The sequence below is a fragment of the Dromaius novaehollandiae genome, chromosome 9 (assembly GCF_036370855.1).
Source record: "Dromaius novaehollandiae isolate bDroNov1 chromosome 9, bDroNov1.hap1, whole genome shotgun sequence".
Taxonomy (NCBI): Eukaryota; Metazoa; Chordata; class Aves; order Casuariiformes; family Dromaiidae; genus Dromaius; species Dromaius novaehollandiae.
The window spans coordinates 30,146,211-30,217,394 of NC_088106.1; the positions used below are offsets into that span (position 1 = coordinate 30,146,211).

A 71,184-nucleotide genomic window follows, 5' to 3' on the forward strand; every position below is an offset into this window, starting at 1 on the left:
TCATCAGGACTGGGGTAATGACCAGCTTGACCGTGAGGTGCTGGCATGGTTCTGCCTATCCCCATCTCAGCCCCTAGGAGCTGTGCCCCTCACCAGCATCAGCGAGAGCACCCTGGGGGCCCCCGACCTCGGGCACCTCTCGAATATGCACAGTAGGGTTGAGCGGCAGGGCGGTTGCCCTTCTCGGCTGTGATGAGCAGACCTGGGGCTGCCCAGCAGGGACCCCCTTGCATGACTTGCTTCACCTTATACTCTTGTCCCCCTTGTCTCCCCTTCCCAAATAAATAGTCTGTCCAATTTATTCTTTCCCTATTGAACCCATTTTTGCTGACTTTACACCTGTATTTGGTAATTTTGGGCTTTGTCAGTGACTCCAGTTAAGCTGGGACTCCTTTCAGTCTCTTGATGTTCCTCACCCAAGGAGAGCTCCTGATACTCCCCTTCTGGCAGTTTCTCCCATTCTCTTAGCTTGTCCCATAACTGCTTTTCCCTTTCCACGGTGTGCATTGCTCAGCAGGTCCTCACACTAACCTAGGCCAGGGCTGTCTGTCTGCCTGCCCTGCTAAACATGGGCTAACTGCTTCTAGGAGGGAGCAGGTGTGCTATGACTACTCTCTGGAGTGAACAGGAGATTTCATGAGGACCCAAGTCTGGTTTTGTCAGTCCTGACTTTTTCTCACACTTTGTGCTCTTCCACATTCACTTTGAACTGGTCATGCCTATGTCACTAGCTCCACTCCTGAGATTGTCTCAGGCTGCTTTATCAGCAGATATGAAACAGGTATTACAGCACCAGCTCTTGCATCTACTGGGATACCCTCTCCTTCATCCTGCCTCCTGAGGATCCCGGTAATGGGACTGATTCAGCCTCCAGGGAAACATTCAATAGAAAAAGTTGATTTCCCCCGCCCCATTTTCATTTCTTGTGCTACCTGCAGAAATGTGTGATAGAGGTTCACTGGGGACTGGGCAGCTCCTGTAGCTCCGGATTCCAATAGCCACCCTCAGTGGTGCACGGGGGGCTGCAACACTTTTTGGAGATTTCCTTGTTCTCCCTAAAGGGAGGCTGGAGGGACAAGGCAACAACACGGAGGAAAGTATAAATGAACCCCCCCATTAGACCCTCCTAAGGAGATCTGAGAAGAGATTGCCTGCTAAGGAGAGGATGGATAGAAGTTTTCAGGGTCTAAAAGCTGATTAAAAGCTCAGATAAGGTCAGATTTTCAAAGGCGTTGAAAACCTGCTTTTGAAAAGCTGCTTTTGAAAAGCCTTCTGGTTGCCTCTGCTTCACTGGGCTCTTCCACACCTTTCAAAATCCATCTCTGGGCTCCCGAAGGTGAAAGGAGCTGAGCGATGGATACCAAGGAGGGGAGGCCAGCGAGGGGGCTTGCTGTGCTGGCCCCACTGAGTGGATTTGTTCCTGCTGCTTTGTGTCAGGCAGCGACAGATCTCCTCGGTGCTGCAGCCCAGACAACGGGCATTCAGTGCCCAGGGCCCTGGGGATGCTGCTAACCTTGCGTTGCCATCAGGTGCATACAAAGCCAGGAGCCCTTCCGGAGGACGAGAACAGTGGAAAGCTAAAAGGCGATTATAATATTCCAGGGGGAACTTTTTTGCTTAAAATGAAAATAAACTGAACTGAAGGATTACAAAACCAAACATGGAACATTACAAGAAGCAATAATTGCCTCCCATTATTTCTCTGCACTCACCAAAACAGCTATTTAGACAAACAAAAGAGCAAAGAAAGGGAGAGACCAGTACTGAAAGTTGTTTTATCTCTACTAATCCCCACTGCTTTAATAAGTCTGTAATAGGATCATTTGGCATCTCCAAAGTGCAACGTCTAAGGAAATTCCTCTTTGCAGACAGATTTTGCTCAGGTGTCTGTTTCCACCTCTCAGCGATGGGGTGATACAGTGACCGCTTGGCTGTAGGCACGCTGGACTCAAAGTAAAACTCTCCTGCACTTTGCGTGCACAAAGCCAAGGAATCTTGTGTTCCTTCTCTGGCTCAGATTGCTCCTGCATATGATTTTATCATTGTTTTATTAGTATATTTGCTTTTATTTTGTTAGCAGTTTAGTCAATTTTAATGCTTTTAGGTCACCTTGGATTGCCTTTATTTATATTTAGAGTAGCTTATTCAACAAATATTGACTTGGATTGTCTGAGAAGTTCCTGCTGAGGGTAAAGGCGTATGCTAGGCACTAGACCTGTGCTACCCCATCCAAGGCAACTGATATCAATGGGAATTTGTGCTGTGTGTGTCAGCAAGAAAAGGAGCAGGAATTTTAATATGGGTTAAATATTATCCTAGGAGATGGAGCACCTTCTCTTGAAAGGAGATCAAGCTGAAATTCCTCTTCTAGAAAGGTGAATAACTGACATGCTCCCATCTTCAGTCTGAAACAATTCTTGAACTTCTCCATGTTTTTAATTTGCAAAAGTGGAAATGTAAACATGAGAGTTTAAGCAAAGGCTATGGGAAGTTCTGCTCAGTGCAGTGATCCAGTGTTTTAAGTATTTAGAATGTGCATTTCCCCCATTTTCCTCTCCAGATTATCTTGCCTCATATTGCAGATGCTCACAGCGTCCCCTTTTAATTGACTCTAAAAAGTATGCAGACTGTTTCCCATTCCCTTCTGCTGGCAAAACTGGGTGCTCCAGCGTGTGGTAAATCCAGCTATATGGGCCTCAAAGGGATGGTGGGAATCTCTAAAATGGGACACAGATCATCTTCTCTACACATAAAGATGCCATGAATGTCAAATATCACAGACAAGCAATTTTTCTTGGAAGGGGGTGAGGAAGTTTTTCCAGAATATGGAAAAAAATTTGGTAGGAAAGAAAAGTCATGAAGTTATGTGTTTAACAGAGGAAGGATAGAGAGGGCTAGTATATGAGTCTGAACCTGTGAGGTGTGGACCACACATCACATCACTTGCATCATCTAGGAGACTGTCCTGCTGATCCCCGACTTGTGCCCAGTACCCGTCTCTTCCATGTTGTTCTCACTTGCGGCAATGTCTGTCTCCCACTTGCACCACTGTCCCACGTCCCCCAAGCAAGAACCCTTAATCTGCCTCCATAGGAAAGATGCAAATGCAGGAGAAAAACAAAGGTGTCTGGCAGCAACTTCCCAGTTAAAGTTGTGATCTAAAATGGTGATAAATTCAAGCATGTAGTCTTAGTTTTCCCTTTAAATTATGTGGCTTTTCCAAGAGAAATTCCTCAGGACTACGCTATCTCATCTTTGTTCCATTATTCCCCAGAATTAGTTTTGTTAATGTGTAAAATTAGAAATGTATTAAAAATGTATTAGAAATTTGCTTTTGCCTGGAATTTATCCACAATGGCTTATTTTTTCGGTTGACTAGTATTTCTTTTTGAAAGAAAAACATGACATGCCTATACAAAGTTAGCTTAGACGGGATACCTGGAGTCGATTTGGTGGAACGTGGGGGGTTTGGATATTTTTTTTAATGCTGGATTTAAGATCAATTTTAGCCATTATTTGCCATATCAAAGTTTATGAGCTGTGCACAGAAACTTAATTGCATCAGATTTTTCTGTCAGGAGCTATGCTTTTCTGTCAGATTTTATCTTACAACAAAGAATGGTTCATGCACTGCTGCTGGCACATAAGAATTCATGAGCAGCTGCTGGGGGATAACGTTTTCTCCATAAGCTGCTGAACTTTTTACCTGCACAGAGTAGTGCTACTGTTGTACTACCACTGGAGCAGGGCAGAAAACTCCTGGAAATGAATCCCCCAAAACTCTGTTGTGCAGAAGTAAGATTGTTCCGTACCCACACTTCACTTTAGCCAAACACCACGAAAAAGGAGGTGAAAACAGGTTCCTCACTGTCTTCTGTACCACTGGTACTCCACTACCAAGGCGGTACCATTTCTGCAGATGCACATCTCAGTACGATACCTCTTACAAGGAGATAACAGCTCTCTGCCCACCCCATTTTTCCTCAGCACCTTCCTTCCCCCTTGCACACAAGCAACTGATAACACTCAACCTTCAGCATTAGTGCAACAAAGTGAAAATAAACTGAGTGTTGTGTAAGGAAGGAAAGTTGTAAGTGTGCAGGAGCTGTGATAAGTTGGGGTGGGCTTCTCAGCAAAATATGTATTGTATGGACCTGCATCATGCAGACGTGCAGGGAGGCAATATTTATTGGGCAAAGTATGCTATTTAAACATCACGGGGTTTCTTTCCTTGGTAGTGGGAATGGATCAGTGGGTGATATGGGAGGAGCCTCATCCTGTACTGAAAGGGGAGCTGCAGTTGGCAGGAACAGTGTTATTCCATCCCAAGAGCAGGAGGTACAGGGCGATCATGCCAGGCATTGCACGGTGCATGTTGCAAATGGGAATTTCTGCCCCAGATATCTTGTGGTCTCATCCTCAGATGTCTGAGCCTTCCAGAGATCAGAGAGGACAGCTTCCTAGGCTCTATTTTGTATTTACAGGAAACAACAGGGCTGTTCCCAAGAGAATATTCCCTGTGGATGTCTCAGAAGATATAGTGACTGTTCCTATTCATAGCAATAATATGAACTGAAATGAAATATCAGCGACCCATCTTATTCAGCATATCTCTATTTCAAATCTGTATTTTGTAAAGAATATTGAAAGCGTAATACAGAGCCTTCAGTAACCTGCTCTGCTTTATTACACAATCCACACAAGTTTTCCATTTTTTATTGAATTGGTCACTCAGTCATACTAAACATGGCAGAAAAAGAACAGGAAATAAAATGAAACCATAAATAAAATCAGAGTTTCCAAAGCTTTTCTTATTAGAAAGCAAGCTAGAGCATTCTTCAAACTTTATCCAGAAGTAAACCACCTTAGTTAGGATAAAATTGTGCAGTGGAACAGAAAATAAGATGTTACTGCAAATGAAAAGTATTCTTTAGTGGTAAAAATTAGAGATGTCCTAGATGATATAATTGGCCTATACCAATCTCACCCAGCTCTTCCCTGTGAATGATGATAGACAGAAATGCATGACTGGTTAAACCCACCCATCGAGGGGCCAGAAAGAGCTGCATGGTTCCTTTGCTGCTAGCCCATCTCTACTCACCAAAGAGCTTTTTAGTATGTTGTGAAAGTGAAGGTGTTTAGTTTGCCGTGACATCTTATTTTCTGTTCTACTGCACAGTGTTATTTTAACTAGAGCACTCTACTCTCAGATAAACCCAGAGGAACTTAATACCTGCAGAAAATCCTGCATTCAAGTATGTGTGGGTGTGTGCATGCTGGGAGACAGGAGAGGACTGAGACTTGCTGTGATTCTCTGTGATGTTCCCCCAGTTAGATCTCCCTTGTGCATGCAAGGAGGATTCATGCGTGCTTAATATGCAGGTTAGGATGGCATGAAAACCAGCATCCTTCCTAGCTGCATGTGCTTAGGTAGATACACGTGTCTCTTAATTAAACCACCGAGTTTTGTCAGACTCTAAAGCAGTCTGGAAGGAAGGCTGTACTGTGCAAATCTCTGCCAGGGCTTTGTCTTGTAGGGAAATATAGCAAATATTCCTTTCCCCCCACCTGAGCACAGGCCCCAAGCAAACTCTGATATGTCCAGAAGGTGCTGGTGAAATACAGGTTGCCATGTTGCCTGTCTGAATGGAGGACCCAGTCCAAAGGCTAGCTTTAGGAGGTAAAGCAAGAGACCCAGCAGGACTGCATTTGTCTCATCTCCAGACCCTGATATCACAGCTTTGATGTGATATTAAAGGTCTCCAATATTTAGAGAAACGGGGGCATTAATATGTCCTCACCCTCACCTTTCTAAATCAGTTATTGTTACCAGCGTTGATAGCTCCTAATCTGCGTATAAATATTGCATCACCTTTCAGATCTTCCTCAGATCTTGGCCTCAGTAGCTCTGTGTGCAAAGGACCTCCCTGGTTTGACTGTAACTGCACAAAAACTATTTTCTTCTACTGTTTCTGAATTACACACCTTTCAGATTTCACTGATTCTCCACTAGTTTTTGCATTGGGAGCTGAAGCCATCTCTCCCCTAGGCCTTTTGTTATTTCATGTATTTCTGTCACCCATCCATATCTGGTCCCTTTCAAGAAGGGACTGTTTCGCTCCCTCCCATTGCAGTCTGCCTCCACATGACATTTTTTCTGAACCTCTGTCCATCCTGCAACTGCTTTCCGGAGATGATGGGACAACAAATGCTGTCCACAGCATTTGAAGAAAAGCCCAACATATGATTCTTACAAAAATGTCAAGCCCCTCTTCACATCAGGAATGAAATGGGTGCTAACTAGTACTCTCTGGTGCTAGCATCTCCACAGTTTTCTAACTGGGAAATATTCCATCTCTACTGTACTTGGTCAGTCACTGTCTGAGCAGAAATCAGTGCCCTTCCCTTAGCTTCATCCCCTGAGTTACTTATGGATGAGTGTAAAGACTTGGCAGAATGGCCACAAGAAGCGTCCTCCCATAGCCCCTTGTAAGCTCTTGACCATGGAACTGAGAGTGTCGGACTTCTCCAGCAACCGGCAGTGCCCCAGGTCTTGCTGAAGGTGGTAGCCCAGGTTTCACATGGCTGCTAGGGCCCTCTCCAGTTCATAGGCCATATTTTAATTAAATAAAAGACTGAATCAGTAACATTTCACTTGCTTCTACTGTCAAAAGCAGGTAGATTTAAGTTTTGGTTCTCTGCCCAGGAAAATGTAGTAGTAATGTACTGATAATGTTACACAGTTTAGAGCAATCTTCCTCCACGCTCCTTTAAACAGATGATGACAAAGATAGACAGACTTAAAGAAAAGACACAAAGAGGTAACTCAAGAATGATATGATGGGATTTGTCTTTAGCCTCAAGTCAAGGTCTCTAACTCCTGCACCTTGCACCTCTTCAAATGTGTTTTCAGCAGTTGTCTAGGTTGCAGATACTCAGTTGCTTGCAGATTAAAAGCTCCACTAAAACAAACACATTCACCTGAGCAGCAAACTTTTGTCTGAGATAATGACATAACAAATAGTCCCCTCCAGGTACACTTTGAAGGCTAACTTGGAACTTCCTCAAAGTCCCCATGCCGGATGCAAAAATCTTTCTTAAACAGTGTTTCTTAACTAACATACTGTAAGTTGGCTGGCATGTCACCTCCATCCTGGACAGCTCCCAGGCTCTACTTGTAACAGAGTGGCATGAAGCGCTTCTTCTTGGTTTAACTGTATTTTTTTTTTTAACCAGCTCCAAATTGAAACAGTTTTGTATTCCTGCCAAAAGGACACCTACTCCCTCCACTATTTTGGTCAAACTTTCCCATTAGCAGATACAGATTTTCTTTTCCTTTGCTTGTAATTCCATTTAGGTTTCACTTGATCCTGAGCTAGTGTTTGTAATGCAAATCTGAAATGTTTTATTCTGAAAAAGTCAAAAGAAAACATCTAATCTTTCTGGGTGTTCCCCCCCACACACACTTTTTTAGTCAAAAACCCCAGTGAAATTTTACGAACATTTTTGGTCAGCCAAATGATGCAGAAGTGCCAAGTCATTTTACCAGCTGTAGCCATTTAAAAACAAGGTGTTTTGTCCAGGCTTATCATCTAGACTTCTTCCTTGAGCAACAGGGGATACTGGCTCTACCAGGGATGGTGTGTCCTCCCCAAAAACAGGCACCTGCAAGAGTAAAGCTGAAGCTGTTGCTGTCCTTCAGTGGAGTACAGAAGAAGCCTAGATAACTAGTGTCATGTAGGCACCTAACTTTTCAATAACTAGGGATAACGAAATGCATCTTGTTGTGGTGGGATTCACCTAGAAATACAAGGCTCTCCCTCCCTTTTCTTCAGCCAAGCCACAGAAGCTACAAATCTGCCTCCATTTCTGCAACCCCAGACTGTTGTTTGAAAGGGGGTGGACATGGCCTGCAGGCATCATGGCAGTACTTGTTGGGCAAGCAGCAATGCACCCAGGAAATCCTGGATCTATGTGAAGGAGATTGGGTTCTTTGGGATGGTGGAGTACATTTTGCAAGGTGCCTTTTTGCAAAGCCTGGCCTGCTGTGGCAGGAGAAGACCCATCATAGCTGCTTTATATGGGACATCCTGAGTTAGCAGAAGATCTTTCAGCTGGCATGCTTTGCACTGGAACAGCACTGGCTTGACCTTACCAGTGCAGGCAGAAAAAACACCTATAGTTGAGGGGGAGGATATCATGGGCAAAGGGCGTTGCTGCTAGTTGTACCACTGAATGACTGTTACAGGGATATCCTGGATCCAGCAGTATCTATAGCAAAATCTCATTGACTACAGTGAAGATAGGAGTCTGTCTGATGCACATCTCAGTTTTCAAATGGTTGACGGCAAGTGGCTCATTGTAGCCTGTACCTATAGAAATCGCTCAGCTAGTTGGCTCTCTCTGAGGCCTCACCAGTGACTTCTTCAGAAGAAGGGTACAAGCACTGCAGAGAAAATGGTATATTCCCAGCTTTCTGCTGCAGGGCCATAGGAAACAGAAATTTGTGGAGTTTCCATTTTTATTTGCATTTTTCCCCAGGACTGCCTTTCTTACGTATCAGCCACACTTGGAAGATGCTCCAGACCCTGTAGTATCCCAGTAAGAAATACAGTGCAAGCTCAAGGCACAAAAAACTGCTGTTATCTGTATCCTGCTCATCTGCCTGACAGTCCTGATGGTTTTCAAGAAACTCTTGTTTTCCCCTCCTGTGCTGTCCCAGAAGTTACAGAATGGCTTACAAAGACAAGAAGGCATGACTTACAGGGTCCACTTCACCCACTTATTTGCCTACCTCTGTGCTTCATTGTAGCAGGAGGTTCTGCCTTTTAAGAATAACTCCTGGACAGTGTTTATGTTTCTCCAATGACAGATTGGTCCCTGAGACAGTTAGTATGCAGCAAATTTTTGTGAGTGTCCCTCAAAAACTAAAATTAATATTGATGGCAAATCAAATGCCATCAATGAGAATCACTCTGGTGTGACAGGCTCAATTTCCAGCCTATAGCATCTTTTCGTTTGGCACATTAATACTGAGCCAACCTTTTGAACTGTCTCTGTGAGATCAGACTGGCAAGATGAATAGTAGAAGAGGTCTAGAGTCACCCAGTTGTCCACACTGGCCACCTTGGGGATTGTCTGGCTGTGGATGGCTCAGGTCACACCTGGCTGGCCATGCAGGACAGCACAGTGAGAAATAGAAGTCAGTGCAGCCTTTACAACTCTGACAAGGGGAGCAGCCTCCACCTTTGTTCCCCACTTACCCCCCTGCATGTTCTGGCATGTCTCTGAGCAGGGCAAGCAACTCATCCTGAAACTCAAGCACCACGATGTGGAAGGGCAGGCACATGCAGCTCCCCTGGTGTATTCCCAACAGTTCTGCCATGTGACTGGGAGAAAGGTAGTACTTTGTGTGTCTTCTCCTGTCCGCTCCCCAAAACAGAAGAGAAGCTCAGCAGGACAGAGGCCCTGGACATCAGTAAAAGACATGTACCTTCCCTTTCAGGGAAAGGAGGAGCATCAGATGGAGGTAGAGCCCCACAGGTCTCCCTCACAAATCGCTCTGCTGGAAGGATGCTTTCTGTTGCAACGTATGCTGAAGGTACAGTTCCTAAACCTTTCTCCCTGAGGCTGGTGGCATGGTCATGCCATGCTGCTTTCTCCCTTGTTCTGTTGTCTGGTCTCAATATGAAAGTGGCAGATTATTCTCCTAAATGCTTTGTAAGAGGTGTTTTGATGAATGTCAGGGGATGAGGCTGGTACTCCCAGACCTAAAGCTCCACAGAGCGAACTGAAGGACAAACAGCAGAGTTTGCCAAGGGACTGACTGCCTGACGTCTTCCTTAACCAGGTGACTGGCATACTTGGCACCTCTGAACATTGGGTCATTTGGGGGTGCCTACAGCAGCCTCCCCAGTAAGGAAACAAGAGGGAGGTACAAGTTACAGTGATCTCACTTTTCCCCTCATATGTAAAGTTTGGTGAAAGTGAAGACTGGAGAGATGAGGGATCCCCATGTTAAAACACCGCCATTTTAATAACCCAGCACCCATCCTGCCTACAGCAGCCACGTCAAGTTTCCTCTTGAGCTGTCTGCCTGGGGAGAGGAACCTCTTCATTATCCTACATGCTCCCTCCCCCCCACACATACCCTGCAAGAGAAGAAACAGAGGAGAGATAATGCTTGAAAAACCACTAGAAAAAAAGTAATATGGAGCTGTCTCCAAAGAGCTGCTTTCCCTGCGTGGCAGGTGCCTCATGGATTAACCTTTTGTATATGCAGAAATAGGAAATGAATAATTGAGCAGCGCACAGACATCGCAGCGCTCCCTGTCCCGCACACTGTACTGCTCGGAGTCAACGGATCGCTTTACAAAACCCTCTTCAACGGCACCTTTTAATTGAGACGTATAGAGGATGGGAGGCAAGGGGCAATGAGCATTAGTCATCTCGTTGAGCCTAGTGAGATGTCTGGGATCACGTGCAGTCGGTATAATTCTGTCAACAACATTATACATAGCAACAAATCCTTCAGCAGGAGGTATCTGCCTGTACGCACATGTGCACACAGATGGTGATGCAGGAGTCAAGAGAGGATCTCCTAGGTCTCAGCCTACCAGCAAGTCCAGGAGTAAGCCAGTTCCCTCAAAATGGATCCAGGTAGACAGATCCCTTTCACGAATTCAATTGCAAAAATTTGACCTTAGTCCTTTCTCTTCACTAGTTAAGACGCATGCACAAGAGAATACTGCCTTAGCTTCATGGCAAGGACTCATTCCCTTGGGTGAAATCCCATCCATTCAGAAATACCTGCAGTAAAGGCCATGCCCGAGCAAAAAGTCAACCCTAGGTACAGAGGACCTGAAGGAGGCAAATTAGGTGAGGGCTGAAGAGGATGGAGAAAGAGAGAAGCCTTCATGAGTTTTTATGCCACCAGGTCTGCCACAGATATTCTGGGATTTCCCCATGAATGACTGACATGTCATCATGCTGATCTTTTCTGATAACAAACCGGAGGTGGGCATTTTTCACCAACTCATCTGAGCATGTTTCTAATGTGGGTTTCCACTGAGCTGCTAAGTGATGCTGTTTGCACGTGAGCTTCCTTGCTATCCCAAGGAGCAGGAAGAAAACTTGAATCAGTTCACCTCTTCATGGTAGTGATGGTGGAGGCCCTACATTGCCCTGTGATCTCACTGGTGAGTGCTGCACTGGGCACTGGCACAGCAGTGAGTATCGCATCTGTTGGTGCACAAGCTGTCACAAAAATGTATAGACTCCTAATGCTCTGGCACTAGGGTTTTGTGTTTGGCTGCCTTTCCTATTCCAATTGTTGCAAAGGCTATGTCTGCATGAACCCATCACAAGTATTTAGAAGAAAGTGTCAGGAATATTGCATTTTTATGAAGCATCACAAAACTCTATTCGTTCTAGTTCAATGTTATCATTTTCCAGTTGGGCTTGGAAGAGAGGCAAAGAGACCCTGTACTACACTGACATCTACAGCTTTTCCTTCAGGCAGCCTCTGGTATGTTCTTGTTGGATTTGAGGTTGTACATCTTAGCGTGGATCATTCACAATGTTCCCCATATCACTGATGCCTGTATCCTTTCAGTTACTCGTGGCCTGTGCTTTCCTGAGAGTACATAGATAGGTCTTGCTCTAAGCAGATGCTCCACCATAACAGGGCCAGTCTTGCTCCTAGAGGATAAGCAGTGCCTCTGCCACTGTTTCAGGAAAGGTCCTTCCCAGTAACAACCTTCACCTTCAAAGATTCAGAACAGATCCCTCTGGATATGGTGCAGCCCCGAATAGGGTTATTTTGGTTCAGCTGGGATAACTTGACTGTAACCTATACTCATTGCACAGAAAATACACTTGCACCCAACATATAAAAGGCACAGAACCTCATTAATCCTTTATCAGACAGCACCTTTCCAGAGGAAGCACACATCACCATCGTGGTGTGAGTGAACAGGTTCTGGAGACCTTCCAACAACTAAACAAGTTCTTGTTTGATCCTTACAATGAAGAAGCTGTGCTGAAAGTAAAGATGGGTAAAACCAGCAACCTCTCCAAAGGCAATCCTGCTGGCTGGAATCATAGCAGCAATGAAAAAAAAGAGTGGCCAGATAAGGTCTTCACTGCCAACTAGAATTGTTTATTTTCTTTCCTAATATTTGTTGTTTCCATAGTGACAGATCTCTCTTCACCAGTGTCAACTCATTAGACCTAGTAATGACAAGTCCTTTTTTTCCTAATGAATTCTGTTAATCTCCATTGTGGTCAGACTCTGTTTACTCTTGAAAATGTTTATTATAGCTTACAGCACTCCTGGTATACCTCAGCTCTCTCCTCTCTCTCTCTCTTTGGTTAACATGGTAGAGTTTTACTTTCATAGTTTTATGTTTCTACAGTACAGATATAGAAGAAAGAAAAGGAAGAGAGAGCACATAAGGAAGAATTTCCTGCCAAAGATGGCTCAGTGTTCCCACAAATTAATGGTCTTACTTTCCACCTCTGCAAAAGAGCTAAAATCCTGATTTGAGTCACAACTGAACCAGGTTAGGAGGTCTTTGTTTAACTCTCTCCAGATATCTGGTGTGGGTGCTGTTCCTGGGTCAATTTAGGATGTTGTATAAAAGCAGTTCTATTTGTTCCTTCCCAGGGGTTATCCACCCACAAGGAGTATGGGCTGCTGTCAACCAGCGAGCAAGGTGAAGAATTTGATCTGACACCTCTGTCTTCCAGTGCATGGCATTGCTGGAGAGAAGGTATGAGTTGAGGTCTAACATGTTCCTGAACCATGACAAAGAGGCTGCAGCCTTATGATGTGATGGCTGCAATAGGGGTGGCATTACCTGCACATCTACAAATTCTGGTTATGGGTCTCCACTTCTTTCTTTTGCGCCAGCACATAGAATCAGTCCCTCCTCTGTCACCTCCCCTCTGAGCACAGTTTTGAGTCAGCCTGTCAGAGCACAAAGGCCAGTTAGACCTTCCCATCCTAAAGAGCTACTGTGCAATTCCATTACCCCCTGCAATGTCAAACTACAGCCTGCTATCATCCATCCTTTTTCTCCTAGGACTGCCCAGCCCCTCCCTTACCAGTATTGTGAGAGCAGGCTTCCTAAGGTGAATTTACCATATTAAATTTGTCTGTGTTATCTGCACAGCCCTGGTGTCGGTTCAGGCAAGTATGATGGATATGGTCCTAACCCGACAGAAATTAGGGAATTTCACACTGTGTTTTAATAGCAAATGCAGTGATTTGACATTGAATAATGGAGCTGGTCAGGTTCTATTAGTGGCAGATTAGACCATAATTCAATCTTATACCTTGCTGTTTTAAGCCTTTCTCACGGACTGTATTAAACCTGACCCAGGTCTGAAGAGGCAGAATGCAAGTGCTCTGTGGTGTGTGGAGATGAATTATGTCTCTCACAGGCATAAGAGGATGCAGCTGCATACAGACCCGGTGGGACCACCGTGCCACCAGCCTGGGCTGAATCTGGGAACTCCAGTTCCAGTGCTCAGACTCACTTGTTTGAGGTACGACTAAACTGAAAATAAGTGTTGGGGGTCACGTCATTGTATGAGCTTGCACCCACAAAAGCAGGGGCAAAGACCCACACAGGAGTGTGGGAATATGTGGCATGTGTCACCATATGGATCCCAGGAAAGATACCTAGAGGGGCATGGAGACAGTGAAAAGGTAAGTGTGACTTGATCCAGAGTGTTTTCACCTATGCCATGCTTGGTGTCATCGTTAAATAAAAGCACATCTCTGAATCTTGGGGCTCCACGCTTCCCCAGCAGCAATGCAGGACACAAGGAAGATCCCCGGGGCAGGGAGAGGCAGAAAGCCATGCTGTGTTCAGTGGTGGGGGCAGGCAGGCAGGTGTTTCCATGTCACAGCTGAGCACCACAATACTTGGTTGCCTTCCCATAACTCTTTGATGTTGTTTTTCTACAGATGTCTTCCCACAGCTCTTGCCTACATCCTTCCTATAGTCTCTGCCCATGGAGTGTTTCTATCACTCCGTGAAGCTCAGGAACTCCAGGCCTGTGTTTAAGACTTACTTTCAGAGTTTTCTGGCCCAGGTACCTACCCTGCCCAGATTTTGTTTACTGAATGAGAGTGTGATTTGATAACTGACATGGTGTTGTGTTTTCTGATTGAGAGGAGAATGCTGAATTACTTTAGCAATCATTTATTGAGTACCTAAGATACAGAAAACCTAACAGAGATAACAATGTCTTGGAGATTAAATTCTCCATTAGAGAGATCTCACTTAGTAGTTGGGCTAGTGAATATTTTCTCATCAGTTTTCCCTCAGCCTCCATCCCCCCGACAGTGCAAGTTGACAGAGCAGGCAATAGTTTTGAACATCCTTTCATCAATGCAAGTCACAACAGGCCCCAAATAAAGCCATGAACATCATTGCCCTGCCAGCCCAGTGAGAAGAAAGCTCCCAGTCACCAGGCTTCTTCCAACAGCCCCTGCTTTGGGCTCTTCCTGAGATAAAGGCTGGAGCAACTGTTGGCTGTTGTATGCTGAAGCCAGGGGAGTTTGACTAGCCAAAGGCATGGGGCACGGATCATCACCTCAGATGAACACAACCACAGGAGCCCCAAAGAGCCATTTTGCTTCTCTGCCTCTTATGTGACATCCAGCATCTCTCGCATCCCCTCTGGCCTTTTCACTTTCTTAGCCTGAAGGAATGTCCAGGGAAATGGCCTTTGTAATTCATCTGCTGCTGAACTTCAGGGCAAACAGGAACCTCTGTAGCAACACAATGGATATAGAAAAACAGCCATCAGAAAGCAGTTATATAGGTAGATGCAGAAAAGCAGTCAACAGCATTTCTTTACAGTCAAACACAACTCTGGCTTTTGAGATTTGCTTATTAATTACACATGTGTATTTAGTTATTTGGTTTTATATTCCAGCTCTTGCATGCAGCTGCCACACTCCTGCTTGCCACCTGGACAAGGTGGCATCAGACTAGGAACTCACCCAGAATGTGAGGACCTTGGTAAGGAGGGTAAAGGCTGTTTGCTCTGAGCCATCCCTCCTAGTTCCTGGGAGAGGCAAGATCCCAAGTGAAAGCCCTGGAAGACACTGGCCCTGGGAAGAGACAGCAGCTGAGCTTTAAGTGCACTCTGAATAGGAGGAGGCCCAGGGCGTACGGTCCCTTTGAATGGGAAGATGGATTTCTTCTCTACAAGGAGGGCTGCTGAAACCTGCCTGGGAAGCATCTCCACTAGAACCAGTGCTTAGCTGGAAGTCCAGTGCTGCAAATGGCTGCAGTTCTTCATGGCAGTGAAAGCAGCAGCAGCCACATGGAAGCTGATGATTTTCACTGAGCAATCTGCCACCGGGTGCTAGGCAAAGGGGCAGCCAGCTTCCCACAGAACTGGGTGAGTGTACTGGCAACCTCCCCAAAGGCAACTGGGATATCCAAAATGCCCCTAGTGCCTGAGGCACTGGCTACCATCACACGTTCTTTACCTCTGTCTTTCAGGCAGCTAGGGCCAAGGACGTTTTGCTGTTTTCCAACAGGACTTCTACTCCCTCCAGGATGAACTGTTCAACACAGAGGCCAAAGAAGTTGCTGTAGCACACAGAACTAAAGCTCTGCCACTGCCCCCCCCCCCCACCTCCCCCTGTGCAGCCCTGGGCAGGCCATTTTGCTCACCTGCGACCTTCACCTGTGCAAGGGAAGAGCCGCAGGCAGCTCTTTATGGAGTGCTTTGACATGTGCAGATGACAAGTGTGGTAGAAGGGCTGGCTCTCATGACTAATCTGGGAAAGGTTCCCCTAGGTTCCCCACGCTGAAGCTTGCCAGCTTCTGCCTCCTAATTGAACCTTTCTTAGAGAATCCTCAGCACAACCAGCATGTGACCAGCAGGCACTTCACTGCAATTACTTGCTTTATACAGATAGCTTCACTAATGAAGGTGGGTCAGAGCCCTCATACATCTCACAGAACATGGACTTTCTCACTTATATTTCATAAAGGAAGTACAGTAATTGCATTTGTTTTAAGACTATGTTATGATTCTTTCAATACTGCATGCAATCTTCCCTCCATAAGCTCCCTGGAGTAGAGTAGGTGCAATGAATCCCCAGCCTCACACAGAGTACCTAAGCTCTGCAGCCTTCTCTTTTCCAAATAACAAAGATGCTTCCGGTTCCTCATGAGATGGTGCTGTCTGGAGCAGGAAACACAAAGGTTCAGGAAAACACTGTCAGAACAGGCAATCCCTTGTAAAATAACTGTACAGAGTAACTTTGTTAGATATATCACTTCAAGCTGAGTTCTCTTCCCCAGCGGAGTTTCATGTTGGACAGCAAGAGGCTGTAGGAGCCAATTCCTGGCCAAAGTCTGCAACTGTGTCTGCAAACTCCTAGCCAGAAGCCAGTGTGGCTGTATTCAGCAAACCAGTGGCCAAGGAGCTACCACAAGGCTGGCCACCCCACACGACATGCTGCAGGTGTCCTGCAGGGTTCTTGCATGCCAGAGGGTAGGACCTTGCGATGGTCCCCTTGGGTGACACTGCTGCTCGTCACTGCATTAACCTCCCTATGGGTGTGCTTCTGACGTCCTGTTGCCCTCTCGATGAAATTACGGGGTCCTTGAGTGTGTTGGGGATGACAACAGTTGTTCTGTCAAGGTGATTCTCATGTGGTGCATGCCAAATTAACTAAGTAAAGCTCAGCAGTGGCTTTAACCATGCCTGATGTGGACATGTAACTGTGCTTGTAAATAACTGCATGTCGAGGCAGAAGCTGGAATTACATCCCTCCAGACAGCCATTCAGTAAGGGAGAGAATAGGACACACTTGCTGTAATGCTATGCATTAAAAAGCACTTATGCTACTAAAACCAGCATTAGAATAGCACATAAACATTGCTGTCATGATCTCAATGGGACTCCAGAGTCCAAATGGGAGCTCTGTCAGCATCCTGGAGCCTGTAAAGGTGTGTGTGGGGGGGAAGCCACTTCATGTATTATACTCATATGTCACTGACATACATAAACTCATGCTGAGCCCTGCTGATGTACCCCTGCAGCTTTCAAGGAAGCACAGTCAAGTGTGTAGCAGCAAGGAGGAACAACTAATGCCTCAACAGCTCACATGAGTTCAAACCTGGGACAACATGGCACTAACTGAATGCTTCCTCCAAACTGGAAACTGCCTGAATGGCAGATACCCAGTTGGGACCTTAGCAGTTCTAGATGCCTGGTAAGAGGACGCTGTTTGCATGATGTTTTCTTGTCTCTTTTAGCAGCTTCTCCAGGCCTGCCCTCTCCAGTGGCAGCAGGTGCCTTGGGGACCTGTGAAAAAAATGGAAGACATGAAAAATATCTTCTCATTCCTGACCATGACTCTCTCCAAAAAGTTAGTAGAGAGGGAATTGGTGATGACACCAGGGTAAAGTTAAACATTTGCAGCTGCAGTCTCAAGAAGAGTAGCTGGCATGGAAGGAATTTCTTGCCGATGCTGATCAGAGACTGTAAGGTCCTCAGGAGCATTATCATTGCCACTGCAATTTCTCAGCATTGCAGAAAGTGCAGGAGTGTCATAGTATAATCCGTGTTAGTTGGGGGGTCAGCATTATGTCTAAGAAAGAGTAGGAACTGAAACCTAAACTTCTTGCCTTCACCTTCTTTGAATCTCTGGTGTGTGTGGAAGTATTTTGGGAAGGCTAAGGACTGGTGGGATACAAGCCAGAGCCTTGGGTTTTGGAGGAATGGGCTGGAAAAAAATCAGAACAAGGCTTGAAACAGTAACCTTTTGAATGCAGACTTTACCTGCTGCAGAACTGTGTCCTCACACCAAGAGCAGTCTTACTTGTGGATCAGTTTTCAGTTTGAGTCTCAGCTTTTAATTTATTCTGTGAATGTTGCTGATTATGGGCAAGTGTAGTCTGTGTGATTTCTTCCCCCTCCTTGAAGGAGAAATCGTTCTGAGTGAGTAAGGAGGGCAGCCCAAACCCACCTCTCCATAAAGAATAGGCAGTGCTGGCATCCTCCTGGCTCTTTAAAACTGATGGAAATCTGCAAAAGTCAAGGTTTTTAATTCAAATTCAAGCTTGTTATATAAAAAGCTGTTTTTTCCCTGAAAATCTTCATGTTTTCCCTGTCTCATTTTGCTAGTTACAAGCAATTGCGAGCAGAGAAGAAGTTCAAGGACAATCTGGTGGAATGAGTGGGAAGGAAGATCTCATGAGCTCCAGGTACACATGGCAGTTCAGAATTTGGTGGTGATATTAAATGAGGTTGTGACCTCATGAGGAACAAGCCAGGAGTTTAAACCAGTCCTGACTTTTCTTGTCTGTCCTTTAGGTGGTAAATTGCCATGATATTCCTTACCTGCAAGCTTAGACCCTAAATCTTCTTGGCCTAGGCATTGTTATGGTCCTGGTAAACACTAGACACTGAGCTGGAAGTGGAGCAAGGCAGAGAGCTGTCGGTCCGCGCTGCTGTCAGCATTTTCCTTTAGTCTATGCTTCCTGCAGCAGGTGGTCTATCCTTCTGCAGCACCACACAGCTCCTGTCTGCTGGCTCTGTCTCCTCACCGTCCCTGTGCACGTGTACAAATAGTCACTGGCTCATTCCCCTGGGAATCCTGCATAGTCAGGTTGAGTGCCCAGCTTTTACTACCTTAAATGACCCTGGAAATATATACTCCTTAAAGGACTTTGGTAATCTCAGCCTCCATCACTGTGATCAAAATACGCTGACTTGCTGAAGGGGAGCTTCCTCATGTTTCTTCCCACCTCTGCTCTAGCGCCTGTAGATGGATATGCTGTGGAAATGCTCACACTTGGGGGCCAGAACCTTAAAAACAAGGAGAAAAGGTGACACATTTATCGGTCTGATCAGCAAACACATCATGAACACCCCTTAGCCATCCTGCAAGGGGACCTCATCAATGCAGAATACACTTGTACCCACTTTCCAAGCTTTCCAAGTGTCTCTCTGTAACACAACTCTCCCATCTATAAAATGGGAATAATGATAGTGTTGCCTAAATGTTTTGAGATGTATTCAGGAAAAATAATGTACAAGGGAAATAATTACAGTTTTAATGGTAGTGAAAATGGGGCATTTATTGCCCAGGACCAGCTCTATGTATTAGCAGAGTCCATAAATCCCCCCAGAATTGAAGGTGTGACAATTTGAAAATGCTGCTGGGAAATGACCCATTCCTCTACTTCCAGGTTTGTACTCAAGGGATTGCTTTCCTGGCTGCAGAGACAATATTTCATTGAGTGGGGATATCGGGAGTATGTCCTCTTGGGACTTAGACTGAGAAAAAAAAATCATATGCAGTGCACTGAAGCATTTTATATCCGAGCCTCAGTGAAAGTGAATATGAACCATTTAGTCAGAGACATGAGTACTCTAAGCACACAAATGTGGCCTAGGCCAGCTATGTGGATCCCAGAGTGGGGCTTCATGGAGGTGATGTATACTGATGTTAACTAATCGGAAGACCTCAGTGCCACATATCACCCAGGAAATAAAAGACTTTGAAGAGGGCTCTGATTTTAAATTCAATTACTCCAAGTTGAAGGCAATGATAACAGTTCTTTTTCTCACTATGGTAATAAAAATCTCTAAGGTGGTACTGAAATAGACCGTGCATTACACCAACCTTTCAGGGGTAGAAATCAGCCACTTGACCACAAAATCTTTCCTGTGCCAATTAGATTCCCCCGTCTGAAACACTGCAGGAAAACCACTCTCCAACAAACATTTTAGCCAATCATCTTCACAGCCACAAAAACAAATCTTTTGGCCAAGCCATTCTCCCTTTTCTCTTGATAGCATATCTTCTAAGGAACTCTGCACCCTGCCATAGTGAAAATCACCTATGGGGAATAGTTTCCTAACGTCATCAAGCAAACCTTGCGTAGTCAGACAGAGGGGAGGATTTGCAGCACCAAATCTGAAGCCTCAAATAGCAGCACAATTATACTCTTTAGTGGTGCAGTTCCAGGAGTATCCAGACAAACCATGGGCAAGCACAGAGTAATTTTATCCTGATATGCCTGTCTAAACAGCAGAGAGCTCTTCAGAAGTGTTCTCCCTCACTTGTTAATTTAACGCTTGATATATAGGAAAAATTAGAATTAAAATGTACCCAGCTGCTTCCTTCTTTCCTGATTCCATTTGGAAATACCTCCTCTCTCCCCACAGAGTGAGCAAAACTGCCTGAGTCACTTAAGAACCTGTATTTTTTTTTAGATATGCCTGTGTGATTTAGGATCCTAACCTCCAAGTGAAGGTCAGACTTAGACATCTTCAACAGCAGCACCGATTATATTCAAATCCCCTTCCAGAGTAGGAGGGGAGTGCAGGAGAGGTGTGTATGTTGCTTTGAGTAGGCAAGTTCTTCAAGACCTCAAGGACATGGGTACAAATGAACTGAATCAACTTTTGGAAAACCCTCTCCCTTGCCAAATACCAGCATTGCAGTCATTCAAAAATGATGCAGTCATTGTGGGAGGAGGTGTTGGAGCGGTTGAAGGAGATATAAAGCAGCTACGTATAAAGACCCATTAGACTGGTGCTGCAACTGCAGCCATGAGGTCCCCTTCCCAGAGGAATAAGTGTTGGCTTTATAAAGATCAAACAGAAAAAAATGATGCTCTTAATAGAGCCTGTGATTCTCACTGCAACATTTGGCCCCGCTGGCTCACGGGCATGTTGCTTACATCTCCTGGCTTCTTTCCAAGGCTGCTGTCAGAGTTGCAGTCATGTTTCATGGAGAATGCCCATCAACTGGCATCCTGCATCAACGACATCCTGCTGCTGCAGAGTGGGTCCCTGACACCCTACGATCTGGTCAGGACAACAACCCCAAGAGAAACTCTGCATAGCCTACTTGACCTACCCAGGGGACCTCCCCAGACATGCCACCCACAGGGAGGCAGATACCTGGTGTGCTGAGCTCCAAAGGTAGCCAGAGAAGCCAGAATTCAGCACAACAGACATTCAGACAAGCCAAGCACAGGACACCCGGTAGTACAAAAGCAAAAAGATGTGAAACATCTTCGCTCCTACGTCATGACCTATGACAGGGCTGGGATTCAGGCTGTATGAGAACCAGGCAGAGTCCCAGTGTACAGGCTACACAATCCCTTGGAAGCAAAGGATCTCATCACACAATGCTCGAAGAAACAGTTCCTGAAAGCACTCACCATGCTTTATGTGTAGAAAGAAATAAAACAGGGAATTGCATTTCGTGCTTTCCTTTTCTATTCCTCATTCCTCACTAGCAACTGAAGAGAGAGCCAGCCAGTTGCCTGTGTGAGGAAATGTGGATTCTCGTTTGGCATAAGAAAATGGAACAAGTTACAGGCAATGGAGGAGATCACAGACAACCAAGGAGAGAACAGAGGTCAGGAAGCAGGACCTGGGCAATTGGAAATCCCTCATAGAGGAGAAAAGATCCTGATGGACAAAAGGAAAAGTGTTAGAAGCAATTTGATAACCAAGCAGATCCACAAACATGAGGATGGACACAAAGCAGAAGAGGATCCATGAAAAACAAGTAACTTAGTAAGACTGACTTTCAGAGAACAAATAGCTGGAGTCAGATTTAACAATGGAGTTTATGGAGACCTGAGGCAGACTAAGTTACACAAAAAGTATGCTGCTCCTCTAGCCACAGGAGCATCAAGGATAGGGAACCAGATGATTGCTTAACAAGCCGAGAGCCTTTCCTCCCCTGTTCCAAGGCTCTCCAAGCAGCAGTCGTGCACACATGATGGCATGGAGAAGATGCCTGAAAAGGCAGAGGCAGCTCTGAGGCTCTGTTACATGTGTTTGTAAGAGAAGACAAGGGCTACACTGGACCCTCATTAATCCAGATAGCTGGAGACCACGGGGACCACGTGAGTCAGTGAAAGCTTCCGCATCTGCAACACAGTGGTGACACTCATAAGCCCCTATCTTTCAGAGATACTTCTGAGTTTTCTTATTAAAAATGAATTCTTGGGCTGGAGACAAAACAAAAGAAACACTCACTCTAAAGCATTATGCAACAGCCACAGAAGCAGCCACAGGTCAATGTTAGTTAACTACGGCGTCAGAGAAGTGAATTCTGGAATACTTATGTCCCACTCCACTGCTTTGTTTTTTTCCATAGCCTACAGAATGAATGGAGATGTTTTTGCTTATAGAGTGCATAGAGAAGGAGGTGGATGAGGAATGAAATCCAGCCCTTTGAAAAACCAACAGAGTTACAGCTTCACCAATGAGAAAGTATTTTCAGCACCAGCTGGGAGGGGAAAGAGACAACAAAGAGAGGAATGTAAAGAGGGAAGGAACCTTGTCAAAACCTTGCATTTCAAAATCTGAAGGACCAGTGATAAATTTAAGTTCAGAATACAAAACAATAGAAAATGTTGGGACAACTGTGTGAACCTTCTGGATCACTGAAAGTCTCAAGCAATTGATCAATAAAAGAGAGAGAGGGATTGTGCCGAGGACTGGCGAAGAGAAAGACAATAAAAAAGAAATGGCAAATGCTAGAGGCGATCACTTTAAGAAATGCCCAGATGCTGTGCAATGCTTCCTCACAAATAAGCAACAATACCTTCAAATCTTGCAGCATTCTCTATTCATCCAGGGAATGAACCAACAGCAGCTGCTTCCTCTGGAAAGTAGTAACTTGTCTGAAGCACACATCTTTAAGACCACTAGAAGAGCTTTCTACATCTATGGGGCAGACCTGAGCCCTTGGCTGAAGGAGGCTGCTGGTGTCTGCCTTGAGAAGGAACAGGACTGGTACTGCTGCTGCTGCTCAGGAAAATGTTGCTTGACAATCTCAGTCTGACCGAGTACTTCTTCCTCTGACAAAGGTTTCTGCAAAGGTTGTGAAGAGGTCTGAGGACCCAGATGTTGAAGCGCCTTGCAAACCTGGAGTCAAGTTGGGCATGGCCTTGCACTGATGGCCGATCCCCTGTGCAGAGAGCCAGGTCTGGGTGCTGAGGGTGCTGGGGCTGTTGGGGGCCCCACGAGGCACTGATGACTCATCGAGGTGTCACGACAGGAGCGGACGGGGCTGCAAAGGTCTACAGCAGCCTGTGACACAGGGAATAGAGGAACAGAAGGAAATTTAAATTGACATTGGAGTGTAGTGACAAGTGATCACACCAGGTGGAGGCTGAGCGACTGATGACCACCCAACAATAAACCCAAAATCTAAGCTTGCTTCCTATTGCAAGCACAAAATCAGCCCAGGTGGTAAAACTTCACTAGCTCGTCTGCATAAAACCAAACACCACTCCATCGGGTATAAAACAATGGATCAAAAATTCGCATGTTTGCCTAGGTCAAAGTCCAAACTGCAAATTTAGGTGGTCAAAGCATGTGTAACCCATCTTCAAAACAGGCTGCCAAAGATATGCTTGCGGGGCATCTGAAGTGTTCAGTGGAGGGGATGCGTCACCAGAGTTAGCAGGCTGTCTGTCTCCATCTCCAGCCCCATCAGGTCACCCACAGGTGATTGGGAGAGCCCAGGATTTCTTCAGGCTCTGCTCTTGTTTGCCTACTTGGTGGCAGGAGCATGTGAAGGAGCATCCAGCCTCCCAGAAACCCAATACCACAACGAGAACAGGTCCACAGACACCGAGCTCCGAAGTAAAGCAATAAAGGTTGCAAAACAGCCTGCACATTTGTAAATAGATCCGTCCCTTGCCACACAGTGAGAAACACACACAGACACACACACACACACAAGTTAAAAAAAAAAAAGCCCTCAAAAGACCTAACCTCTCAGTAGTTAAACATAGCCAAGGGTGCAATCTGCCCATGATCAATACACCATTTCCAACAAACTCTCCTTGCAATGTTAGTATTCCCCTCCAATTCCTTGCCTCCTTATTGCAATTCAAACTCAGCTGGTTTCTAGCAGTTTCAATGAATATTTGCACTTTCTCAGGGTGTTTTTTTCTATTTTTTTTTTTTCTGTATTACAGCTTCTAGCAGACTTTTCTGGTACTAATATGGAAGGTGCATTACCTTTTCTGGGTGAAGAGGGTAAGTGAACAGTACCTGTACTATGTTATCAAGATAGGGATGATTAATTTGTAGTTAACATCTATTTACTTCATTACCCCATCATCAAAGCTTGACAAATGTGAAGACAACAATGAAAAATACAAATTAAGCCAGCCCACGGGAGTATTAACACTGAATGCAACTTACTATAGATTTAATCCCAACAAAAGAGCATACAGATGTTTTATATCTTCTTTCTTTGTTATGACCTCTTATCCACCTTCCTGTCCTTGGGCATAAATCTATTTAAATTTAAAGAGATCTGTTTATATACACACGTGTGTGTCTGTGTGTGTCTGTACTTATGCATGCGTATGTGTAGGGAAGAAGGTTTTCTCATCAGTTATCAATTAAGGCCAGGAAAACCACTTTGCCTAAAATAGAGCACATGTACAGCTTGACCTTCTGGATAGTTTATAACCAGGCAGCAGCTGCTCCCAACATCCCAGCTAGGGAGATGGCCAGCAGGGTCCTGTCCCCACTTGGCCCCATGCTGGAGGGGATGCATCGGCTCTGTGCAGCCTTCGCTTCTCAGGGACGAAGACAAGAGGCGAGAAGCAGACAGAGCTGCCCCTGAGCAGCCAGATCTTGCCATTGTCCCAGCCACCTGCAAGAAAGCATCGGAGAACCTCTGCTCCAAGCAGAGGCCTTATCCTTGGTGGGTCACAATGTACCAGGAGAGTAAAGCACGCACCAAAGTCGTGAGTGGTCTGTCCTTGCCAGCCTCTCCCCACTGCTCTGCAAGGTCCCTGCTCTTCCACTGCTTTTAATGCTCCTTCCCCATTGGGGGATTCACACTCTTTCTTACATCTTTTTCATGCTTTTTAATATGTGCCTGCTCAGCTTGGGTGAAACTGTTAACAAGAGCATCACAGAGATGTCGCACAAAACAAAGGGGCAGCATTTGGGTGGAAAGTGGATGCATGCCCTGTTTTAGAGACATGCAGGCATCTCCTCCAGTACTACGGCTATTTGAACTTGTGTGCACGGGCTGCAGGACCAAGAGGTTCTTCGCTGTGCAGATCCTATCTGAGCACAGAGCAATTATTTCTCCATTCCCCAGTGTCCCTAGGTCCACAGCCCGTGATGGGAGGTCAGCCCCCATGGGGACATTGGATGCCTGCTCTCTGCCAAGTGCCAGCATTGGCAGGCAGTGATGTTTTCTATGAGCACCACTTAACAGCTGCCCTCCGACACCCTAAGCAAGGAGCTGGGGCACTTTTGGAAAACCCAGACAAAGTGCCAAAAGTACAACTAATACCTGTGTTTCTCTGTGGTTTACCTGGGTCCAAAGCACTGTCTATCCATGCTTACAAAATTACGTTAAAGCACATTCATGCCAGACCTCTCTAGTACCGCAAATGAGACTGTGTTGCAGGAATGGAATGGAAATCCATAGTGAAGAATTGTCCGGATGCTTGCATACCCTCAAGACAAAATTGAGGACCGGTAAGGAAATGGGGAATTTCAGTCATTGCCACATTTCTCACTGAAATCCTCTTGAAAGAAGAAACACTATTAAAAGAGCTACACATCTACCCTTCAAGGTGACCTGCAAATGAAGAAAAATGGTTTTGTGCCCTTATTTTTTGGCTTAGCTATGAAGGCATGAAAAGTTGGCAGGGATTTGAAGCAATGTTGGGATTTTTTTTTCTACTTGTTTTTCTCTTTTTTTTTCTGGCTAGAAATTCAATTCTTGTCTTCCCTAGAACTCTATGGCCAAAGAGAGAATAAGTGAAATCATACCACGGCAGAAGATTGACAGCAGTACATCTGAGAGAAGGACACACAGCCGCACTACCTCCAGGTTTGCCTGCACAGGAGGAGAGGGGAATACTTTTGGCTGCAAGGATTTTTCTAGAGAGGAGAGGAAGCATTTGCTTGGCTTTTGTTAGCATCTATTTAACTTACTGATCTAAGGAAATCTTGGGTGAAAGAAAGTGTCTGATAAAGATCTAATTCCCTTTCGCCTTTCACTGCCTGGTGGAGGAGTTCCCGTATAAGTGCTGGATGGAGAAAAAGAAAGAGGGGGGGAAATCCTCGTCTGAGTCAGGAAACAAAATGACTCACGCTAATAGCTCACGGGAAAGGAAGGAAGCAAATAGATTAAAAACGCATACATGGAAATTTGGAGAAATTATAAGCAATTAAATACCCACTCTAAATCAGAAGTCTCCAACATTGCAGAAAAAATGAAGGAAGACTGGATGTGGCAGCGCTGCAGCTAAAATTAAAAATAGGAAAATTGAAACTTGGGCAAGTAGGGAGCAAGTTCATTTCAGTCTTTCCTCCTACAAGAGGCAACAGTGGGGAGAGAAACAGCCCCTTTTCTTGCCAGCGCTGCCTCCTGGTCCGTGCCCCCGACCCGCCATCACCCCTTGCTCAGCAGCTCTCCTGATACAACGTGGGCTGGGGAATGCCGGTCCCACCACGCTGGCTGCCCCGGGGCCTGCAGGCGGGCTGGGCAGGCAGCGAGCCCTCTGCTAGAAAGGCCTCACGTGTCCCTCAGTAGGCTCCTCTTGGCCACCTCGCAGCCCCGTGGGCTCTCGCTGCCCTCGCGTCTCCCTCGAGGCACCACCAGGGCCAGCCCTGAGACGCCGGGAGATGCAAAGGGGTGCCCACCCAAGGGGCACCCACCAAGCCCCGCGGGCAGTGACAGGCTTTCTGCCTCATGCACTTATTTCAAAGCTGAAGGAGCTTGAATCATTTCAACCGTCCTTGACTGTGCTCTCCTGGGAGGCCCGAAAGGTTTCTCTGTTGGGTCTAAGCAGAGAGTCCAGCCTAAAGCTGCGCTGCATGTCTGACTGCTCCACGCAGACTTCAACGGTGCCAGCAATACGAGCCTCTAAAGAGAGGACAACAGCGAGCGCAGTTCCAAAAACCTGTTACATTACCCTCAAACCATTTCCCCCTGCACAAATAACACCACAGTGCAACAGCCTGACATCTCACCACCTGGTCCATGCATCACTGGCAATTGGGAACTCTGCTTTCCCAGAGGCCAAAAATTCCTTGTGGGTTAAGTGAGGTTGGGCACTAAACCTGCCAATGATCAAGAAACTCTGACCAGGATCATTTAAAGGAGGATAGTCTGCAGCTGTAGGATAAAAAAAGAAAAAAATCTCTAACTTTTTAAAATTCAATCTCATTTGTATTTTGCATTTTTTAACAATTGCTGTTGGGCGGATCTGTCCATTGTCCAAACGCCTTCACTTATTTCCATGCCAATTTCAATGACATTTTTCGCAAATACATACTTCTGCTGAAAATGCTTTACATCAGAGGAAGAAGGATCCTGGGCTGAGGCTTTAGAGAAGCAGCAACAGCAAAAGCAGGGATCAAAGCATTCCCAGGGCTGCCCATCGGAGAGCTGTTCTGCTGCCTGGTCTGAGCTTTGCAAGCCTTGCACCCCTCCGCATGGCCTGTGCCAGACGAAAGATGTGGGGATGTCAAGGAGTCCAGTCAGTAACTTATAGGTCGGGCGAGTGAGGGAGAAGGCTTCGGGGAAACATCAAACAAGGCCTGATCTTTTTCACTTATCCCCCTAGCATCACAGTTTACTGTGTGGTTCTGCATCATTTTACACAGACATCATTTGTTAAGGGAGAAACCAAAAAAAAAAATGTGATTTACTTACCAACTCTGGCAGGTGATGTCACTCAGTGTAGCCAGGACTTTCCTGAGCAAGACAGACAATTTGGAGGTCACGTCAAAGCAAAGAGCTCAGGAGTAGCTGAACCAGATATCCACGGCCCATGAATTGTTGTGCCGTCCGGGATAAGAAAAAAAAAATTAAGCAGCACCCTGAAAATTACTCGAATGGGTCATTATGCAAAACCACTGGACACCAGCGCTTGCTCCAAAATGAGGAGATTAGAAAGATTATTACAAGTACGCAGATGTGACCACATTTGATTTCCAGCTGAAACCAGATTATGAGTCCCAATAGGTCAATCGAAAAGGGAGCCGGGCTGGGCCTCCTCTGGGAACGTTCTCCATCCAAAACTGCAGCAGCAACGAGATCCTCCAAAAAGTGTAAGTCCTACATCAAAATTCAAGCCAATATTAAAGGAAAGATATTACAAGATCTAAAACTGTGCTATCCAGAGGTATTAAGATGTTGGAACTAAACCTGCCTTATTCCCACTAGTGGTTGCATTTTAAGGAAACCTTTTAAAAGGATTATCTTCAGGAACTCTCTTTCAACAGCCTTTCCTTTAAGAGTTCTTCATGGTGATACTCTTATTAATTATGCTATGTGATATGATTATGTATTTATTCAGGTATGGGTTCAAAATATGAAATAGGGCTAACATTTGTAAGCGACACTTACAATATGGAGGCTGGTAACTCCAGTCTTTGATCTGGTTTGCATTTTTATAGTGAATCTGTGCAGGGCAGGGTTCCACAAGGCAGCTCATATCTACATTGTCACCAGATTGTTTGATCTCAGGGTGATTGGCTGATCGTTTTATTTATACATGGATTTTTTTTTAAAGACTGGCAAGGACCCCCAGAGTGCTGGCTGGGCTCTTTTAACAGACAGCAGTAAGGAAAATTATATGCGGATCTATATCAATATCTAGCTGAAGATAAAGATATGTGTTTTTATCTGTATAATAGGTATTTCTATATCTATCTATCTGTCTATCTATTTACCTATTTTTATAATAAAAATGTAACTTCTTAAACAGCTTTTACTACAACATTTAGACCAGAGAAGCAAGTTATTTTGCGTTTCTCCACTTTCCGCCTCTGTGAAGGTCTCTGGGAAATGACTGATGGTTTAACAGCCTCCTTCTCAGGGCATGCAGTCTCATCCTCCTTGTAACTATTCCTACGAGTAAGGAGCATTGCATCGAGACCACAGGGGAGAACAAGTCATCTCCAGTCCCACCTAACACACAAGAGGCAGCAGAGACTGGGAAGAGCTGGTCCATGGTGGATTTGTTTTAATATTTGAACACGTTACCCGCATTGAGGAAGGTTTGCTTTTTGGTCACTATTCACATGAGGGAAACTGTATCTCAAGTCCAAGTGCCTTCCTAAACGCAAAAAAAATATAGAGGTGGCCCTTAGATTTTGAAGGTCTGAGGAGACTGGTCTAATTCTTGCCTTGCCTCCCGGTTTCTGCAGGCTCCTCTCTCTGTGTGTGCACATAGGAGCATGTGTTGGTGCACACACCAACACGAGTGTGTACCATATGCAGGTGTATGTGCCTGAACATTCATAAGGGACACGCGTTACGAATTTAAGAGAATTTTCTATGCTTAAATATAGACCTTCTGCTCCAGTTCAGAGAGACGGTGTCTTTGTATGTGCGTGTTTGTGGGCATCATATATATTGTGCATATATACACATATATATATACAGCACACGTATGTTGAATATATGTTTAAATCTATGTCCTTGCACTTATGATGCATGAATGCTGTGACTATCTGTACAATATGTGTATATTTTATTTTACAGGCACACACGTAGAGAGAGAATAAACTCTGTATAACATAAACGTCGAGACACAGTACATACATGTTGAGCATACAGACTCTGCTGTGTGTATATATATAAACACATGTAGACACATATATAACACCTATATTGCATATATTATTTACAGATGCACACACATTTTTTCCAAACTAAAACATTATTTCATACTGCTAATTTACTCAAAATCTGTAACATAAAATGGGAGCTGGGGCGGGGGGGGGGGGGGGGGGGGAGAAGGGAAACTTCTCTTTACCTACTTCAGCTGAATCTCTCATTATTTCTTTTTTTAAGGAAACGTCATTGTATATTCTAGAAAAGTATATTGGTGGGGTAGGTTTACCAGAGGCAGAGAGAATGTGCAGGGAGTGAGAAAGTGAATTGATGGATGGATGGTTAAATGAATATAAATGAACTGATACCTTTACAGGAAAATAACATTTCTTTTCTTTTTTTATTCTATAGATCAGTGGGTTTTGTATCTGTAATTCTTTCATATCAGCAAAGAGGAAATAAACTCCCATGTAAATCATTTTCCCCCCATCTGGAAGCATATTAAAAGCATGCCATTTTTTTTCTTTTAAGCAGAGCCTTTTTTCCCCCTATTTGCTTATCGGTTCATCCACCATTACATTTTAAATGAAATTGCAAGACCCCCCTCTCCTCCCCCCAAATTCCGGGCTGATGTCGGAAAGAGGGAATCAGCCTCTCCCATGCTTTAGAATAACTGACCTAGATTCAATTACAGATAGACCCGGCGGAGAGGACGGCACCTCGCCGCCTTCTCAGGGGTCTCTTAAAAAAAAGCAAAAAAATACCAAAAAAAGGAAGAAAAACAACAAAAAAGGGGGAAATAAACAGGCACCCGCCCGGCACGCAAACGCTGCGGGCGCCCGGGGGCCCCTCGCCCGCCGCCCCGGCTGCAGCCCGGCTCCGCGGCGCCCGCCCCGACGGCGCGGCCGCAGCGCTGCGGGGCGCGGGGGCGGCGCGGGGGGCGGCGGGGAGGGCGCGGGGCCGCCTGCGCACCGCTGCCCGCTGCCCGCTGCCCGCTGCCCGCTGCCCGCTGCCTGCCCGAGGGGCGCCCCGGGGGGGGCCGCGGCCGCCCGCTGCCCCGACGGCGGGGCCGGCGCCGCGGGGGCGGCTCGGGGTCCCCCCTCCCGGCGTCGGAAAGCACGTCGGGGGCGGCGGGCAGGGCTCCCCACGGCTCTGCAGGGCTCTGGTCGCCGTCCCCGGCCGGGAGCGGGGACAAGCGGGGGTGCAGCGCGGGCGGAGGGGGGAGCCAGCGCGGGGCGGCTCTCCCTCTCCGCGGGACGGGGTGGGCGTCGGGGGGTCCGGCCACCCCCGGCACCCCCCGGCCCCGGGGTCTGCAGTGGCAGGGGGTGCGCAGGACGCGCAAGACGGCTTGTTTCATCTCAGAGTGGGACCGGGGCCGCTCCAGGACGCGCCGCTCGCGAATATAATCTTCATATTCAGTTCAATGGAGTCTCCTTATAATTTACAGCACCGAGATAAGGCTGGAGGATGCAATGAGAAAAAAAAAATCTGAAGCCATCCTCTCCCCCTCTGTATTGCGCTGCACCTTGGGCAGCGGAGCAGAATCCAGAATCTCAACTTCTCCCGACATATGTTTCTAGCAGATAAGTAAACAATCTGGACGTGAAATGAAAATTTTAATTAATGCAGTAATGCTATTACACCTCAAGTGTGCAAATCCCATTGCCTTGCACTGTGACAATGGGTGGGGAGGAGGAAAGAAAGCAGACAGACAACAAACCACAAGCAAATTCTAATCTGGGTTTTGCTTTTCACTCGGCTCCAATTGTTTTCATAGTTTGTTTCCTTTGAATTAATCTCATCCTTATATTTCAATAATTACCAGGCTACTCATCTCTTCCCCTCTTTCTCTCACACACTCAAAGAGCCTGGTTCCCTCTCTCTCCCTTTTAAAATCGGGATCAATCTGTATTTAATTTCTGGGCTTTTACGTGCACAACTGTTTGGTGCTTGCGGTGTGGACCTGCACAGACCCTGCACGTTATTTCTTCTTTAGCTGTCCAAACGCGGCACGTACAATAATAATGAAGTATTTTGTTATTTGCCCTAATAAAAAAGGAAAGGAAAAAAAAAGGCTAGGTTGTCACTTTGATGTTCCTATGAAACACCCTCGACTGGAACAGAGAAACAGAGAAAAGAAAGAGAGGGAGGTAAAATTAAGCACTGACGGGAAAAAAGGGCAAATTACAGACACATCAAAAGCCCCGGCCGTGGCAGAGGCTGTCTCACTCCGGATTTAGGAGCAGCGCAGAAAAATGAAACCTGGCCCTCTCCAGCGGTGCCCGCCGAGGCGGCCGCCCCGTCCCTGCTGCCCGCGCCGCCGGCCGCCTCCCCCGGCCCGGCCGGGAGCGCAGCGGCTGCCGCCCGGGGGGAGCCTGTCGGGGGGGCGGGGGGGACCTGGATGTAGCTCACTGTTATCATTTTTAAGCTCTTTTCTTTTTTCCCCTCTCTATCTTTCAAACCTCGTGAGCCCGCGGCTTGCAGGCTGGGGGGTCCTGCGCTCCACGCCGCTGGCCAGGCGGGACGTGTCCTTACCTACCCCGCTGCCCGCAGGAGCCCGGCGCGGCCGCAGCCCCGCGCCCCACGCGTGCCCCGCGTGGGCCCACCCGGGGCGGCGGGGGGCCGCGGCTGGCCCCTCTCTGCCGTCCGGGGCTGTTTGGAGCAGAGGATGAGGATCGCGGCTCACTTTTAAACATTACAATCAAGGAATGTAGCCAGGAGGTCGGGCCTGGAATAAAACCGTAAAATCAGAATTGCAATCTTTTTGATGTTTCAAAGTCTCTTTGAATGCCTTTGATACACTCAATAGCAAATTTACTGGGCTATTATCACTAATAAGCAGAAATAAGTAATATCTCTCAGAGACTTCTTATGGCTTAATGTGTCCTTTAAAATAAAGTTTTTTAACATCATATAATTCCCCCTCTACCTTTGTCTCTCCTGCAGCAGAGCTCCCTGGCGAACGAACGGCTGCACCTGGGCTCCGGCTCGGGCTCGCCTGCTTCCTTCTGCCCTCCGATTTCTTTCCTCCCTCTCTCTTACTTTTTTTTTTTTTTTTTTTTTTTTTTAAGGAAAGCCTGGCTGAATGCTTTTAACTGTCTAGGTGGTCCTACATCCTTTGGGCAGCATCCAGCCCGAGAGGAACCTCTTTCTGAGCCAAGGTGAGGAGAGAAAAGAAAAAAGAAAAGAAAAAAAAAGAAAAGAAAAGAAAAGAAAAGAAAAGAAAAGAAAAGAAAAGAAAAGAAAAGAAAAGAAAAGAAAAGAAAAGAAAAGAAAAGAAAAGAAAAGAAAAGAAAAGAAAAGAAAAGGAAAAGCGAAAAAGCGAGGGCAAAGCGAGCTGCGGCGGGGCGAGGCGGCGCGGCAGGACCGGGAGGCGGCGCGGCCGGAGCCCCGCAGCCCGAGGCGGGCGATCCGCGGCGGCCGGGCCGGGGCGCCGGTCCCTGCCCCGCTGCTCCGCTGCTCCGCGCGGGGCTGCGCGGGGCTGCGCGGGGCTGCGCGGGGGCGAGGGAGGCTCCGCCGCCCGGCCCGGCCCGGGACAGCGCCCGGCCGCGCAGCGAAGGCGTGGTGCGCATAACCCCGCGGCCTTTGTTTAATGATTTTATTGAAAGAAGGAGACAGTTGTGGGGAAACAGGTTTGACAAGGAGCTGCATTTCCCCCTCGAGGGAATAGCTTTTCTCTCTCTCTCTTTCTTTTTTTGGTCTCCCTTTGACATCAAAGTCAGTAATCGGTTCATTGCAGTGTCAGGATCATTATTTAATTTATTTATCTCCACGAGTTAAATAGCTACACACCTGCAGACGGGCGAGCGAGTCGGAGGGACAACACGGGTGGGAGAATGAAAACGAAACACCCAGCGAGCAGGGACTGTGGAGGGGAAGTCTGGCAGGGCAAGCGGGGCAAAAGGAGAAAGGAAGGAAGGAAGGAAGGAGACGAGAGAGAGAGAGAAAGAGAACGAGAAGGAGGAAGACAGAGAGAGAGAAAGAGGGAGAAAGGGAAACAGAAAGGGAGAGAAAGAAGGAGGGAAAGGAAGAGAGAAAGAAAGACAGAAAGGAAAGAAAGAAAAAAGAAAGAAGGATAAATAGGGAGACAGAAAGAAAGAGAAGGAAAGAAAGAAGGAAAGGAGGGAAAAAGGAAAGGAGAACAGAAGGAAAGCTCCCCCCAAAAGTTTCCAGCCCTGTCGCTTCGTGCTCGCCCCGGTTTTGCCCCGCGGACACCGGCTTCCCCCGAGCTCGCTTCCCGGCGGAGGCCGCTCCGGGGAGCAGCCCCGAGCGCTGCGGGGCCCCGCCGTGCGCCCCCTCGGCGCGGCGCGGCCCGGACGGTCCCAGCCGGCCCAGCCGGGGCCGGCAGCGAGCCGGGGGGCGGCTGGGGAAGGGGGCGGTTGCCGTGCCTCCCCCCACCGCGTCCCCACCGCCGCCTCTCTGCCCCCTGCTCCTGCGGGGACCGGCGGGCAGCGGGCAGGCGCCTTCCCCCCCGCGCTGCCTCCGACCATTGTCAAACTAATCTGGGTAGATGTTAAAGGACACTGAGCTATCGGTGTTATCACCGAGGCTGACAGCAACTGTCAGCTGGGGTTAAATCAGCGCACGGCGCTCCCGGCGCCGCGCCGCGCCGCCCTGCCCCACGCCGGGTGCATTCAGCCCCGCGCGTCCCAGCGGATCGTCCCGCCGCTTCCAGTCCCTCCCGAAGCCAGCTCCTTTAATTGTCCTCATTTGTAAGAGCCGTTTTGTCATGCTAAACAAGGCTGGAGCAGCCATTCTAACCTCTCCTTTCAGCCCTTTTCTCTTCTCGCCTTTTGTTTACCTTCGCCTGATCTCTCATTTATTTATCTATCTATTCTTCCTCTGCTTACCCTCCCATTCAAGCCCCATGTATGTTAATTGTGTTATGCCGTTTAATTCTAACATCGGTCTCCGAAGAGCACTTAATGAGCAAAGCACATCCAAACACGCATCACTCCGGCTATTCAGCTCCTCCAGACGGACCCCTGCGCCTTCCTCCTTCCCTCCGTCTCTGCCCACCTCTCCCCCTCTGCAGCGAGACTCCCTCCCTCCACAAAGGACCCTGGCGAACAGCGCCCCAGACACCGCCGATCGCTCCCGACACCAAACGCCGCTAATTGTTGGGACAAGACGCTGATCCACCCCCCCCCGATCCCGTCCTCGCAAGTCTCTCCTCGCGCCGGGAAAACTTCAATGCCGCGGAGGCGACTTCGGAGAGGCCGGTTCCCCGACGGGGAGGGGGACCGGGGCGGCGGGGGCACCCCCCGGCTCTCGCCGCCGCGGCCACCGGCCCCTCCTGGCCCGGCCCCAGCCCGGGCTCCCCCCGCTGTTCGGGCGCGCCGCGCAGGAAGTTTTCCCGAGCCGGGGAAGCGCGGTCGGGTTTCCCCGCCGCCGAGCTCCCTCTCCGGGTTCAAAGCGAGCCCCGACGGGGAGGCCGGCTGCGGGGGGACGCCGGGAAGGGCCCGACCCCGCCCGGTCCGCCCCGTCGGGGAAGGACCCTGCCTGGCCCGGTGCGCCCCGTCGGGCAGGGTCCGGCCCGGTGCGCCCCGTCGGGGAACGACCCTGCCCGGCCCGGTGCGCCCCGTCGGGGAGACCAGCTGCCCCGCCGCGGCGGCGACCGCCGGGGGCTGCGGGCGGGCGGAGGCTCGGCCTCGCCGCGCTGCTCCGGCCGCGGAGGGCAGCGCCCGGAGCCCCGAGCGGTCTCCGGCCGCGGTGCGAGGCGGGGAGCCCGTAAACCGGGGCACGGTATTTACACCATGTAGTTGCCTCGTTTAATGACAGATTGTCTTTATTCAAAATGTCTTTGTTCAACAACTGAAAAGATTTAACGAGGTAAAATCCTGCCGGATACAATTTTTTTTCCCAAGACATTGTGAAAACATATTTAAATTACCATCATTTTTATTCTTTTTTAAAGTTATTATTATTAGTATTATTAGTATTATTAATTTTTTACAATTCTACTGCCTGACTTCATACCTGACGCTCTGTCTAAAGTAAACTTAGATCTAGTCTCACTGGATCACACAAATTTAAGGACTATCTGTTTTAAATTAAGCAAACACTATCATATGTTTTAAATATAAATGTTTCTCCCCCTCTTTTTTTTGCTTTTTAACTTTGAAGAGCCTTTTTCTGACATGAAAAGCAATTTTACCTAGTAGTGCGTGGTGGCAAAATATATATATATATTTATATATATAACACAGTTGATCTAGTCTTTTAATGTGCAAAAGGAAAAAAAAATCATAATAAGACCGGGACTTCCCAAAGTCAAGTCCAAGTGACATGAGACCCTAGAGAACTCATATACATTAAGAGAATAAATAAAAATCGAAACCGCCTCTCTCTTTCTTTTTTTTTCGCTTCCGTCCCAAAAGGGCAGTTCAAGGTTTGCTCTTTTTTTTTCTTTTTTTTTTTTTTGAACACATTTACAACTCTCACAAGTTTCGGGCTCCTATCTGACCCCCCCGAGCCTGGAGACGACTCGCAGTGCGAGTGCTGGGTTTGAGCGAGAGCGTCTCCGCGTCCCCGAGGAGGTGGAGTGTCCGTGTGCGTCCCAGCACGGTGCACGGGCAGCAGAGTCCTGCTCCGGGTGGCATTTTGCTTCCGCGGGTTTTATGTACATGCACATGAGTGAATCCCAGTTCCGGCTGCGACCCAAGGCTCGCTCGGGGGGGGACGCCTGTGGGGGTGTGGGTGGGTGTTACATAGCAGTCGCATGTGCTGAAGAATAGGGGTCTATCCCAGTCTTGGTCATGCCCGGGAATAATATGTAGGCAACTGGAGGCTGCAAACTGGAAGCCGACCAAGCTGTACAGTTACATGGCACCACATAGCCCGGGTTAGTTGGCGAGGGGTGAGTATGGGTGTGTTGGCTGGGACAGCTCAAGCTGCCAAACGCCCCGTTCTGGTATCCCAAGGTGGAGGCGTAGGGCAGGGTGCTGGTGGCTAAGGTGTGAGGAACCTCAGTCATCTTCTGAATGGCGCTGGAGCTGAACTGGCTGGGGTCAAGTAAGGAGTAAGGTGCTGAGGTGGGAGGCAGGAAAGCCCTGGCCTTCTCCGGGGAGCTCAGCAGAGAGTCAGTGGCCCCCACGGGAAGCCCGGCGGCCTTTAAGGGATCGGTTTCCCCGAGGTAAGGCAAAGGGAAGACATACCTGTCCTTTTTGAGCAGGTTCTTCGGCTTGCGCCGGGGTCTGTACTTGTAGTCGGGATGCTCCTTCATGTGCTGCGCCCGCAGCCTCTTGGCTTCGTCGATGTAGGGGCGCTTCTCCGCCTCGGAGAGCAGCTTCCACTCCGCGCCCAGCCGCTTGCTAATCTCCGAGTTGTGCATTTTGGGGTTCTCCTGGGCCATCTTGCGCCGCTGGCCGCGGGACCACACCATGAAGGCGTTCATGGGGCGCTTGATGTGGTCGCTGGGCTTGGACATGCTGCGGCCGGGCGGGCGGGAGGGCGGGCGGCTCGGCGGCGCGGTGCGGGGCTGGCGCTGGCCGCCCGCGGCGGCACCGGACGGCGGCGGCCGGAGGGAGGGAGGCAGGGAGGGAGGCGGCGGCGGCCGGAGCGGCGGCGGCGGCGGCAGCGGGCTCAGCTGATCATCACAGGTCCGCCGCCGCGGCCGCGGCCGGCGGGAGCCCTGCCCGGGCGGGGCGGGGCGCGGAGCGGAGCGGAGCGGCGCGGGCGGCCCGCGGGGCCCGGCGGGCGGGCGGCTAGGCGGGCGGCGAGCCGCCGGGCGCAGCAGCGGGCCGGCGGTGGGGACGCGGCGCGGCGCGGGGCAGTTCAAAGGCGAGGGGCTGCGGCGCGCAGGCTGACATAGTGGCAGGGCGTTCACAGCGCGGCCGGGCGCCCAATCAGCGCGGAGGGGGACCACCTTAAAAAGCGAGGGAGAGAGGAAGGGCGAGAGGAAGAGGAGGGGAGGGGCGGGGGAGGGAGCGGGAGGGGCGGGGGAGGAAGGAAAGAAGGGAGGAAGGAAGGAGGGGGAAAAGCCCCACTAAACGCGCAGATTAAAGGGAAGGCTTTTGTGAGGTGCTGCGCTGATAACGCCGAGCCCGGGCGGCGGGGGGGCCAGGAGGAAAGGGGGCGCCGGGCCGCGGCGGGGGGGGTCGCGGAGCCGCGCGGTGCTCCGGCGGCGGCAGGGCGGAGGGGGTGCGCCCGCCCCTCGCAAGAAGCCCCCCCGGCCGGGGCCCGTGCGCCGGGGCCGGTGCGGGCCAGGCGCTCCCGTCGGCGCGGCGCTCTGCGAGGCGCCCGGCTCCGCGCCGCCGCTGCCGTCGGGGCTCGGCGCGGCGAGCCGAGCGCGCTCTGTCGCTTGCAATTCCCCCGCTGCGCAGCCCTGCTTAACCCAGGAGCCGACCTGCGTCCCGCTTCCCTTTGAGTAATTGCCTGCCTCCCGCGAAACGCCCTTGGGGGAAATATTTATTAAATGGAAACAATTGTCCCGAATCCCTGCGGGCACCGCGTTTGTTCGAGGCTTATTGGTTTTTAGCACCTGCTTGGTTAACAAACCTGCCCCAGCCGCCCCCCCGCCCGCCCCACACCGCCCCACACCCCCGCGCCGGGCTTCCTAGCGGCGCCAAAGCCGCTCGAGGGTGCGGAGGGAAACGAGAAGGCGGCGCGGCGGCACGGCGGGGAGCGCTCCCGCGGCGGCCCGGGGGGGCGGCCGTCCCGGCCCCTCCGGCCGCCCCCCGCCTCCCCCGCCGGGGCACCGGCGCGGCTCCGGCGGCAACTTCGGCTGCTGCCCGTCGGAGGAGCCGTCGCCAGCGCCGGCGCCCCTGCTCGTCCCGCGAGTGCGGGGCTGCTGCAGGAACTGCCATTGGTGGGCACCTCACTCCCCCCCACCCTCCAAATAATAATAATGACAGCAATAATAATAGTAGCAATAATAATAATAACAACAACGACAACCACCCTCGACATTGTTCTGTGCTTTTTCCTTTCCGCTTTCAGCAAATGACTTTCATTTCCCGGCAGAGCCGCGGGGGTGCGAGCCTGGGGAGGAGGAGGCAGACGGGGACTTGATTTAAATCCGTTCACCTGGACGGGGCTGGCAGCGCCGGCGGCTGCGGCGCCGCTGCCACCAGGGCGACGCGAGCGGCTTTTTTCGTTGCGCCCTGAAACGGGGGGCGACCGGCAGAGCCCGGAGGGGGCGGCGGGCCGGGCCGCCCCCGGGGCCCGAGGGAGCCTCTGCGGGGAAAGGCGGCCCTTCCGCGGCCGCGGCTTGGCTCCCCGCAGCCCCGTCCCCCCGGGCCGCCGCTCCCAAACAGGGAGCGGGCTGCGGGCAGCCCCTTCCCGCCCCCGGCGCCTTTGGCACCTCCGCGGCCCACGCGTGGCTGCCGGCCCACGCGTGGCCCCGGCTGCCCCGTCGGGGCGCTCGCTCCTGCCGGTGCAAAACGCTGCCCGAGGGCTGCCCGCCCCGGCAGGCGCCTGCGAGCTTGGCGGGGGCCGTGGCAGGGCGACGCGCGTGGGAAGCGGGTTTTTTTGCCCTGGTGGAAACGGCGATGCCGGCGGACGGGGCTGCCCGGCGCTGCGCCCCGCGGTGCGGCCGCGGCCGGGAGCGCGGGGCCGCGTCTGAAAGGCGCGTTTACGCGGTTCGGCTCCGCGCTGGCGCCGCGTCCTCCCGCGCTCCTCTCCCCACTACACCGTGTTTCACCCTCCGCCGTTTAAAATACAAAACTCCCTTTGTTTTCATTGTTTATCCCCAGATTCTTCGAAAAAAATATATATCATTTGTCATTCCGCGCGGAGATTAAACAAGGGAAACCTGGCATCGTTCTCAAAAATCCAGATAGCAAGACAAATCGTTTGGGAGTGAGTGATGGCTCGCAGGCTCTGCCTGCTCGCGAAAAGTCTTTCAAATCAGTTAATGTTGCTTTGCAATATTAATGATAAAAAAATAGCCAGCATTGCTTTCATTGGCTGATACCTTTAATGCATTACACACGCTCCGATCGGGAGCTTGGGGCATTTCGGGCTATATTTTGTTAATTTACATCGTATATATGTCCCCGTTAAAAAAGAGAGAGAGCAAAAGAGGGAAAGATTTCCTTCGAAATGCTAATGTCTGCAGCCTTGAACACTTTCATTTCCAACACCCGTTTCCTCGGCAGGACACCTGTTGCAGTCGGGCGTCCCCGAGGAGGACCGTCTTTTTAAGAACTTTGTTCCTTTTTTTCTTTTTTTTTTTCTGGACGGCAGCAATTTCCAGGGCAGTGACTGAAATCCAGTTCTCCTTGCAAGATTTTTTAGGCACCAAAATAGAGTAATTATTATTCCTGAATGACATCACGGTAATACAGAAAGATAAGAATAGGAAGATATGGAAATATTAAAATTATATGCTTGGAGATAGTTCGTTTGGAGTAACTTTAAATTAGATAAGATCATTTAGCCTGCAATCTAGTATCAGCATAAACAGAGCTGTAGTTTTTACTGCATATCCCTCCTCCTCTTAGGAATCGTGGTCAGGCTTGCACTACTGGAATTGCCAAAAGTGACAGACAAAGAACACAGCACCTAAAATTTGCAAATATCCCCAATCTAAACTTATAGTTGCTGAAAAATAATGCCTCTTAAAAGAAATGTTTTATGTATTAGAGAAAAAAGGGGGGGGGGAGGATTTTAACTGACGGGAGCATGTTTTGGAGAGACTTTCAGGTCTCTGGTGCTTTTCACAGATACTAAGGACAATAGTCTTCCCTGATTTTCTGCATGCCTTTTAGGCTTCTCTTCCTGTGTCAGAACTGCCTGGACAGATTTCCACCGGCTGCAATGCTTTTTTAAAATAAAGGGAATTAACTCAGTGCACAGGCTGAATATTTTGACACTTTTCCTTCATATTTGGTTACTTTACATGCAAATACATACACACATTTTCCATGCATGTGCCACAGTCTTTTTTTAAAAAAGGTCCATTTAAACACATAGTCATCAGATATTATTTTTACATAAATATGCACACACACATACAAGCACATCAGCACTGAGGCATTCAGAGATAATTGTGCAGATCATAATACATACTTATGGGTTATTCTCTGTGCATGTGTTTGCAGTATTTCTTGCTCAGCTTGCCCTCTCGCCAACCCTGAAAAAACCACTGATGCAAATGCAGCTACCAAAAGTTGCGCTAATAGAGCCCTCTTCAAGAACAGATTTAATGGAGCAGGTCACTACCCTGCACACACATGACAGAAGAAGGTAGCGATGATGGATGTGGCAGATGGGATCAGACCACGATCTGTTTTGCCCAGCGTCTGCTTTCTCACGTTGGCCAACAAGAGGTGCTTCCTGGGAAGGCACCACACTCTGCGGGAGGCAGCTGTAGAATAACTTGCCCCAAAGAGAAAGGTTTCTCTCAGCCCCCATTAATTCAGACCTGCCTTATGCCCTGAAACTGAAGAGTTTGCAGTCCTTCCTAAACTTCATTTTTGTTCTGTTCATTTTATCTATATATGCTCCTATATCACTGTATGGTCTGCTATAAATGCCCCATCCTTTTTCTTAAACATGGTACTGTATGCATTTACAGAACTCTTTTCTCAAATGCAATCTCTTTATTATTCATTTGCAGAGTTCATTCATTATAGTCTGCTGTTAACGAGAAAGGCTACACATATTTTTGCATCAGGAACACCACATCGGAGGTAAACAGTGGATTTCCCTCCGGGATCAGGCTCCATGCATGTGGTAACATTATAGTGTGGCCAGTCACCATGGGGAACCATCGGTGCAGTGAAATCTGCCCCTTACTTGGGCAGAGCAGAAGCCGACACCAGGCAGGTCCAGCGCATTTTGCACTCCCAGGTCTCCTCAGAGCGCCTGGGGTGGGGTCAGGTGAGGAAATGTCCTGATCAGTGAGCTAGTGGGAGTGTTGTGCAGTGTGATTTTATGGTCCAAATTACAGCAACCTTCCCTGAGAATAAAATTAGGCATAGCTCTCTGGGAACACTAGTACGGAGGTGATGCATTGAGCAGCACCGACGGTAGCCAGATGTGCACCCATTTGCATTGACGCTGCTTCCCTTGAGAAGTAGGTAACACGGGGGCAGAGAGCCCAAAATTGTCCACACAGGCTTAGACAGTAGCTGGTAGCAGCGCAGGCTCCACAGTAGCCACAAAGGATCTCTGCTCGCAACCACTGCAGGTGACTCCTGGGGCTATGCCTCATCCATGGCTCATCATTGCATCATCCTAGTCTAAGTGCCACAGGATTTCTGGTGTGCCTGGCAATCCAGCTACCTCCTGGCCTTTGGTTAGCAACATTAGTTATTACTTACAGAGTGGCTCACCCTTTCCAGGCTGACAAATGCCCAGTGGAAATCCTGCAGGAAAGGAATTCTCCTTCACATTGGGTAGACCCATGCTGAGGAGCCCCGTGAGGGTCCCTGGGTCCAGCAGCCCACATGCCTGGTGAAGGTGTCCAAGGAGATCACCATTTGCTCTCTCGCCATTTTGCAGCAAAGGCAGTGCCTGTGTCAAGTGGGAGAGCTGATGAGCCTCTCCAGTATACATATATATTCTTGGTGGCCATGCATGTAAACCTGGGTGCTTGACATAGTATGACTTCCTAGATATTTCATGGCCAGGGTGAGTAGCATAAAATGAAGGATAAACAACCTAAGCCTGAAAATGCAGAGAAGGCTTGTAAGGAAAGGCAGTATCTTTTATTAGACCAACTGATATAGTCAGAAAAAAAAAAAAGAAAAAAAAAACAAACAGGCAAGCTTTCAGGCACACAAGCTCTGAAATAGAAGTTGCAACTTTCAAGAAAAGTGCCAAGGCTGAACTGTTTATCTTAGGTACTTACACGCCTCCGTTTCTGGGGAGTCTGATGACTTCATTGGCTGCATACAGTCATCCTCCCCGGTGCAGGATAAAGTACAGAAGTGTGATTATTCCCAGCTAAATTTCAGGCATGGAGAAACACAGAGGGCTGTCCAAAGCTGGGTGAAAAGCCTGTGGTAGGGAAGGAGACTGACCTCCAGGGTTTTGTATTTCAGGTGAGCCTTTTTCAGGATTACTGACCGTTAATCGGTGGCTGCTACGCCTGGAAAGCATGAGGAGCTCAGACAAACATGACCGACACTGACTGCCATGTTCTGCAAGCAGAGGATACGCTGAAAAGTATTATCTCACTGTTAGTATTCTGAAACAGCCAAATAACATGAGAAGTGGAGTTCTGGTCAAGATGCTAAGATACAGAAGAAAATACTCCTTCTATTGATCTGTGTAATCCCATCAACAGTTCATAGGCGTGAGGTTCTAGCAAATCTTTGTGTTGTCCCTGAGTACCAGATTTTGCATTTGGAGACCTGAATGAGACGAATGGTGTTTAAAGCCAGTCACTGCAGAGGTCTCTGAGGGCTGCACCACGCTGAGTTGCAGGAGCATCTGTTATTTTAGTGAAGGCTGGTTCAATTCTTGTCCACTCCATTTATTTAGGATCTGTCAGTTTCTCACATGCCGATAAGGTGGAGTTAGATTTTTGTGAAAACTGCCCTTCTTGGTCCATGTGCCCACTCTTGCAAAAGATCTGCCCCCACAAACACAGCAAGGCCCACAGCACAGATAAGCTGCTTGCTTAGCTTCCCACCTACAGGAACCAAATCATGCAAGGACCTCAGGTGCTTCTCCCCACCTGTTGTTGAATGATGCTGTAGCTGCTTTTTTCTTGTGGAGGGTTGTAAAGCTTTAAATATTAGAGGGTATAAAGTCCCAAGGACTGGAGCTGCCATCGAGTTTCATAATACTGGGTGTAATTCAGGGATACAGACCTGCAGTTTTGCATTGAGCGGAATTGCAAGGGAGCCCATGAGCCAGGGGAGCTGGCTTTGCGAAGAGAGTTCAAGTCGGGGGTGGTCTCAGCAGACCAGCTGAGCGAGGAGTGTGTTTCATCTGTGATACCCAGGCCTTGTTGGCTGTGTTACGGTATCATCTGTCTCTAGCATTGTAATTTAGTGTTTGGCGGTGAAACATACTGAATTAGCACACCTTAGGTCACCAGCAGTCCCACCAAACTCTTCATGAGAACTAAAATTTCCCAACAGCATAAGCAACTCCTTGCCTGGCACTGCTGTGACTGTAACCTCCTGGTGGGAAAAGGCTTGAATAAATCTCATCCCCAAGGAGCTCTCCTTCCAAATAGGCAATTGCTGTCCAGCTTGTCAAAAGTAAGGATTTAATCCAATACGTCTCGTACAGACTCATCCTCTCTCCAGATACGGACTATAATTTCCTCACTGCTCTCCTCACATACACCGATAAGGCACTTCAGTTAAACATATTCACCAGAAATACAAAGCATGTGAGAAGGTAGCACTTGAAACCCATCCAGTATCCGAAGAACAGACAATTTTTCGTATTGTAAGGGCTCCAGACCTCTTCTCCCTGTCCACCCAACTGTTCTCAGTGTCTCTGAGTGAAGCTCCAGGTGTGAGCTGGGATATTTTAGCACTGGAGGCCATTTCCTTCCCCATGACATATTCCCAATACAAAGGCAGGGCTGTTGGTGCAGGCTAGTTCTGATGGCCAAGCGCTGTCTGCTGTTGCTCTGGAGAAGCCCTTCCATCACATGGTCCAAAAGAATCTGGATTACTGCCAGAGCATGCAAGGACCTTTAAAGCATGTTGTTTAGGTCCTGAATTGCTAGACATGACTGCAGATTTGGTTTGCTTGGTGAGTTGTACCAAAGAAAGCTTTGGACAGAGTGAAAAAGATGCGTCTGTTTTTAGTTACCAAATAAAAAGATGAAATTTAGAGAGAGAGGTCTCATTCTGTTTTATTCTCCTGAAACAAAAGCCTTGCTGTCTCTGCACTGTGTGCAAGGGCTGCTCCTCAAGTGTGGCTATAAACTACAGTGATCTGGGAAGCAGTAAGAGATGCTCTTCTGCTTCAAATCCAAGAACCTCTGTAGACCACACTGTGTGCAGGACACATTGAAGACTGAGATGCCAGACTGCAGTACCAAGCCTGTCCGGCAAACACAGCCTTGGACTGAATCGGTGAAACAAGATACAGCAGGTGGTCCATTCTGTTGTTAAATGAGTAATAAAATAAGCATGGTATCATAGCTCCTCCCTCTTCTCCCTTCTCTCATGTACCATCAATACTTCCAAAACAGATGCTCCAGACTTTAAATATGCACTTCTCCCCTAGAACATGTGAGAAATCAAACACCAGCTCCTGTGGGCCAGATAGGAGACCAGTCAGCCGAACTGAACTGCTGGCACCAGGGAAGCCAGCAGGTCCCCTGCCAATATCTGCTCCCACTAAATCCGTAAGCACCCTGATCTCACAAATTCAACCCTGCTACTGACCTCACTGAACAAACTCACTACAGAAAAACTGCAAAGCATATACATGCCCATGCTATTGGGAAAATTCAACAGCTTCCATCAAAACACTTTTTTATAGGGGCCTGGATGCCTCAGAGAAGCCTTTTGGTGCTTGCTGGAGGTTGGTGGTGACACCCTTCCCTCTTAGAGGCAAACCTCTTTGCTGGCTAACCCCCAGGCTCTGGAACGGTCCTCAAGGGCGCAGCAAAGCAGAATACTGCCACGTGCTCTGGGGCAGGGAAGGTGCACCCACATTACATGTAGACTGTGCACTGACTGCTTGTGTGCTTTGGGATGTTAGTCCTGACTTCAATGCCCTAAATGCCAAGAGCCAACCATTTGCTTGTGGAGAGTCTGGTGATCTGTCCCCATAGGTAAGCGAAAGACCCCTCCAGAGTCCTTTCCTTGACCACAGAAGTTGTTCCTCCCAAGGGACTGGTGGAGCTGCTGTCCCAGGCCACGTAACAAGCATTCTCCACTGGCCTCGCTTGGGTCTCCTGCCTGGTGTGGCTACAAAAAATATCTGCAGAACCAGGACAGAATTGCTGCTTGACTCCAGAAACTGAGTCAACCAGAAGGATGGAGGAGGCAAAACATACAGGTTGAGAAGCCCTCTAACCCCTCGAGTCATTCCCCATCAGCTGGAGAGCCAAACCGGCTGCATGGGGAAGGCAGCTTTTCCCAGATGCACGTAAGTCTTCTGTAAGAGAGATGCAGTGCCCAGGAGTGGGGCAGCACCAACCTGGCATTACCGAAAGGCATCCCTGGCTTGTTTTGTACATGCCCTCTCCCACCCTCCTCAGCTTGGCCCTGCTCATTTGACTGCAGTATCCTGACTCAGGGCCCTTTTTCATTGGAAAACAGATCCCTGTGCAGTAAATCCAACTTTGGGGGAAGTCTTAGGAACTAATTTGGGGGATGGTACAGATTATATGATCGTGGCTTGAGGAAATTATTATATTTTTAATTGAATTTTGTGTGCTATGCACAGATACTACAGTAGTGGGCCCTTTATCAATTGTTAACATGAATACTAATGAATACTAATGCTAATCATTTGTTTCTGGAAACAAATACAAAGATATTTGATGGAAAAATCTTTCTGAATTTTAACTCTAAAAATAATGAAATGCATTGCAGTCCTGTGGTGCCAGAAGACAAAACCCTACAGTTATAATATGGTGACACAGAATATGAGATACAGAAGAGCTGCGACTCGCATTAGCTATTCCAGTGACTAGCACAGCTGTGCTCGGCTCAAGAAAATTATTCATTTGCAACCCGCAAGGAAAAGCTCAAACAACCTTGGCCCAAAACTGCAGCAAATGTTCCCAAGAAAGCTCTTAGCCAAGTGATGGCAAAACCACCAGCTCTCAGGCAAAGCAAAGAAGAGCAGCCAGTGGGTCCTCCTGAAAGCCAGTCCTGTGAGTCCGGGGCCCGGAGGTGTGATTTGCAACCTCCCTGCTGTGGGCTACCAGCCTGCTGCGAGCTCCTCTACGCAGAGCCCTTCCACATCCAGTGCCGGTGCATATACAAGCCTACGACGGAATGATGTGCCCAATTCATTATTTATTTGTTGCAATGATTTACAGGGCACCCATCTCTCCAGCAGCTGCTTGTTCTTTATGAGTTTTGGAGATGAAAGCAAACAATATTTCCACCCACCCAGCCCAAACGGGAACATGCATTCAGTAACCCTTTCTTAACCCTTGAGATGGGGTTTCTGAGAAGAGTAATTTAGCCGGCAGGCTAAATTGCAGGAGATTCCAGAAACTGCAATTAATGAAAGACTTGGATGAAGCATGTCTCATATCTTGTTCCAAATACGGCCATAAAGGTTTATATCGGGGTGGGGGAGGAAAATGTTAAAGGGAGGGCCTGTGCTGGAGCACACCCAGTCTGCAGCACCTGCAAATTTCACCCCCAGGATAAATAACTAAGATATCTCCGTCACTCGGGGCTGCTCAAATTATTCATAGCAAATAAATTACCAGGTGTATTTAGTCTGTTGTTCCCCCACCTTCCTTTCCCTACATGCTCATGAATCACTTGGAAATAGATTCTGATTTCTGCAAGTGTGTCTATTAGTCATGATAAAGAGACATGGCATGGCTTATACGAACACGTGCGACCACTGGGCTGTTGGAAAGTACTTGTTATTGGTCTGGTATCTACATCTGACTGGTGATTCAGGTCATTTGCTGTTGCTTCTGAGCCCGGATTGGTGATGGGGCTTTTTTTTTCTTTTGTAGAGAGCAAGAAATACGGATTTGCGTAGCAGCAAACGTACCTCGTCAAGCAGGAATCCCCGGCTCCTCCGCAAAGGTGCCGGGTTGAGCAAAGAGCTGCCGCTCGTACGGGCCGCGCGGGTTGGCAAGCCTTGCCGAGGTGACTCCAACCTCTGGTAGAGCAGTCAGACTGAAGATCTTCGGTGTTCACCTACACGCGTGACAGTCAAGTTTCTGCAGCAGCCGACCAGCGCTGCCCATACATCTCCAGGAGCCAACACACCAAAGCAATACGTTCTCTGCCTGTCAGCAGAGCTGCACCTGGGAAGATATATGAGCCACATTTCGTTTCCCTCTGTTATACTGGCCGCCTCCATCCTGGCCGACAAGAAACAGGAATGGGCCCGAGGCCTGAGGCCTAGCGGGTGGGTTGCACTCCCATCTCATCAACTGGAGCTATTTGCCTGCTTGAGCAATTACAGCCCCAACAAACAAACAGCTCAAGGTGGCCCAAAGGTACCTCCAGACAGTGTCCAGCTGGCCACGGAGGGAGAGAAAGCTCATTATCGCTGGAGTACAACTTGCAAGGCTGGGCCTGGGCTGGGCAGTGACGTGAGGGGATGCGGATGAGAGCAGGGGAGGAGGGGGAGCTGTGGCCAGCCTTCCTCTTCTATGTACTGTGGTCAGGCTGCTGGGGACGGGAAACTTGTCTGATTACTAGCCAAACAATAATGAGCAGCGCTATTTAACACATCCAATTACTGCTGTTATTCAGTGGGCAGAGGCCAACGTGAGAATGAAAACACAGAAGGAGCAGAGAGATCTTTGCCTGGGAAAGCATGGAGGAGTCTTGTAATGCTCTGCCCTGAAAAGGGATTTAATCAGCAGCTACAAATTTGCAGGGCAAGAAAAAAGAATGACTTCTTTGTCCACTGCACTGCCTTTTCAGGCTTTCCCCAATGTGGGGCACACAGATAACCACACTGATCACCACCTCCCCCAGGAAGGACTACTTGCATACACTGCATTAGGCTATCACTCTGATCTAAACACAGTTCCAGGCATAAGCCCAAATGAAACATCTTCATTTCCTTTTCACGCCTTGACTATTGTGATCATATGGCTGCGATCAGGCCATCTCCCAGACCTGCAAAACACAGGGAGAATAGGCCACTCCACTTCTATATCCAAACTGTTATATCCTCTTCCCTCCCCAGTCCTGCTTAATGCTGTGGGTTTTTTTTTTTTCATATGGCAGCTGGGCCTATGTGGTTCTTGCACTGGTAGACCTGCCAGGGAGCACTTTTGGAGTTTTTAAACCAAACGAGTTATTGTTGCACAGTTTTACCAGGATAAAGATAACTTCGCACCACATTAGCTTAGTGCTAGTAAACTCAGTGCTTTGGGTTGCAGTGGTACGAGAAACTATGTAATGATACCCTTGTGTCCTCAGCCAGGGGGTCTTTCTGCTTTATCTCCACCAGCATCGTGGAACTGGTGCAATTTTTGTGCAGATGAGCCTTGAGCATAGCTAACCACGGAACAGATCACCAGGAGATGAATTCATTTCTCCATAAACTGAAGTCCCTAAATCACAGCTGAGTGGTGTCAAAAAGATCAGCCCTGGCTCAGCCCAGAGGGCTGCATTCACTGCAGGATGCTGGCCACTTAGTGTGGAGGAGGAGGTTCACCCCAGAGGAATTAACTGGTCCCACGTGCTCCCCCAGTTGATACGAATCTCCCCATTTTGTAGGATTGACTTGCTCACCAGAATCACAGGTGATTATTGGTCCCCTTTGTGTTTTTACATTGCTTCCCATAATGCTCCAGGGATTCATAACAACTAACCAGCTCAGTATCAAGCTGCATAAATGTGTCAGTCAATGACACATGAAGAGATATCCTCTCAAATGAATCAAAGCAGAGGAAATAAATAGTTTAGCCCCTTTCTTTGCTATTATTCCTCTATTAACACGAGGGTCTTTTCCTGCCAGATGCTAGTGAGTTTCTAGAAGAACACCACCACTGAGATGAAGCTAAAAGTGGACAATTTTATTTCTGCACACATGCTGCTCTTCAGAGACGTGTCCCCAAAACTGATTCCAAATATGAGGAAGAACCAGGAAAAGAAAATTTTCCTTCTGATGTGGCTTCTTCCAGCCAGCTACTGGCTGGATTTCGTGTTACAGTAAGGAAGTTTTTGACTGTGTGCCAAGCCATCTGGTGATCCCCATCACTGTTGTAACACATGCAGAGAATGGAGTTTTTTCTTCAGTTTACAGATCAGGATTCTTTTCTAATTAATCAGTCCTCATTGTTTATTTAGTCACCTACCAATAGATATTGTAGCCCAAAGATTCTCTTTCTGACTCATGCAGTGTCTTTAATCTCATTACCTGCTAGGTATGCGGCTGGTGATCTGAGTCAGAGGGCTTCGCTCCTGATGCCCGGCAGAATCTCAGGGCCATGTCATCCAGAAACAAAGCAGGACGGGAATGTCCAAGGGCAAAGGGAGAAGGCAGTTTCAGAGAATTCAGAATCTTATTTTATCTCATTTTTATTTATCACTGGAAAGAGTATTCTTGTCAGATAAAAACCCAGCAGGATTCCTTGCTGATAGTAAAAGAGGGAAAAATGTGGAGCAGAACTGACTCTCCACCTTGTTGATCCTTCATTCGCTTTTCTTTTCCCTCGCAGGCGTTGCAGAGTTGCCGAGCCTCAGCCCTGGTGGCAAAGGCTCTGACTCACTTCGCTGAAGTCCAGGTCACTAATCCCAGGTAGAAAGAAAAGCTGAAATACAGAGGTATGTGGAGGCCAAAGTACCACCCAGCTATCAGTGTTCAGACTGGGACGTAAAGACGAGGTAGTTGCCCTGCATGTCCACAACCATGGGCTGCTTGTTCCCTGTGTCAGCCCCATGGCACTGGGGTGGACGAGGAGCTCACATCCCTCAGGAGCTTTGGTCTCAAAGTCTGATATCTCTGAATGAAATTAAGAGGAAAAATAGAGCCTGTTGGAAATGAAAGACTTCTGTACAGGCTCCTCTACCGAGGTAGACTCGGTGCCTCATACTTTAAGAGTTACTATCCCTTTGGTCATAGTAAAGCTGGGCAGAGCAGTTTCAAATATATTTGTCCTTCCATCAGAATCTGGGTTTTATTTTTGTAGACCTGGATTGCTGGATTGATACCAGAATTGCACACTGTTTTGTTTTTTCTTTTTTTTTTTTTTTTGAAATCTTTGCACGATTTCTAAAGCAAGAGTGCAAAAAGCTGTTGGCTGTTTGTGAAACTGTTATGCATTTCCATTTCTCTGTTGCTGTCATATGATATTTGTGTTTTGAGCCCTGTTCCCTAGGAAGGGCTTTTTATTCTAATGCAGAAAATTTCAAGGATGCAAATGCATTTTCTTTTTTCCCTTGCAAAATAGCAATGTTCCTCCTCCAGAAATTTTCCATTTAAAAAATAGTTTTAGCAATATTCCACATTCTGGAACCCTAAATAAAACCAAAACCATGCCTCACAAAAGGGAAAAAGGAAGAGAAAACATGACCATTGAAGAGGAGAATTGAGATGAAATGCAGCGGAGAGAGTGGGTATAGCAGTGTTTTTCTACTTTAAGCTAGTGTTCATGAGAACAAATGCTCTAAAATATCAGGGTGCTACTGCACCCACAATGTTTTAGCATCATAGGTAAAAGAGTCAGGTCCTGCCCCATCCTTCCTTTTCCCCTCAGGTGTTGCAGCATCACAGCTGAACTGAGTCTGCTTAGAAAAACAGGCTGGAGCTCTTTAAAGGGAAGTGCTAATGCCCTGCTTTACCCTTCTGGGAACTCCTCTAAGCGAGGAGTCAGGCAGCAGCAGGTATTTTGGCTGTGGGCGATGGGTGGGGAGGAGGTGAGGGCAGCTCCCGGAGCAGAGGGAGTGGTGAAGGCTGCTTCAGGAGTGAAATGGGAGCAAGCTGAGGACAGCCAGGCTGGGAATGTGGGGGCTGGATGGGGTTTGTGGAGGTTGTTGAAGGCCTGGGGATATGCAGAGGGGGGTCTCTGATCTCTCGACCTGGCAATGTAATAGGTTCAGAAGGGCCTGGGCCCACTGGGGCTCCTTCTTGAGCACGTGAATCACTGCCTTTTTCTTTCTGTTTGCACTGCTTCCCCACTCTTTTCAATCCAAATGCTTTAGCAATGCAGTGTGTGGCTTGCAGCAGGCTAGGATCCTGGCAACAAGCGTTTCTGCACAAACTAACCTGGTGTTGGACAAATATTTTAGCATTGGTGTTAAAATCTGCTCTTCCTCCTTTGAGGAGCTGTCTGGGTATTCCTGCTAACTCATGCCTCAGTTTCCCTGGCAAAGAGTGGGGCTGGCAGTGTGAGCTGCCTCTGTAAAACACTCTGTGTGAAAAGCTGTGAGCAGAGAAGACAGGTCCCAGCTGCTCCGAAATAGCTCAATGCCAGTGAAGTGAAAGAAACCAGATTGCAGCGTGCGCCAGCTGAGGCTCTAGCTGCTGATTCAAATTGTGTGGGACAGTGAAAGAGCAAACTGACTGCAGACCCTAGGTGGGAGGACCTGGGTAGAGACTGATGTGTCCAGTTTTGGGGAGGTGCCTCCTGGCCTTTGGGAATGACTGATAGATGACCGGAGCTGTAAAGTGTCCAAGAATAAGCCAGCTATGCAACATGAATGTAAAATGTTAAATTCTTGGTGCTCATGAGACTGCCATGAGGTCAAGATACCATGATGTAAGAGCCCTGGGACAGGGGTGGGTCTGTGCTGGAGCATCCTCAAGGGAAGGATTGTCCTGCTCCTGTGGAGGATGCTAGAGGTGGAGGGACCTGGGACTGCCTGATGCTGAGCTCCTGGACTTGTGACAAGCAGCAGAGCTATAAGATAGGCTCAGCTGATGTGTCCTTTCTGACACCCTCACCACCACCCCATCCCAAATCAAAACAACAGCAATGTTTTTATGTGGCAGAGGGAATGAATTTTCAAAGCTCTGCCTGGGGATTTATCTTATATTTAACTTATACTGCAGTCAATGGAAGCTGGGTGGCTAAATCTTTGTGCCGTGCTTTGAAATCTTCCCCGTAAGTTTTCAACGGTGCAGCAGGAAAGGCGTGAGCCCTCTGCTCCCTCCGCTTACATGTGAGCAGTGCTAACACCACTCCTGCCTCCCCATGTGACTGGGAGGGGCTGTGCTCGAACTGGGCATCCTTTCTTTGAAGTGGAGCAAAATCCTAAAGCTTTCATTCTGAGAGTGCAAATCACTGCTAAAAGCTCTCCCCTCTCTGACCCCCATCTAGGAAACTCTAATCCAGCCTTGCTGGCTTCACCACAAGGGGCTTTTTTTGCCTATGGTGACCTTTGCGTTCAAGCATGGCCGACTCCGCCTGGAAACAATACAGCTGTCCCCTTGAATCAAGAGGTTTATGCTGACATATATACATATATATTTTCCCTCCACACAGTTTCTCCTATTTTGTCATGATGGACACTGGTCTCAAAAAGCCTGTGATGCATCCAGCCTGTTCAGGTTAGCTAGGACAGGCTTCTCTGCAGCATTGCAGGAGCTGATTGCTCTGGTTACCATGCAGCCCTGAAGGAAGCCAAACTGCGAGTGCACGAAGTGCAAGAGCCATGGGCTTCTGCTGGATCCCAGCCACAGCTCTCCTGGGCAATGTTGACCCAGCTTCACGGCTATGTGAGGGAGTTGTGGCTGCCAGGACAAGGTGACTGTTTAAAGTAGTGACTGCCAAAATGAACAAAATGCCAGTGAGGGGTGTGGGGAGCAGACATGTTCCTTGGCCATTGGAGAAAATCCAGGAATTCCTGAATTTTCCATGAATGTTGGGCTTTCTGCCAGAGCACGAGAAGCTGCCAAATCATGGATTTCCCAGTGTTAATCTGGGGAACTGAGCGATTAGTGCTCAGTTGCCTTGGGGCCTAAGAGACTAAAAGACGCAGACAAGCACCACTGCACTCACTGCTGCTCCTTCTCTCTTCACCCCCGTGATGGTGCTAAGCATGTTATCTGCACAAGGCGCTCTGCTTGTCAAGAGCCACAGCCCCCTTTGAGACCAGACTGGAGCACAGCAGCCAGAGGAGGGAGGGCACGCAGGTTTTGGCATGATTTCTTTCAGTCTGCAGCAAGGAGCCCAGCGGCAGGGCTGGGGAAAGCTCTCTGCGGAAATGCAGCCAGGAGAGCTGGGATTGGTAACTGAAGGCCAGACTGCTGGCTCGTTCTGCTCGCGTCCCTGGTTCAGTGCAAGCAGAAAGCAGTGGTCTGGGACTCTTCCCCTACTACGTAAGATGATATCAGAAGGCAATATATTTCCAGCTTGTGCCCACAGAGCGGCCTTGTAAACCCTGTCTACATCTAAAACTTAATGCCCTGTAGGGACAATGGAGATTCAAAGTCTTTTTCTGGTTTCTCGCTGCTTGCCCAAGAGACCCCTCAGTATTACCCAATGACCTGTTTTATCTGCCTACAGCCAAGTCCTCGCTGGCCACTGCTGGCATTTGGCTATGGGGTTCCCACGTGGCTGCAATGTTGTTATGGGCACATTAAGAGTTCACTGGTACCCTTCTGGAAAATGGACTCATCACAGCTGGAGAGACACAGATCTAGCAAACAGTTAATGGTAAATTAAAAATGAATTTGCCCCAGTTGACCAAAATTTCCAAAAGACAGACAAAAGCTCTGTTTAATGAGGATGTCTCAAGTGCCCTGCTATCTCTGGCAGCTTCCCAAGGGTCTCCTGTCCTGGATCATTCCCAGGGCTGCTCCTTCCCTACCCCTCTTGCTAAAGCTGGAGCCACTGCTGGCCGTGCACCTCTTCCTTCCCCAGCTCCAGGCACCATTGAGGTGACAGTGTTTGTTTCTCCCTTAACCTCATTCTTGTCTCTCCAGGTCAGACATCGGGCCGTGAGGCAGTGGCCACTGGGATTAGGCTGTCTCCTTTTGCTTCCATTTTAGACCACTGTTCCATAAAGTTCCTGGATTTAAGCTCCTTCCCCTGGCCATTGCCTACTTAAAACACAGTGACCACCTTTCCAGAGTTACGTGTCCCTGACATGCTAGTTGCACATACTGCTTTTAAGAGCTTTACTTTGCTGTGAGACCTTGTGTGGTACCAGTGCACACAGACTAGTCCAAAGAGGCACAAAGCAGGAACTTCTCTGCCCAGCATCAGCACAGTGGCTTGCACATCAGGGGAAGAGAGGGGGGCAGTTCTGTCCCCAGAGCAGAGGACGAAGCATTTGTCCTCCCTGGGAGCAATGTGATCCACCCCAATAGGACTGTCTTCCATTGGGGGGGGGGCTAGACCTTGCCATGCTTGTGTTGGGCAGCTGCCCTGTGCTGTGAGTCAGAGCTGCAAGAGCTGGCCTGGAAAAAGTAGACCTTTCCTCTTATTAAAGTCAAATGCACCCTGTGCCTTTAGTCATCTTATTTATTTTCATTTGGGTGGCAGGGCTGATCTCCCGCTGTACTTAAGTCTGTTTTCCTCGCCTTTTTTAGAGACTCTTTAATACTTTGTATTGTTCATGTTTTATTTCATCATCTTGTTTATTTTCCTCTAAGGCCAACGTTCTTTCATCTCCCTAAGACTTTCTCTCCCCCCTGCCCCTGACCGAGTCTCCCTTTAGCTTCTTATTTTTCCCTTTAAGTACCCTTTTGCTTATTTGGTATTGTACCAAATCAGTGTACAGCTTCACGCTTGTCACTCGGCCGCGCGGCGAGGCTGCTCGGCTGGCACGGCGGCAGCACGGCGCAGGGCTGTCCCGGCCGTGCCGAGCCCGGGACCGGCGGGGCTGCGCACCGGGACCGGCCGGCTCCGCACCGCCGGGCTGCGCGCCCGGACCGCCCGGGCAGGCCGGGGCCGGCCCCGCGAGCAGCGCTCCCGCTGCCCAGGAGAGGGCACTGGCGCAGCAGCCCAGGGCCTCTTTATTGCTGTCTGCAGCTATTTAAGTTTTTTTTTCTTTTTCTTTTTTTTCCTGCTGCCTAGGCTCTGATTTGCTCCTCCTCCCCGTGGATAAATATCTCCCCCTTCCCCCGCCCTTTTTTTTGTAAAATATTTTTTTCTCCCATTCCTCCCTAAGTCTATCCGTGGCAAACCCCCTTTCTGCTAGTCCTCTCTTCCAGCCTGATCCTGTTGCCGGAGCTTCAGATGCTCAGCATAGTGTTGGACATCTGCAAGTGTCTGCACTGGTGCACTAGGCAAGAGGTAGGCTGGGAGGATCACGTGCGGAGTGCCGGGCCTTGTCGCAGCTTGTCTGCCTTTGCAGCAGCACACGGCATGCTGGAGTCACAGGGAGAGACTTCCCTGGACGCAGCGACACCTGAAATAGCTTCCTGCCTGCTCCTGTTCACCACAGCCCTCACAGATACAGCAGCACGGAGGTGGCTGACGGTCACCTTTACATCCCCTGCCTCTCTTTCCTCTTCCCTGTCCCGCCTCCTTAAGGCCCAGTGCGAGATGATGCTCAGCATTGCAGCCTGCTGTTAAAACCCTGCTTTCTCAGGAGCAGCTCTTCCACCAGCTACCCACTACCAAGGGCAGCCAGAGGCCTTTCCCCTCCCCAGCGAGGGATCTTTTCCTCTTGGTTTCAGCAGGAGCAGGGGCAGTCCCAGAGTGCAGCTGCTAAGTAAAACACTGCATGGAGCCTAAAAATAGCTGCTGTGCGTCTGATCTGCGTCAGCTGAGCTAAATTTTCAAGTGCAGTTGTGCTCTGGAAAGAGACACCCTTGCTTGCAGTTTATTCCTGCATTCGGATGCTTCTTGTTTTCAGCAAATCCTGATTGAATGTGCCCAGTCCAGGAGGGGATCAGTGGCTTTCCTAACTGCCTGCTTGGCAAATTAGGGCAGGGGTGGTGTACGAGCTGGTTCTGGTTTCCTCAGACAGTATTTTTTGGGTAAACTTATTGTTTGCTGGGAAGTTGTCCTGATCTGCCCAGGGGAACAATAAAACTGGCTTGAATCTCTGTGTTCAGAGACAAGTCAGGCTTCCTCTTGTTGTGCCCTGGCTCTGTGCACAGGACTGGACCCTGGATTTCTATGGTTATTGCTCCAAATCCAGAAGAGTGAGTGATGGAAGAGCTGCGCAAGTGCAGAAATGGTTGTCATCTCTCAGGAGTCATCATGTGGTCAAGACCTGTTTTTTTTCTGTGATGAGGGATCCTCCTGAAAAACTCTGCAGCATCTGGAGTATGTTGTGCCAGGCACAGGACACACGCACCTTTTAATGGACCGAGCACCAAGTGATGGATTGGAAGTATTTTTCATTTAGGCTTGCAAAGGCTGCGGGAATAAGGACAATGAGGCTGGGCTGGTAGTTTGGAAGATGAACTTTCCATTACCTCTGAATGAGCCTCTTTCAGTCTCTTTTTACCTTAATTGTATTACTGGTCATTCTGATCAGTGCAAACTCTGCTAGAATTAAGGGCAGATTTTCAACTGCATTCAGGGGCCTGAATGCAGCATGGGATTTTCAAACTGCCTAGACCTGTGGGCTTCTAAAGCTGCTAAGAGGTGCTGCTTTTTACCTCCAGATAGTCTAAATACATCTAAAAACTTGCACCAACATGTTTCTTACTGCACTCCTCCTCATTTTCATTATGTTTCTTAGATGTCCCTCATTTTAAGGAGGATCTTGGTTTGACTCCAAAACTTGCCATAAAGCCTTGCACAAGCCTCCTCATTTTTGTCGTTGGAAATAATTCCTATGGGAAATAAAGAGCCACGAATAAGAGCTTATAAAGAGGGCTGTCAGTGCCGAAAGCTGGGCTCTTGTGACACTGGAGGTCACGTACTTTCCAGGCGGGGCCTGTGTGTGGACCTTGCCAGGCCAAAAGGTGAAGTTATGAAGGCATTCAAGTCTGGATTGATCTTTGCCAAGTGCAATAGCATCTGGCAGAAGTTCTGGACTGAGTCCTTTCCTCACCCCCAGCTGCTCTCCTTGTCATCATCAGGATCCCCCAAGGACTGTGTCAAAGCACAGGCTCCCCAGGCTCTGGTAGGGCTGGACATTGTGGTTTGAACATCAGGAAACTTCCAGCTGCAGCTTCATTCTGCATGGTAATGTCATAGCTGGAACTGTCTCCTATTCAAGGCAGACTGGTTACATGGGACTTTATCTAGAGATAGCCAGAAGTCACGTGTGCTTGCCTTTTTCTTGGGTAACAGGACTGATGGGGTAGGCAGTGAGCCATGCTTGATAACAAGTCGTGTCCCGCAGAGCTGTAAGTCTTCCTGCTGCTCTGGTAACATTGAAGGCACCAGATTTGGGAAGGACCCGACTGAAGGAGATCTGATGATGAAACCTGCATTGGTGTCGAGCTGTCCCACTGCAAAGTTGCTATAGGAGGCTTTAAGTGTTCACCGGGTGGATCTCTACAACAGCAGACGAGAAGAGGCTGTTCTGCTTACTCTGATCTCCTGCTCGCTGCTGCCCAAAGAAATTCATCCACCCGCACGCCCCATCCACCAAGGCAGGGGTGAGACATTGCTGTCAGACAGAGCTGCCTGGGTCGGGCACCGTTCTCACGTCCCCCAGACCATCACACGTGGCGGTAATGAACTGGCCCGTCCACAGGGGCACCCACCTCGCCTCATCCTGTGCACCGCTGTCCCTGTGGGTGGGAGCATTTGGGAAGGGGAAGGGGGAACTTTACAGGTGTCCCCTTGTCCCTGCCCTCTGTATGAGCCCCAGTGTATTGGAAACGGGAGGAGAGGCCCTCATCTGTGCACACGAAGCCCCCGTACAGCCTTCAGGACTAAGGGCAGGAAGCCAAAATCAAATCTTCCTTTTCTTTTTTTTTTTCTTTTTTTTTTTTTCCCAGAGTGTATCACTGGCTATTGTCCTTATCAAACAAAGCCCTTTCATCAGAGGTTCTTTAACACACTTTATTTCTCTTTTATTTTGCTTTGAAATAAGCCGGGCAACAATTAATTTCAGAGAGAGAGAGAGAGAAAGAGAATTCAACAAGGATCTATTACTACTCTCGGCTTCTATTGCTGTAATGAAAATCTATTTCCTTTCCCTTTTGTGTCCCATATAATTTAATGCCCATTTTATTAATGGTCTGAAATAATTACGGAACCTTTTGTGATTCTCAAGTATGTTTCATTTAATTGTGCAATAAACGCCTAATCTCTTCCTCCATCTGAAGCTATTATGGCATTAAAATTAACAATTATGCAGCAATGCGCCCGGGTCCATAGAAATCACTCCAGATAACTAGACATATATAAATCATTCATGAGAACAATTTCTGAAAAGAGACGAAGGGAGAGAAGAAAAAAATTGTGTTGAGAATGACATTGGGAAGCCAAGGGCCTGGTCTCTAAGAAGATAGCAACACCTTAAAAAATCTCTTCTTCTTTTTTTCCCCTTTTTTGTTATTATTATTTTACTAATTGTGTTCAGTGGCACAGCCCTCTCCCCCCCCCCCATTAGCCTGACAGATATTTTCAGAATTAATTAACCGTTAGCTCAGAGGATAAATTGTTCATTATCAATTTTTCCCCCCTTCCTTCTTTCTTTCTTTCCTTTTATAGTTTTTTCTTTTTTTTTCTTTCAGGCCAGCAATTACACTCTCCGCCTTTCACTGGCAGGTCCTGTTCTGTAGGAGGTAATCCAAATGGGGAAAGTGCTTTTTCTTTCAACCCTATTCACTTCTCCTCTTCCTTTTGTGGGATTTAATAACCATGGCTGATAGGCGCGCCGTGGACAGAGAGGTTAAGTTTGTTGTCTCAGCACTTTGCTGACGGGCGACAGCGCAGGAATCCTGCCCGCGCGGCCAGCCCTGCGGGTGCCAGCACCGCTCCCCTCTCCGCTCCCGTCCTCACACCGCACCGCTGCCCGGCCGGAGGCTCCTTGCCCACAGGGGAAGGTCGACCTCCGCGCCCCGAGGAAAGGGGCTGGGACCTTTGTCATTGGCAGGACAATAGCGGTCTCACCTCCTGATGTCGTCGTAGCATCCTCCATCCTAATGTCAGCCCGGCCAGAACTGTGCTAGCCTACCTGGCCAGTCTTGCCTTGCTAACGGAGCCGTAATATTTGCATTTCCAAGGGGAGCAGATTGAGGCCACAATGTCTACTTTTGTAGTGAATTCACTTAGGAATTTCTCTATATTATGGAGAAGAGAGCTGAGGAGCAATAGCAAACTGAGTGGCCAAGGCCCATCAGAGAGGAGATTTTGATCAGCCACCCCTGACCCAGGAAGACAGCAGCTACGTTTATCCTTAGCGCTGGCTTCCTCTTTCTCCAGGTCTGACAAACCCATCATTGATAATTTCCTTATCCACCATATTTACATATTTTTTGTATCACCCATCTTTGTCCTTCCTCCACCACAGTCCAAGTTAAACTAAATGAAGATACAGAAACTAAAAGGCTTCTCCCCAGCTTGCTTCTCCCTGGAAAAGACTATAAACCAATTTTCTAGAGGGTTTTTTTGTATGTTTTTTGGGGGGAGGGGGAGGTGGGGTTATAAAGACTATAAACCAAACTCCTTCCTCAAGCCGTTCTATAGTTGACATGATCCAGAAAAAGGTTGGATGATCATCCTAGTGACTGGGAGGCATTTCAAACCGCAAGAGTAGAACTGCATGGCTAGCTTTACCTTTCCAGAGAAGAAAAGATGAGCAGCTCAGGCTGAGTCTCATGGAAGTTCAGTACACTGATGGGCCAGGTTCACAAATGGGGACTGTGTGTGGACATCCAGCTGCTATCCCACTGGAAAACTGTCCAGTGATACTATAAAGTGCTTGATGATGCCTATACTGAAGAAAGCACTAGGTAGAGATGAAGAGGAGGAGTTCAGTATGGCACATATATAGTTAAAGCTGATATCCAGATACAGATCTGACCAAAGACTTCAATTAGTCACTTTGAATAATAGTAGCATATTAGAAATGAGAAATACCATTTAGAAGAAAATATATAATCAGCAGAGATCAAGAGAGAAACAGACTCTATCAAGCACTACAATGAACATGGTTCAAAAGATGATTAATCAAATTAAAATCCCAAATTCATCCTGTGACCTCCCTTCTTTTCAGATCAATGGGGAGAGTCACAAATCTTTGACATCTTTTCTATGTAAAGGATCCCTTTTCTGATCAGGTCAAAAAGCCCAACCCTACCAGCAGATGATTTTGGGACATATTTGGCAGTGTCATGAATTCAGAGTTTAGAAACTGTCTTCCACTATATAACAAATAAGGCCAGAGGGGAAAATGCTTTTCTGTCATAAACTTGAGCAGTGGAGTATCAGCAATAAGTAAGTCATCTGCTTGCTTGGTTATTGAATGGGTTCATCAAAGCTGTTTTCCTCATTTCACTCCTCCCCAGATCCCCCTCCGCCACATGCCCAGGCGTTCTTGTCCAACACCATGCTCAGAGAGCCACGGGGCTTGCATGCTCCCCCTTTGACACCTTTTGCCTGCACCATGGCTTCACATTCTGCCTGGCCAGGATACCTGCCAGGATACCTACCAGGGACAGCACACCATGCTGTCCCACCAGGTGTGCTCAGGTGAGCTGGTTCAAGGTCTTCTGCTTACCTAGTTTACCTGGTCATGAAGGTCTTTAGGATTATCCTCATGTGACAACTGGGAGCAATTGTCAGTTGTTCCATTCACGTGCCCCCGAGTTTGTTCATGTATCGTCAGAGAAACCCCTCTGAGCACCCAGGATGGCTTCTAGCCACCATCAGTAGGATGGGAGGACAGTGCCAGCCAGTGGAGCAAAGAGCACGCCTGTCTTCCCAGTCTGGTTTTCTCCACACCACCACTTTGAGAGAGAAGCAGAATTAATCTCCTTATTATAGAGGAAGAATGAAGGCACAGGGGGACTCATTTCCTCCAAAAATAACCTAAGCTAATCACCTCAGCTCCCTGAATAGTCAGTAAAACAAGACGTGTGTGGGGGTGAAATGCCTGTTGAGCTGCCTCACTTAAGATGTTTGAATATCCCACTAGGAGAGGTCTCTCCCTCCATGGATCACTTAGGGATGCTTGGCAGCCAGCTTGGACTAGGCACTTGGCTTTGACAGATAATGTTAGGAGAGGTACAATGACTTGCCCCAAATCATGTGGAGCAATTGTGGAAGAGCTGCTCTAAGCAGTCCCTAAACTCTGGGCCATCTGTCCTCACCTTGCATTTTGAAAACTGATTCCGTTTAAAGAAACAGTTGGATTAGAGGATGAAAAATAGTTCTACCTGCATGTATATTATCCCTGTTTAAACAGGGAGAGAGTTGAAGTTTCTCCAGTGAATAAGAGGATATTTTATTGGAGTTGTCCAACTGAAGGAGAATACAAGCTATTCCTCATGAGTCAGAGTTACAGAGTGGTATTGCCAAAACTGGGCCCACGGTGAGAGGAACAGGGTGGTTGCCATACAGGCTTGTGTTCAGGACAGGTTTCTGAGAGAAGAGAATATTGTTATCAGTGTAAAGTCAGTACTTCATTCATGAGTGATTTCAGAGGCTTTTCTGTCTTTCCAAATCTCTCCTGTATCACTTAACGTTAAAATCAAAGCCTTCTGATTTACTTATTTTTTTCTGCCTGAAGTACGAGAGAGAGGACTCCCCACACTGCATAGAGAGGGCTTTCAGTCAAGCTGTGGGATGCTCCAAGGCCTTGGTTTCAGTTACGCGAAATAGGAAAACAAACATAAATTCCTTACACCCCAGTTTGTATAACCATCCCAGCAACCTATGTGTTATGTGGTGGAGTATTCTTCATCTCTGGCTCTCGCTGAAGGGTTCATCCACGCTTTGCTATTCTTTGGGGTTGCCAATCCACAGGTGAATACACCTTAAAGTTGATGCCTATACCTACTCAACTGAATAGCTTTCCATACTCTACTTATCATTGACTACAGCTCCCTTGACTGTAACAGAGGTACCTACCTCATGCAGACACCTAGCTGAACCCTATCCTAACTCCATAACTTCGAGGTAAGAGATATTGTCTACAGTCAGCTTAATAAAATGGGCACTTCCCATCTGTCTAAGTGGCATATTGCAAACAGTTTGTACGGCATTTATTTGGTGGAGGGTTTTCACAGCACTGACAACTGGCTTTAAGATCTCAGTGCAGTGTGGTGGGTAGCATGGTAGGCAGAGCTGGCAAAGACTAAGCAGCAGCCGATCAGTTGGCACACCTTTCATTGTAGTCTCCCACTTTATGCCTTATTCTTCCGTGTTAGCAGTCTGTGTGTGTGTGTGTGTTCATTTAAGTGCAGGAGAGAGAGAAGATTAAAATATGTCCTCCCAATTAAGACATTATTTCCGCCTCATTTAGATTTTCCTTTTCTTAATGCACTTCATCATTTTAGATCATTTTAAACAAGTGTTTTAAAAAGCCCTCCTCTTCTATTTCCCTCAGTGAGAATGATTAAGATAGAACAGGAATGATCTGTGTGTTTCCAAACTTTGCTGCCTGTCTGGAATTAAATCGCAGCTGCAAAGAGGAAAGGAAAAAGAAGAGTGGGGAGGTGTGCGCTCACAGACAAACAAAGAGATCAGGTAAGTGAATACCACAGACAACAATTTCAAAGAACAGTCCATGTTTGGCCTGCAGTGTGTAACTGGAGTCCAAACTACCCGAGAATGGTGTTGGCACTCTATCTTGTGACCTTGCCTTTAATGCTGTTTCTTCCTCACGACAGTTCTGCTGGACTGCAGTTACTTCAGCTTGTTATGGAGCTGATATTGGTGGTGTAGAAACCAAATCCCTGTCCATGCGGGAAATACGGCTGCTTCCTGCTCAGTGACAGCATCCAAGCAGCTGCGCCAGGCTCAGCTCCTTCAGAGCTTCGGCATGCACACACCGCACTGCCCCTGCAGGCATCAGCTCTGGTTTTCCGCAGAGTACTTAACCCAGGCCTGTGGCAGAAATGGGACTCCCTGTCTGCCCTGTAAAAGTCTGTGCTTCTGCCCCACGCTTGCCACGTGAGGCACCTGCCAGGGTAACCGGAAAGCCAGCAGCGCATTTGCGTTCAGGAGCGGGAACAGAGTTTTGTCCAAACTTAGGACGGTGCCAAAGGCAATGAGGCAGAAGTGCAGAATGGAAGGGAGCTCCATCACAGCTGGAAAGGATGTGCTTGTCCTGCAAACATAAGGGCATCTTCTGCAGGGACTGTGTGTTGTATTTGAGATGTAATACACAGGAGAGGCCCATCTAGCCTCCAGGCCCAGCCAGCAATTGTGCCAGCTCTAATAGTGATATCTAAGAAGCAAGCTGCTCTCAGAAATGGAGAACAAATCCACTCGCTCATTTTGCTGCTGGATGACAGCTTCCAGTGTGGATTTGCATCAGCTACCCAGAGAGGAATAGCTTATAACCAACCATAAGCACCACGTCCCCCAGTTTTGAACAGAGAGTCAATAAAGCATTACAACATGAGGTTCATCAGGCAATGCTCCTGGCTAGCTACTGAAGTCACTTAGGTTTTTCATTAAGTGTTTCCACTCGAAATTCAAAAGTAGAGAAGCTGGATTTCCTTGCTGGCTTAAACAGTACTGTTAGAATAGGGAAAGTGCATGTTGTAGCGCTGTGATGCATTGACACTGCTCAATGCTACTACAACTGTGCCAGTCAACAATGTCCATTCTTCCTAGTTTATGGGCCATCCTGCTCAGGCGGATGTAAGAGAGGACCCTCTGTTCCCCAGGATGTCTTATTGTGCAGATATGTTGTACGTAGTGAGTAAGAATCTTGCGTTACCAAGGCCTATTTCATTTAAATGACTGTTTTCATATCACTGACTAGTATTTATTTACTTCATAAAGCATGTTTGAGGTTGTAATGAAAAACGACCCAACCTCACCACAGAGACTGCCCCGTACATAAGACGATTAAGATAAAGTCCCACATAAGTGGCCCTAATAAAAGGAATTTATCACAAGACATGGAGAGGAAGGTATCTTTATTCACGAGGTGAATAGCACTAAGGGTTGTCATTGCAGATTTTCAGTTCTGGAAATTATCATTCATTCTCCAAATTACTGACTGCACAAAAATTACTAAATGGTGCGTTATCACTCCCTCTCAGCACGAGAATGTCTTTGTTGTACGTTTGATTACAAATGGCTTGCCCCATGATTATCATCAATAAATCACAGGTAAGCATAGCACATGCCATGAGGAGGCTTGGCTGAGACAGGCTCCTGGAGCTGGCGTGAAAGGAAAGATAAAAGCACCCTCCGACGTGGAGCTGTGGTCTTTCACTTTGGTAATAACTCACTTCATCGTGTTGTTTATGCACACGGACAGCCGTGGACTCGCATGGTCATTCTGAGAATTCATAGACATTGAAAATGCATTTCCTTACCTCTTCATAAATCCATGCAAGTCAAAGATACCTGGGTGTCTTATTTTGCTTCTGCATCCTGCCAGGAGGAATGTAGAAACAGCAGACACCAAATGGCAGCCCAGGATGATGAATGAGGAAAACATTAGTGACACTTCTGCGGCTCTGCAGCAGGTTTGCCGTAGTTCCAAACACGACGTCCCTCCCACATGGGAGAGAGCCTATTCACCAGTAAGAGCGGGGGCACATCCAAAAGTGTGAGATAAACCAGGGCGTTTTTTGAGCCAGGACCATCTACAAGGAGCCTTTGGGCTCTTCTTCTTTCCAAGATGTCTCAGTTTAGGATAAATCTACTGGTTTCCTTCAAAGCCAACATAAAACTTTTTCCTGCGGAAAGTCATCACTGTATCCACAGACCCATTGATGATAGGAAGAAGAGGTGATACTCTGCAGTATGGAAGGGTTTTACTCGCATGCTACCAATCTGAATATGCTTTAGGGTGAGCCACAAGGAAGGATCACAACTTGGAGTAAAACAGTTGTTTATTCTTCTCGTGTTGAGTGCACAGGAGGCATCTTAGTCAGCTTAGTGATACTCTGCAAGGACCAGTTTGCATTTATTTAAAAAGAAAACCATAAAAAATAAATGATGAAATAATGAAATCATTCCATGCATCCTGAAATAAATTTGGGGCACCCTAAGGCAGTGGATGGAACTTCAGACGTGTTTCAGCAAAAGCAGGATATGTGGCAATTTTATTGGTGCTCAATGCTGCTGCTTTAGCATGAAACCCTTCAACACCATCTGTGGGTAAAAAACCCCCACAAAGTCTTCAGTGAGTCTGCTCACCTCCTGTGCTGGGAGAGACTCTTGACCTTGGAAGACTTGATTCAGTCACATACCTTCAAGTTCAGCTTTGTTAAAGCCCATCCTTGCTCTGCACTTGAGTCACTCATCTATGAAGTTTCCCACTATAACATTTGTAAGGAGAAAAATCCACCAAAGTGATCAGAAGCTTTGCCAGGAGGGCTGCATCAGGGAGTAGAAAGGAGCTGAGGAGCCAGGATGTTCCCAAAGTGGGTGGTGATGTTTTCTACATCTGTTTTTGGGGGCAAAAGGTGTTCAGCATGGTGCATAGACAGTGCTTCCCATCTTGATGAAGCAAAACCTATTTTAAAAGTGAAAACCCTGAAGAATTTCCCCAGATGCACAATGCTGTTTTTTCCCCCCACTTCAGCTGCCTCTTACCTCCTCGCCTTTCGTTGGTACGTAGGAAAAAGCGGGGAGTGTTTTAAACCTCTTGGTGCATGTAGCCCAGCTACTCAGTACCGTGAGGGCCAGGGGAAGGGGCAGACATGCTCGCTATGGTGTGAAAGGAACAGAGTGGAGAGATTAAGATCTCTATCAGAGCTTGTGGCTCCAGCGATTACAGTGTTATCAAGGCTCTGTCAGTGTTGACAAACACTGCCCCAATTAGGAATTAGTTTGGCATGGCATCTGATAGTGCTGCTTGTCACTAACCTGCTAAATGGACTGCCCTTCCCTCCCCCCACATTCATTTAATGGGGCAGTGGACAGCACGCAAAAGCAGAGGCCTCTTTGCCACCTTCCTTTCTCCCTCTCTTCTCCGCTTGGTAGATGCATCCCCACTGACAACCCTGGGCTCGATGGCATGAATATTAATGCTAGTTATCATGCTCTAGAAATGCCCGGCCTGCTGAAGCCAGTGCCAGCATCTCATGATACCGCTGGTGAGGTTCCAGCCCTGCATCTTTTATTTAAAAATGACTCCTTTTTATTCCCCTCAGAGGGCACAAAAATGCCCAAAAGTTCCTTTTCATACTTGTGCAGTGTTGGCTTGCCAGCCTGACTGAGAACACATGAAATTTCCGGAGGAGAGGAGTTCTCTTTCCTCACCAGGAAAGCCAGAAGGCTCAAAAATGCAGCCTTCATTAATACGTTTGAAAGTGGTGTGACAGGCACCACAGTTACTGCATGGGGTAACAAGAGGGTACTTTTGGACTCGTGTTCATTAAATACTTAGCAAAGGTAGTATCTTTATTCCTTGGAGACAGTGTTCATCTAATGTAAAGCTTTTCCAGACCTCCAAGACACGCCAAACCCAGCCTACCTGCTTGGTGCCTAGCATCACAGTATATAAATACCTTGGCCATCAACGCAATTGAAACAAGTGCCTCCTCACAAGGGCAGCAAATATTATTACATCCAAACTTCTGGAGGAGATGAGAAATCCAGAGAGACTAGACATGCCCACAGTCACAGTAAATATGTGTCAGAGGAAGGAAGTAGATCAGAGGTACTCGCCCCAGCCTTCCTCAAGACTTTTTGGCTTTAGAGTGAGGTGCAACCAGGTGCAGGTCCCCTACAAATAGGGACCTCAATCCACTTGACTCAGTGTGGACAGAGGCAGATATTTAAGAGCAACAGAAATGGAGATGGGGCAGGAGGCTGGCAGAGATCACAGCGAGTGATTATTACAGGATATATCAAGATGATTATTACTGAAATAGGTGGAGCAGCTGAATAGGCATGTAGAAGATTGGAGAGCTGGAACGCCTGCTATGGTTAAACCTTTTGTTTGAACATTGAGCTTATGCAGGGCAGAAACTGTCTCCTGCTCTGCTTTGGGCCATGCCTCGTACGATTAAGTTTCACACTTGGTCTTTTGCCATAGCGAATGTTAGTTGTTTTTCCTTCTGAAGCACACAAGATCCCTGGGTGACAGCTCACCCCTGCTCTTGAAAATGTAACTTACACCAAGGTGCTGGGGAACTTTGACAGCTTTCCCCTTCCTTGGTGCTTCAGACATGCTGATTAGTTTTCTGAATGATGCCAAAGCAGACCCAGCTTCCAGGGAACACCAGGCCTATGTGAGAGTCCCACCAAACAATCCCAACACACCACCATTATTTTATATTATGCTTTTACTTTTCTGACTCCAGATTTTCCTTGTCCTGTTCGTCTCTGCAAGCCTGTTCTTGCAGTTTTCAGCAGCCCACTCCCATCGAATGGCAAGGAAAATTCAGCAAGGAAATGCTCGGGGCTTGTGCCATCCTGAGGTGGGCACAGAATGATTCATCCCATGTGACTGGCTTGGCATAGATGCCTAATCTGGGCAGCAAAATTTAGCCAGATGAATTCCGTTCCCAGTCTAGGCTTCATGATCACAACCACAGGCAAAGCTCTCACTGTTAGTGGAAGCATTATCCTTCACTGTTTCTGACAGTGGCAGCAACAGTGAAAAACAGCAGAAACACCACCATCACCGAGCACCCAGGAGATAGAGAGTAATTCCCAGTTTTTAGGAGCAGACTGTGGAGTGTTTGACCATGGGACCACCTGTCAATCCACTTGTTGGAGTGTGCTGGCTGGCTGCTAGCGTGACCTGACACCTGCGACAGCAGTGAAGCCTGTCACTGGTAAACTGTCTCCATATAAAAAAATGGGAGTTTAACTTTTCAAGTCTTCTCTCGGAGGAAGAGCTGCCAGCAAGAAAGCGTCTGGTGTGTCTTGTTAAGCAATAGGTTGATATGGGGCAGGAGTTAGACGAGCTGTGCTTGTATGAGAGACTCCCTTGGTGACCAAAGGCTAGGAAAGTAAGTCTGAACGAAGTTGTTTCTAGAGGTAAGCCTTGCTTGAAAGCAGGGTGTTGTGTAAATCAGGACCTGTCCTGACATCCCTGGTTGTGCTGACAATGGGACGGTGGTGATGTCGGTACCCTGGTCAATGGGCAACAGCCATGAACCAGCCTTTCCATCTGTACTTTCCTCCCCTTCTTAGTGGAGCAGGGTGGGGTTTACACGCGTTTATTGCTCCAGCTTGCACATTTCCATTAGAGTGAGGAGGACCGGGGGAGGCATGCTGTTTTGGTTCACCTTTCTGCAGCAGTGGAAATTGATAAGGTTCATATGCATACAAAAGGCTGAATGGAGAGGCAGGAGGGTGAACGGGGTCGTACACCCAGATGGATTTTTTAATTCCGGGGGAAAATAACACCACGCTCTCAAGTGATAACTGAGCCTTTCTTCCCAACTCGGACCAAAATATGATTTTTCATCTGTGCATTGGAGGAGAGGAAAATTATACAGAATTTCATTCTGCAGAATAATAAGACTTCGTGCTGAATAAAGCTCCCATAAGCCAGTGTAATTACTGAAGGGCAGGAAATACACTTTCAGTTTATATCTAATCACAATGCCGTATTGTGTGCTGTGAAAAGGACTTATGGAGGCCAGAGTGCTGCTGGAATGTGAGCAGGCCCTGAAGACTTTCTTCTTGGCAGGACTTTTTTGGCACTGCAAAAAGGGAGACCACTTGCTGAAGTTACTTATAGCAGGCACAAAAATATTCCTTGAAAGGGAGCCCTGAGGGCCTCTGTTTTGAGCTTCAGACTCAACACTGGCAGCTCTTTGAGCTCAGTTTGGGACCCAGATGCTCTGGCCCAAGAACCCTCCAGCAGGCACAAAGGTCCACGCTGATGGTGTGTGGTAGGAGGCTGCTGCTCCGTTCTAGCTGAACACAGACCATGAGCCATGGCTTGGCCATGGGACATCCTACCTTTATCCAGGATCAGTGTCACTCTTCTTACTTTGTTAGTGGGCTTTTCTTCAGACTTCCTAAAGAGGCTGTGACTTCTTCCTTACCTCCTTGATTGCTGGTGGTGATGCTGGAGAACAGTGCTCCCTCATACGGGTTAGAGACATCTCTATGTGACTAAGCTATAACATCCCCTGAGAGCTGGTGTTGGGCTCAATACTTGGGTCACTAATCCTTGCCCACTGTTAACTGCTGCTGGCTTGCATAAATCTAAGCAGCTCTGCTCTGCCACACCATCACTTCTGGCACCTTCCCTTGTGCTGTTTATCAAGTGTTTTTAGTTAGAAGTATTCTTGCATGAGCACTTGCACTCATATTAGCTGTTTATTTGCAGTTGTGTATATATAACTAATATCATTAAGATAAAAAAATGTGATGCTGCCATTATCTAATATTTCTCCCCTCCTCTCTTATCCTCATGGCTGATTGCAGGATCAAAGCACTCTGTTTAGATTAGCCAGAAGTTGCAACACCCTCAGATTGGCAGAGGCTGTAACAGGGCTGCTGAGAGACAAGTACTGTTTACCACATTTGGGAAACTGGTTAAAACAAGGGTTTGGCCTAAGCAATGTAGGAAAGGCCTAGAAACTTTAAACAGGCTTTGGTGAACATGTTTGGGGGATACCAAAGGGAATCTCTCATTTTCCTATTTTTTCACTGAGGGAAAAAGTGATGAAAAACGTCAGTGAGGGAAAAAAGGCAATGCTTTATGTAGTGAGATCTTCTAAAGGGGATGATAAACCCCCCTTAGCACAACTTGAAACATTGCTCCTGTGCCAGTAAATACGGCGTATAAACCTGTTCCTAGTGTGCATTTTATTCCAAGGCCCTCACACTAAATCCCCCATGGCAGTCTGTAAAAGGCTGCTGTGATGTGTATGAAGTGCTGTGGGATGGGAGGCCCCCAAAGACTGTGGCATCCATCTGGGTTGGTGGGAAGGTCCAAGAGTGACACAGCATGTCGGGGGTGTGTGTGTGTGTGTGTGTGTGTGTGTGTGTGTGTCTACACAGATACATGGTGAAAGACTGGGGGCCAGTGATGGTAACCCAGGGGCCAATGTGCCTCCATGTGGTTCTGCCTGCGCCTGCCTGGGAATCTTTGTGGAGCTGCAGCTCACAGCTGCCCCAGCCTCACCTGGTCAGTCTTATGTCCCTTGCACACCAGAGACAGGTCCACAAGGCCTTTTGCTGTTTTAGAGAGTGCTGTTGGCTCCAGGCCATCTCCTGCAAGCTTATTAAACATTCAAAAGGCCATGGCAACACAGGCCGCTGCCCTGTGGCCAAAGCTCTCAGCTGGGATGCACTGCGTGGAGGTGCGCCTCCCTTGCTGGAAGCAGGCAGAGTGGGATAATGAACCTACAGCTTCCATATGTCAATGCACCCATGCATGGCCATGTTTAGCCAAGACCAAATCTTCCTTCCAGAGTCGGCTGTGCCACAGAGATACTGCCTCCAGCATAAGACAACTTTGTTCTTCATTTTGCCTGTTCCTCTGGGGATGATGTTCCACAATTTCCCTGCCTTGATATTAGAGAAATGTTTCTAATTTCCAGTGTACACTGATTCATGCTAGGTTCATTTGCGCTAGTACCAACAGTGTCTTCTAGCTCTTCCATTTGCCTCTAAGGAAAATATCTTTTCTCAGCCAGTTTAACAACTTGTCTGTTAGACAAACCAAAAGCTGTTAATATTCTTTCTTAATATTAGTTCTCTCTGTTCCCTTACCCGTTTCCTAGTTTTTTCTCTGTGGGCTTGACAACCTCTTGCTCACCGAGAACAACCCAGGCAAAATCTTGTCCATGCCATATATGACACCTTTGCAGTGTCACTGAGCTGAACTGGAAATGCTTCACCTGATAGAGGCTAGGATCTTTGATTTTTCATCCTACAACTCACTGGTGGCTCATAGACATCCTCTGGTTAACTAATACACTCACATCTTTCTGCTCCTCTCTCGTTTCCAACTGATGAGCTCCCAGTTTAGAGCAGAATTTCTTGTTAATCCCCAAGTGCATGACCTTGCATTTAGTAGTCTTAAATTTCATCCCATTTCCTTTAC

The 71,184-nt window shown here is 47.9% G+C and overlaps 1 protein-coding gene and 2 long non-coding RNA genes across 4 annotated transcripts; 1 reads left to right on the top strand and 2 right to left on the bottom strand.

Moving 5' to 3' along the window:
• Positions 1-14,197: 14,197 nt before the first annotated feature.
• LOC112983457 (uncharacterized) lies at positions 14,198-28,020 on the bottom strand. Of its 2 annotated transcripts, XR_010390547.1 has the most exons (3): positions 17,159-28,020; positions 16,151-16,218; positions 14,198-15,589 (listed from the first exon to the last, which is right to left on the bottom strand). It is a non-coding gene; the product is annotated as an uncharacterized LOC112983457 (long non-coding RNA). The 2 variants fall into 2 exon arrangements; XR_010390546.1 differs by having other exon boundaries at positions 16,151-28,020.
• A 7,378-nt stretch (positions 28,021-35,398) lies between these two features.
• On the bottom strand, positions 35,399-37,536 carry SOX14 (SRY-box transcription factor 14). Its single transcript, XM_026100573.2, has one exon. It carries the CDS (start codon positions 37,059-37,061, stop codon positions 36,339-36,341), a length of 723 nt encoding a protein of 240 aa, XP_025956358.1. The 5' UTR covers positions 37,062-37,536; the 3' UTR covers positions 35,399-36,338.
• A 92-nt stretch (positions 37,537-37,628) lies between these two features.
• On the top strand, positions 37,629-44,386 carry LOC135329193 (uncharacterized). Its single transcript, XR_010390548.1, has 4 exons — positions 37,629-37,654; positions 39,328-39,433; positions 41,196-41,268; positions 42,625-44,386. It is a non-coding gene; the product is annotated as an uncharacterized LOC135329193 (long non-coding RNA).
• Positions 44,387-71,184: the final 26,798 nt, after the last annotated feature.

Bases quoted from the DNA above. Each gene is read 5' to 3' on its own strand.
- SOX14 (XM_026100573.2), bottom strand. From the start codon at position 37,061: ATGTCCAAGCCCAGCGACCACATCAAGCGCCCCATGAACGCCTTCATG.